Raw genomic sequence first — 72,089 nt, 5'->3', positions numbered from 1 at the left:
TTCAGTTCAGTTCAGTCGCTCAGTCGTGTCCGACTCCTTGCAACCCCATGAATTGCAGCATGCCAGGCCTCCCTGTCCATCACCAACTCCCAGAGTTCACCCAAACTCAGGTCCATCGAGTCAGTGATGCCATCCAGCCATCTCATCCTCTGTCGTCCCCTTCTCCTCCTGCCCCCAATCCCTCCCAGCATCAGAGTCTTTTCCAGTGAGTCAACTCTTCGCATGAGGTGGCCAAAGTATTGGAGTTTCAGCTTCAACATCAGTCCTTCCAAAGAACACCCAGGACCGATCTCCTTTAGAGATTACGTCTCCTTAAAAAAAAAAAAAAAACTAAGATTTGGGTGGCAGATGTGAAAAGCTTTACTATGTATTAAGTTTTATCTGTACAGTTACCACTGTGTTTTCATGCTTTCCTCCTATACTTTTCTTTGTAGGTTGACATCAGTTCTTTTTTCTTTCCTGTTTTGTTGAGCTGTAACTGACATCCAGCACTGTATGGGTTTAAAGTATACAACATAATGACTTGATTTACACGTATCGTGAAATGATTATTAAATAATATTAGTTGACACCCAGCTGCTCATATAGATATGAAAAAGGGAAATGGTTTCCCTAGTGATGAGAATGTCTAGGGTTTACTTTCTTAGCAATTTTCAAATATGCCCTACAGCGGTGTTAACTGCAGTCACCATGCTGTACACTACATCCCCAGGACTTACTTATCTTATAACTGGAGGTTTGAATCACTTGATTTCATGTCTTTATTTTTTATTGAATTCTTTATTATTTTTATTTTATAGCTGATTTTCAACTTGTGTTGGTTTCAAGTGTATAGCTAAGTGATTCAGTTACATACATCCATAACGGCTCAGCAGGTAAAGAATCCATCTGCAATGCAGGAGACACAGGAGGCATAGGTTTGATCCCTGGGTGGGGAAGATTCCCTGGAGCCTTGAAGAAGTGGCAACTCATTCCACTATTCTTGCTTGAAATATCCCATGGACAGAGGAGCTTGGCAGGTGTACTTCCAAGAGATGAAAAGAGTCAGACACGACTGAAGCGACTGAGTACAAATGCATATATATGTATAAACTTTTTCAGATTCTTTTCCCTTAAAAATGTGTTGCCAAGTATTGAGTATGGCTCCCTATTTTAATTATTATTGCTTTAAGATACAGTCTAATATTTTAAAGGCTCTACCCTCTGAGTTGCTTCCCTTGTGACTCAGTGGTAAAGAATCTGCCTGCCAATGCAAGAGATGTGAGTTTAATCCATAAGTTTGGAAGATCCCCTGGAGAAGGAAATGGCAACCCACTCCAGTATGCTTGCCTGGGAAATCCCATGGACAGAGAAGCCTGGAGGGCTACAGTCCATGGGGTCACAAGGAATAGGACACAACTGAGTGATTAAGCAACAACAACAAAATCCTCTGACTTATGTATCTCCTTTGCGATTTTTTCCCCTAGTTTTCTGCTTTTGCTGATGATTGAGACTGATGATTGATCGTTTTGTTGTGTTTCAAAGAAAAAAAGAAAAGGCAAAAGTTTCGTAAAGAAAAAAAGGGAGATGGGGAGAAAAGGAACTCCAGGAGGACTTCCATTTTGCAACCGAAATTGCAGGCAGCCAAAAGCACAACACAGCTTCCAGGTGGCATGGGGGATGGTGGACGGGAGGGAGGGTGATCTCGGAGCTTCCCTCGCATATCCTTCCGGAAGCGTTCCTTGGGCCGCAAGCTGACCTTTAGCCACTTCCTGTGTTTCTCCTGAAACAGGTGTCTCCCCTCTAACTCTTGAGAGTCACGGCTTCATTCTCCTTCGGTGGCTCTGCTTTAGGGGGCTTTCCGCAAAACTCAGAGATGCAGTGGAGGCCCTTGGAGAGGCATCTCTCTGGTAAATAAGTCATTAGGCAGTGTGGCAGGGGACAGCTCCCCATGGCACTTCCTTCTAGAAGCTCTGGGTCTCTCGGGCCTCCTGCAGCTCCAGCATCTCCAGAGAGTTGCTCCTGGTGGTGGCAACTTGAGCTTCTTTCAAGCTCCTCCCATTCCTGTTGCTCTGGTCCCACAAACAGGAGCATCTTGTGTCTTCTGTCTCCTTCCTGAGAGCTCTGGTTTGTGGTTGGCTGGCTGCATCTTTTCCAACTCCTCTTGCTCGTCCAAGGCTCTGCCTTCAAGAAAGGCAGTTGGAGAGTGGGATCCTCTTCAACACCTTGTTGTTACCAAACCAAACTTGGATCCACAAGCCCATGCAGAATAAAACCAATCTACCAACATCGAGTTGTCATGGAGTAAAGCACAGCGTTGACTGCAGGTACCAAGCAAGGAGTTCAGGGCAGCTAGTGCTCAAAACCCCTGAACTCCCAGATGACTTTCAGGAAAGCATTTTTAAAGGCCAGGTGAGGGAGTAGAGTTGCAGGGTATGGGATCAACTTGCACAATTCTCTGATTGGTTGATGATGAGGTAACAGGGTGGTATCACAGGAGTTAACATTACCAGTCCTTAGGTGCCATGGGTCTGGGGGCTATGTGTTCATGATCATCACGAAGTGAATTTCTTCCATTTGGTGAGGGTTTTCACACTGGGCTTTCCTGGTGGCTTATACAGTTAAGAATCCACCTGCAATGCAGGAGACTTGGGTTTAGTCCCTGAGTTGGGAAGATCCCCTGGAGAAGGGAATGGCAACCCACTCCAGTATTCTTGCCTGGAGAATCCCATGAACAGAGGAGCCTGGTGGGCTACAGTCCATAGGGTTGCAAAGAGCTGGACACAGCTGAGCGACTCACACTTTCTTTTTTTGCAAGACAACTCAGGAAATGTGCATCAGATACTGTTTTCTATGTATTTCAGGGCGGAGCTAAAGGTGAGGATATGGGGGAGGGGTCTGTCCCCTAGGGTCCTGCTCCATTACACCATCATCACAGATTCCCAGGTACACACCCCCTGGAATATTCTGGTATGTCCCAATGAAGCAGGGAGGGTTGATTGCTTCCATTTTACATAATGAAGAAATTCAAGACTTTGGGTCCACTGTCCTAGGCCTTCTCCAGCCTAATTCTCTCGAATTCCAGTTTGCACTTTCTTCATGCATGCTGAAGGTGGAAAGAGGGCCTCCTATATTCTTGCAATAAGACCCAAATCTTAGCGTCTCTGCAAGCCCTGCAAAATCGTCCCAGGGGATGGCCTTATCCCCCTTTACTGCCCCTTCCCTGTTGGTCCTGTAGACCCTGTCTTTCCCACACAGTATATCCCAGGGCCTTTGCATGTACTGTTCCCCCTGCAAGCGCTCTGCCAGGGGCATTCCTTCTCCTGTCTTATTCTGTAGCTTGATCCTCACTCCCTCAGGGGAATTTCTCTGACTCCACGGCCCTCGAGTGACCTAATTTGCCTTTTCCTCTTAGGACGATGACAGCTGAAATACTGACACTGGTGCGCTTCTCAGACTGAAGCCTGTTTCCCCTGTTAAGACTCAAGGTCCAGGAAGGCAGGGCCCAGCACTGTCTCGGTCACTGCTGTCTGCTGAGCACCTGTCATGGGTTTGGCTCAATATATATATTCGGGGAAGATATTCTGCATGGAGATCTCACCATCTCCCTTTCCAGATCAGCTCTTTTTTTTAAAATTTTAATTAGTTTAGTTTTGGTTGCTCTGGGTCTTTGTTGCTGCATGAGGGCTTTCTCTAGTTGCAGCGAGCAGGGGCTACTCTCTGAGAAGCTACTCACCGGCTTCTCATGGCAGTGGCTTCTCTTATCGCAGAGCAGGGTCTCCAGGGCACGAGGGTTTCAGCAGTTGCAACACGTGGGCTCGGTAGTCGCAGTGCGCAGGCTTAGTTGCCTGGAGGCATGTGGAATCTTCTCCAACCAGGGATCGAACCCATGTCTCTTGCATTGCCAGGCGGATTTTTTACCACTGAGCCACCAGGGAAGCCTGGAAGGACTTTTTTTTTTTTTAATTGGAGGCTAATTACTTTACAATATTGTATTGGTTTTGCCATAAATCAACATGAACCGCCAAGGGTGTACACATGTTCCCCAATCCTGAACACCCCTCCCTCCTCCCTCCCCATACCATCCCTCTGGGTCATCCCAGTGCACCAGCCCCGAGCACCCTGTATCCTGCATCGAACCTGGACTGGCGATTCGTTTCATATATGATATTATACATGTTTCAATGCCATGCTCCCAAATCATCCCACCCTCTCCCTCTCCCACAGAGTCCAAAAGACTATTCTATACATCAGTGTCTCTTTTGCTGTCTCGCATACAGGATTATTGTTACCATCTTTCTAAATTCCATATATATGCGTTAGTATACTGTATTGGTGTTTTTCTTTCTGGCTTACCTCACTCTGTATAATAGGCTCCAGTTTCATCCACCTCATTAGAACTGATTCAAATGTATTCTTTTTAATGGCTGAGTAATACTCCATTGTGTATATGTACCACAGCTTTCTTATCCATTGATCTGCTGATGGACATCTAGGTTGCTTCCATGTTCTGGCTATTATAAACAGTGCTGCGATGAACATTGGGGTACACGTGTCTCTTTCCCTTCTGGTTTCCTCAGTGTGTATGCCCAGCAGTGGGATTGCTGGATCATAAGGCAGTTCTATTTCCAGTTTTTTAAGGAATCTCCACACTGTTGTCCATAGTGGCTGTACTAGTTTGCATTCCCACCAACAGTGTAAGAGGGTTCCCTTTTCTCCACACCCTCTCCAGCATTTATTGCTTGTAGACTTTTGGATCGCAGCCATTCTGACTGGCGTGAAATGGTACCTCATTGTGGTTTTGATTTGCATTTCTCTGATAATGAGTGATGTTGAGCATCTTTTCATGTGTTTGTTAGCTATCTGTATGTCTTCTTTGAAGAAATGTCTATTTAGTTCTTTGGCCCATTTTTTGATTGGGTCGTTTATTTTTCTGGAATTGAGCTGCAGGAGTTGCTTGTATATTTTTGAGATTAGTTGTTTGTCAGTTGCTTCATTTGCTATTATTCTCTCCCATTCTGAAGGCTGTCTTTTCAACTTGCTTATAGTTTCCTTTGTTGGGCAGAAGCTTTTAATTTTAATTAGGTGCCATTTGTTTATTTTTGCTTTTATTTCCAATATTCTGGGAGGTGGGTCATAGAGGATCCTGCTGTGATTTATGTCAGAGAGTGTTTTGCCTATATTCTCCTCTAGGAGTTTTATAGTTTCTGGTCTTACGTTTAGATCTTTAATCCATTTTGAGTTTATTTTTGTGTATGGTGTTAGAAAGTGTTCTAGTTTCATTCTTTTACAAGTGGTTGACCAGTTTTCCCAGCACCACTTGTTAATGAGATTGTCTTTTCTCCATTGTATGTTCTTGCCTCCTTTGTCAAAGATAAGGTGTCCATAGGTGCATGGGTTTATCTCTGGGCTTTCTATTTTGTTCCATTGATCTATATTTCTGTCTTTGTGCCAGTACCATACTGTCTTGATGACTGTGGCTTTGTAGTAGAGCCTAAAGTCAGCCAGGTTGATTCCTCCAGTTCCTTTATTCTTTCTCAAGATCGCTTTGGCTATTTGAGGTTTTTTGTATTTCCATACAAATTGTGAAATTATTTGTTCTAGCTCTGTGAAAAATACCGTTGGTAGCTTTGGAAGGACTTATTACTTGCAACAAGTCAGGGAAACACCAGAGACTTTTTCTAAAGCAGTGTCTCCCTGAACAGCAAAACTGAGAAAATTTTAAGCCAAGGGGGCATGTATATTCACAAAGTGATTTGAGCAGATGTGAATTCAGCCTAGAATTGGGACAAAGGTCCACAGCGTCCAAGCTTTGGTTGACTGAAGTCAGGAGGGTCTACACCATCATCCTATATTCCACCTGGGCAGGAGTCTTAGTTCCTGCAGAACTCAAAGATATATTATATGTATATCCTTTGAAGATTAACTAGGAGTCTGTTTTATCACTGTGTTGTAAGAAGGGGAACACTTTCCAGGACCCAAGAGCAGGCTCCTGTCCAACACTCAGAAATGAATTGTCCGAGGAGACATACATGTTGACAAAGCGAGATACTTTATCGGGAAAGTATGCCCGGGCAGAGAGCAGTAGTATAAGGGAACCCAGGAGAACTGCTCTGCCACGTGGCTCCCAGCCCCCAGTATTATGGTAATTGGCTTGGTTGCTGGGTTGTCTCTGGCCAGTTACTCTGACTCCGGGTCCTTCCTGATGGTGCACGCACCGCATCAGCCAACATGGATCCCAGCGAGAAGGATCCTGGAAGGTTGGTAGGATATCTGAACTAGAGTCTCTTTCTGTATTGTTTGGTTGCTAAGTCATGTCTGACGTTTTTGCGATGCCATGGACTGTAGCCCTCCAGGCTCCTGTGTCCATGGGATTCTCCAGGCAAGAATACTGGAGTGGGTAGCCTTCCCCTTCTCCAGGGGATCTTCCGCAACCAGGGATGGAACCGCATCTGTTGTATTGCAGGCAGGTTCTTTACCGCTGAACCACCTTTTGACATTTCCCTCCTCAGGGGATTTTGCATCCCTTACCAGGACCCCCTGTTTAAGATAACTCATGGAGGTGGTCACTATTGGGCCTGGCTCGGGTGGGTGGCTTTAGTCAGCAGTTCCCCCTAACAACTGGACTATTGGACTGTTTCTTGAATGCTTTTCCTTTATTCCTGCATTGTCTCACTTCCTTTAAGATAATTAATTACTTAGATGTGTTCAAGGGCAAGCATTGAGGCCAGGCTTCAATCACAAAATGGCTTAGGCCAAAATGGTTTCTCTTATGTCAAGAAAGCCATTACTGGCTCCCTTTCTCTGGGGACCCCTAACTGATCTGCTTACATTAATCTAATTATCTCTGTGGAACAACCACCAGGCTCATTTTAAGGGCTCGGTATGCCTCACCCAGGGTCACTGAGCTAAGTGCCTGAGCCGAGACTTGAGCCCAATACCACCCCTCTCCACCTCTCTCTCCTCCAGGCCCTCGTGGGTGACCAGTACGGCCCCTGCCCCGTCCCCACGCGGATCGAGGAAAAGGAGTGGGAGGCGCTGAAGGCTCAGCTGACCGCCAGGCCCCGCGACCTGGAGCTGGTGGCACGATGCTTCTGGAGAGACGAGAACGCGGTGCCCCCCGCCTACCTGCTGCAGGCCCTGGGCACTGGGGAGGCCTCTGGGCCTGAGGAGGCCACCCTGATCTCTGCACTGCGCTCCGGAGCCCAGGGGGCCCACAGGCTGGGGCTCATCAGCCAGGAGCAGTGGCATCGCTACTACCGGTCAGGTGAGGCTGCAAGACTCCCCTCGGGGTCCCTGGGAAATGCCCAGGGGTTCAAAATACACATCATGCTTTATCCAAACACCACTGCCTGCATTTCTATAAATGCCAGACCAACCTAGCTCCCGGAGGCCCAGTTCTGAGAAAGAGATTATTTTTCTGATCCAAGAGAGTATAGTCACATCCTGGTTAATTTCAGCGTCTTAGGATTCTTCTCTTCGGGCTCCTTCCCTTCTCTCAGGCAGGCTCCTGGCTTTGGGGGACTTGTCCAAGGATGACCACCATCCCCATACACCTGGGACCGAGACCCTCCCAGGATTCAGGGTTCTTAGGGCCAAACCCAGGACAGTTCTGGGAAAACTGGAAGAGTGGGTCACCCCGGGCCAGCTGAGAGCCAGCTGCTACTTGAGGAAATTGTCCTTCATCAATGTACCTGCCTCTGAAAACTGAAGCGAAGAAAGACGGAGTCTCCTTTGCCCAAGGAGGGGAGTAGAGTTTCCCCTCTGTGCTGAGTTCATCACCTGGCTCCCTGCTGCTCCCTTACCTCTCACCTCAAGCCTCGTCCTCTGCCCCTTCCATCCTCCACACCGGGCTAGCAGAAAGGTGTTTCTAAAAAGGCACTGAGATCAAGCCATTGCCCCATTGCTTGCTGACTCAGGAAAGAAATAGGTTCTTGCAGAAAGAAATAGGTTCTTTCAGTAAGAAAAAGGTTCTTATTATTTATGGATTAGTAATGTCAGTTTATGGGGTCACACAGAGTCGGACATGACTGAAGCGAATTAGCAGCAGCAGCAGTAACATCAGTTTACACTTTATTAGTATGACAGTTTACATCACCCATCTTATTTTTTATATAATTTTATATATTATTTTGGCTGTGCCGAGCCTTCTTCCTCGCTGCACAGGCTTTCTTTCTCTAGTTGCAGGGAGTGGGGGCCGCTCCTCAGTCGAGGTGCACCAGCTTCTCATTGCGGTGGCTTCTCTTGTTGCAAAGCAGAGGCTCTAGGGTGCGAGAGCCTCAGTAATTGCAGTGTGCACTCAGTAGGTGCGTTTTCCCAGCTCTAGAGCACAGATTCAATAGGTGTGGGGCACCAGCTTAGTTGCTCTGTGGCATCTGGGATCTGCCCGGATCAGGGATCGAACCCATATCGCCTACAGTGGTAGACAGATTCTTTACCACCAAGTCACCAGGGAAGCCCTCACATTATTAAATATATGAATTTATATTATCCAAACTATTAACTATATGAATTCATGTTATCCATACTATTAAATATATGAATTTATGTTATAAAATATTAAATATATGGATTTATATTACCCATACTGTAAAATATATAAATTCATTTGATCAACATATTACATATATTGATTTATTTAAAGGTATTGAATGTAGTAATTTATACTAATAGTATTTTATTAAAATATATTGACTGCTATTTACTGTATATATAGTAATTCTAGTAAGGAGATAATCCATTTTAAAAAATTTTATTTGAGGATAATTTTAGATTAACAAAAAAGTTACAACGTTATAAAGGGACAAAGATAGTGTAGATTTCTCTTACTCATATAAGAGTAAGTATGATCGAGGTACATTTACTGGAACCCAGAAATGAACATCAATATTTACTATCTGTACATGACTAGTAACTAGACTCCAGACTTTATTTGGATTTCTACAGTTCTCCCATCAATGTCTTTCTGTCCCAGGATTCCACACTTGCATTTCATCCTTTGTCTCCTGAGGCTACTCTGGTCTGCAACAGGTTTTCATGACTGTTTTGAGGAGTACTGGCTAGGTCTTTTATAGAATGTCCCTCAGTCTGGGCTTGGTTGGTGCTTTCTCATGATTTGACTGGGATTATAGGTGAGGGGGCAGAGAAGGCAATGGCACCCCACTCCAGTACTCTTGCTTGGAAAATCCCATGGACGGAGGAGCCTGGAAGGCTGCAGTCCATGGGGTTGCTAAGAGTTGGACACGACCGAGCGACTTCACTTTCACTTTTCACTTTCATGCATTGGAGAAGGAAATGGCAACCCACTCCAGTGTTCTTGCCTGGAGAATGCCAGGGACGGGGGAGCCTGGTGGGCTGCCATCTATGGGGTCGCACCGAGTCGGACACGACTGAAGCGACTTAGCAGCAGCAGCAGCAGCATAGGTGAGGGGGAGGAAGACCACAGAGCTGAAATTCCCTCCCCATCCCATCATATCGGGAGCACCTGAGGCCCACCTGGCATCACAGGTGGGGCTAACCTTGACTGGTTAAGACTAGTAATGACAGGCCGGTTTTGGATACACCGTTTGTGTGTCTAACAATGTTGAGTCCACTGTTTGTTGAGCACGTACCCTGTCACTATAGCTTGCTGGAGTCCAGCTCCAGCAGCCAGGGATTCAACCTGAAGGGGTGAGCGGTGTCGGCGAGAAACTGAGGCAGCCTCTCATTTTTCTTGGACTGCCTGTTTATTTCAAGCTTATGATTCTCTTTTATACTTTTACAAAAGCATTAGGTCAGAGGTTTGATATTTTTAGTTCCCATTGACACAGATTTATTTTTCTCCAAAGATCATTGTTGCCCCTCAAAAGGGGTTCCTTCCTCAGCGATTCTCTTATCTACTTTTTCTCATGTGTCCTTGTGAATACACTGTAGCTCATGCTAATGTCTGGGCTGCATACCACATTCCTCAGTTTAATTCTTATCTTTCTAAGTCCTGTTTTCCTCTAGTATCCTAAGCTCACTATTTCTTAGAAAGGGCTTCTAGCTAATAATATCTCTAAAGTCCCTAATCTCTATAAGCTATAGTAGAATATGCTAACATTACAGCATCCCTTAAATCTTTAGCTTCTAACTATTTTAATTATTCCAAAGCCCTAAATTCCTGGTGGCTCAGACGGTAAAGCATCTGCCTACAATGCGGGAGACCTGGGTTCAATCCCTGGGTCGGGAAGATCCTCTGGAGAAGGAAATGGCAACCCACTCCAGTACTCTTGCCTGGAAAATCCCATGGATGGAGGAGCCTGGTAGGCTACAGTCTATAGGGTCGCTAAGAGTCGGACACGACTGAGCAACTTCACTCACTCACTCAAGCCCTAAATTCAGCAAACTCCTTTGCCATAACACTTTCCTCACAAATAGGCTTCAGATAGCAATCCCTCCCATGGTCTCAAGCTGTGGCCTGTGTGCTCACCCTGGAACACTTTTTTGTAAAAGTCCTTGAACAAATGTCAGTGAGTAACTTTATGAATTATTCTTTGAGCACAGCTGCACAAGGCTTTATGCCTTCTTATGCTCCTCTCAAAAGCAATAAGCACCTTAATATTCTCTTCAGTCAACTCCGCTGAGGAAAGGAAAAAACAAGTCAGAATCACAAAGCCTAACTCCTTCATTCCGGGTCCGTGCCTACGGAGCAAAGGGAGGGGGTTTAGGGCTGTGTCTCCATTTTGTCAGTAATGCCTAATTCGGCTCCTGACAATAGCTTGCTCTACAACACAAAGCTGAGTGTGCCAATTGTTCTCAGAGAGAAATCTGACCCTGAGGTCATACTCAGCATCTGGGGTCTGTACTTTGGGATGGGCCCAGATTAGCATCTCAGCCCTGTCCCTTTCCAGCGCATGACCTCTGGCAGGCTTGGAGCCTCTGTTTCTTCATCTGTAAAATGGAACTGCTGCTGCTGCTGCTAAGTCGCTTCAGTCGTGTCTGACTCTGTGCGATCCCATAGAGGGCAGCCCACCAGGCTCCCCCGTCCCTGGCATTCTCCAGGCAAGAACACTGGAGTGGGTTGCCATTTCCTTCTCCAATCCATGAAAGTAAAAAGTGAAAGTGAAGTCACTCAGTCGTGTCCAACTCTTAGCGACCCCATGGACTGCAGCCTACCAGGCTCCTCCGTCCATGGGATACTCCAGGCAAGAGTACTGGAGTGGGGTGCCATTGCCTTCTCCCAAAATGGAACTAGTCAGTAGTACCTAGGGGAGTTGTTATGGAGATGTGAAAGGTCCTGTCTTGGCCGTGATCTTATTCAACAATAAGATCACTAAGCAATCATGTCAAACCTCACCCACTAGTAAGCCCCTTTGGAAAGAACAAATAGAAATTCCTAGACATCAGCAGGGAGAAGGCAATGGCACCCCACTCCAGTACTCTTGCCTGGAAAATCCCATGGATGGAGGAGCCTGGTAGGCTGCAGTCCATGGGGTCACACAGAGTCGGACACGACTGAGAAACTTCACTTTGACTTTTCACTTTCATGCATTGGAGAAGGAAATGGCAACCCACTCCAGTGTTCTTGCCTGGAGAATCCCAGGGACGGGGAAGCCTGGTGGGCTGCTGCCTATGGGGTCGCAGAGTCAGACACGACTGAAGTGACTTAGCAGCAGCAGACATCAGCAGAAAGCACAAATGGGTGTGGAGGTCAGAGGCATGTCATAGACGGTATCTTTAGACCATATTATTTTTTAGGCACCTTGCTAAACTTTCTTAAATTTTTTTTTTATCTTGAAATAGAGTTTCACAGGAAATTGAAAAAAAAAAAAAGAGGAAGAGGTTTCATGTATCCTTTACCCAGATTTCCCCAAAGGTGACATCTTGCATAACTAGGGTGCAATATTATAACCAGGAAGTGGACATTGTTAGAATACAGAGTAACAGAAACCGTTTGTGCATGTGTGTGTATGAGCCTTTTCTTTATCTGCAATTTTATCACCTGTATAGCTTCAAGTAACCACCATGGTTGATACACAAGGACTGTTCCCTGACCACAGGGTCCCTCCCACTGCCATTTAGAGCTACACTCACCCCTCCCCACAAACCCCAGCCTTGGCAGGCCCTAACTCAACTCCATCTCATTTCTTTTATTTTGACCATGTCACAGAAGATAAAATCGCAGACCGTAACCTTTTGTTCCTTCAGCATACTATGCTAAGCTTTTCACAAGCATTATTTCATAGAAAATCCCCATAGCAGCCCTTTCAATTTTGGGGTTAGTACTCTTGTTAAAGGGAGGAAACAGAGACTCAGAGAGGTGCAGTGATTTTTCCCAAGGTCACACAGCCTATTGCTGGCAGACAGATAGTCTTGGATTGGTTCATGCCAAAGTGTGTCCAAGAAGCATCCCATTTAAGGACTATGAGTTGCCTTCGTCTCTGATCTCCATTCATGAGGCTAAGGGGGTTGTGGGGTCAGACCAAGGAGGACTTTTGAGTGGCTCTTGTCTTTGGCTCTGAGACTGAGTCCTGTCTCCAAGGTCCCTGACTCACTCAGCTGCAGAGATCTGGGAGCCTCTGATGAGCCCAGGACAGCTTCAAAAATAACTCAAACCTGATTGCTATTTCAAAACAAAGGCCTCCAAGGAGAAGACAGTGTGGGCTCTTGGCTCTAGAAGATACAGGTCCTCAGGGCAAGCTGCTGCATACTCTGGGACAGGAGTCAGCAAACCATGGCCCAAGGGCCAAATCCAGCCCATTGCTTATTTTTATAAATAAAGTTTTATTGGAACACACTCAAGCACATTAGTTTGTAAGTTATCTATGGCTGCTTTCACATGGCATGAAATTAACCTTTTTGAAATGAACTATTCCTGCATAAAAGTGTTTGAGCTTTTGTTTTCACTTCTTTTGGGGTCATACCTAAGAGCTATATAAGCTCCATATTTAACTATTTTGAGTTTGATGGCATTGTTTTATGATGAGACTGCTTCACATACACACTGCTTCACACAATCTGTGTGTTGCCTATACCAGGGTATCTTTGATTTTGTTGTTGTTGTTGTTCAGTTGCTAAGTCATGTCTGACTATTTGCAGTCCCATGGGCTGCAGCATGTCGGCTCCTCTGTCCTTCAGTATCTCACAGAGTTTGCTCAAACCCGTGTCCCTGGAGTTGCTGATGCTATCTAACCATCTCATCCTGTGCTGCCCCATTTTTGCCTTCAGTTTTTCCCAGCATCAGAGTCTTTTCCAATGAGTCAGCTTTTCTCGAGTAGTGGCTAAATCAATGCCACTCTTGGTGTGGCCTCTGAACCCCAGCCTCAGCATCACCTGGGAGCTTGTTGGAAATTCAAACCATAGGCCCTACCCCGACATGCAGAATCAGAACTTCTGGAGGCAGGGTCCAGCCATGTAGGTTTTTGTGAGCCCCCAAGTGACTCTGGAAAACTGTGGCCTCAAGCCAAACCTGGCCCACTGCTTGTTTTTATGAATAAAGTTTTGTTAGAACACACTGGAGCCCATTCCTTTGCATGTGTCTATAGTTATGCCAAGTGACTCTGGCCCACATTAAGCCTGAATTCCAGTGTTCTCATTCCTGGAATGTGTCTCCCAAGTGTCCCCATTTGAGCCAGCTGATGACATAAAGCTGACCGCACTCTCTTCTACTTTTGCAGTCATCGAGTGGGAAATAGAACAGGCCTTGCTGAGCTCAACGGTTGGGGATCACGGGGCAACAGTCTTCTTGAGAGAGATCCAAGACCTCAATAAACACATCCTGGAAGACTGTGCCCTCAAAATGGTGGACCGTCTTGCAGATGGTTGCCTGGACACGGATGCCCAGAACCTTCTCAGCAACCTCAAGGGACGCATCGCTGACCAGCAGCCTGGAGTTCTCAAGGCCCACCACCTAGCGTGGAGCCGAGACCTGGTGAACCCCAAAAACAAGGCTCATGCCCGATACCTGAAGGAGCTGGGGGAGCAGTTTGTGGCCAGGGCCAACCATCAGGTTCTTGAGTGCCTCCGGGAGCTGGAGGCGGGCAGGCAGGAGTTGGCATGGCTCTACCAGGAGATCCGCCACCACCTGGGACTCAGTGCCGAGGTCAACCGGATCTTCTGTGGGCGCCAGGAGCTCCTGACCCAGCTGGGGCAGCGACTGCGGCAGAGTGATGGCCACCCCCACCCACCCCTGGTGCTTTTTGGACCCCCAGGGATTGGAAAGACGGCTCTGATGTGCAAGCTGGCTGAGCAAATGTCGGGGCTGCTCGGCCACAAGACAGTGACCATTCTGCGGCTTCTGGGGACGTCACAGATGAGCTCTGAGGCCCGAGGCCTGCTCCAGAGCATCTGCTTCCAGGTGTGCCTGGCCTACGGGCTGCCCCTGCCCCCTGCCCAGGTCCTAGAGGCCCACACCAGGCTGGTCCAGTTTTTCCACATCCTCCTCCACACCGTCTCCTGCCGAAACTTTGAGTCCCTCGTGATCCTGCTGGATTCGGTGGATGAGGTGGACTCTGTCCCCTGTGCTAGGAGGATCCCCTGGCTGCCTCCCAAATGTCCTCCGAGGGTCCACCTCATCGTCTCGGCCTGCTCTGGACAGCGGGGGGTTTTAGACACCATTCAGCAGGTGCTCACGGACCGAGGGGCTTACTGGGAGGTGAAACCCCTCTCTGGAAACCAAGGGCAAGAGATGATCCAGCTCCTGCTGGCCGCCTCGAGGAGGACACTGAGTCAGGTGCAGAGGGACATGCTCTGGGCCAGCCTCCCAGAGTGTGGACACCCAGGGCGGCTGAGGCTGGCTTTCGAGGAGGCCCGGAAGTGGGCCTCCTTCTCCGTGCCAGCCCCGCTGGCCTCCACCGCTAAGGAGGCGATGCAACAGCTGTGTGCCCGTCTGGAGCAGACACACGGGCAGCTCCTGGTGGCCCGCGTGCTGGGCTACATTGTGTCTTCCCGGTGAGTCTCTGCTGGGTTCACTCTGTTTTGAACTGAGATAGTATGCATGCATTCTTCTCCAAGGGCTCCCATAACAAATCACAACCTGGGTGCCTTAGAGCAATGGAAGTCTGTTCTCTCACAGTTCTGAGGGCCAGAGTCGGAAATCGAGGTGTCAGCAGAGCCACACTCCTTCTGGAGGCTCTGAAGGAGAATCTGTTCTAGGCATTCTCCTTCATTTCTGGTGTTTCTGGCCATGCTCAATGTTCCTTGGCTTGTAGAAGCATCACTCCAGTCTCCACCTCTGTCATCTTGTGGTCTCCTCCCTGTGTGTCTCTCTGAATTTCCCTCTTTTCTTGGAAGGACATCACTCATTGGATTAGGGTCTACTCCTATCTGGTATTGTCACTGACCGGGGTTCTTGGCCCTCTTAATCAATAGAAATTGATCAGAGGCCAGACAAGAAATCCAGGCAAGGCTTTACTGGTACTTCTGCTGTGAGCACAGGCTTTCCAGGTAGCACAGGTGGTAAAGAACTTGCCTGCCAATGCAGGAGAGGCAAGAGACTCTGGGTTCGATCCCTGGGTCAGAAAGATCCCCTGGAGGAGGGCATGACAATCCATTCCAGTATTCTTGCCTGGGAAATCCCATGGACAGAAGAGCCTGGTGGGTTATTGTCCATGGGGTTGCAAAGAGTCGGACACGACTGAAGCAATTTAGCATGCATGCATTGCTGCAGCAGTGGGGAGGGAGCACAAATGACAAGTTCCTTTGCTGCTTGCTCCCAGTGAGCTGGTTCCTTATTTGGGTGAAGGTAGGTGTCAGGCTGGAAGGGTAGCTTAGGTGGTTTGTCCACCCCTTTGGTGGTGTGAAACACCCTGCTTTTGCTCCCAGCTCTTCAGAAGTGGCAGTTGGGTGTTTGGTCTTTTCTGTCTTATCCATAATTTCCCCGATGGTGCATGCATGAAGCTATTTTCAGTTCTTTATAGTTTGTTTGTATTCTGTTGTTTGGGGAGACAGGTGCAAGCACCACAGCAAAGGGCCCCAAGTCCCAGGTCCCAGCCTGTCTCAGTGGGACCTCATCTTGACCACTTCCCCAGAGACTGGTTTCAAATAAGGTCCTATTCACAGGGTCCCCATGGGCATGAATTTTGAGGAACACTTTTCAACCTAGTATCATTCACATCATAAAGTTCACTCTTTTGAAGTGTCCGGTTTGGCGGCATTCAGTACATTCATAATGTTGTGCTACCACTAACCATGAGGAGTGGTTCCTCACCCTGCAACGGAGACCCTGTCCCCGTCGGCAGTCACTCCTCCTCCTCCTCTCCCAGTCCCCGGCAGCCATGAATCTGCTTTCCGTCTCCATGCATTTGTCTAGGTTATCTCCCTTTCCTTCTGTCTGTCTACGTATCTGTCTATGTAGCATCACCAGTTCAATGGACATGGACTTGGGTGAACTTCAGGAAATGGTTAGGGACAGGGAGGCCTGGCATGCTGCAGTCCACAGGCCTGCAAAAAGTTGCAAAGAGTTAGACGACTTAGTGACTGAACAACTACAACAATACATATCTATCTATCATCTGTCAGGGCTTCCCAGGCGGCTCTAGTGGTAAAGAACCCTCCTGGCCATGCAGCAGATGTAAGAGATGAGGGTTTACTGTCTGGGTTGGGAAGATCCCTTGGGGAAGGGAGTGGCAACCCACTCTAGCATTCTTGCCTGGAGAATCCCATGGTCAGAGGAACCTGGTGGGCTACAATCCGTGGGGTCACAAAGAGTCAGACACGCCTGAAGTGACAACACAGCACGTCACATCATCTCTCATCTGTCTCTCATGCTGCTGACACCTAGTGGTTGGAGGCTAGGAATTCCACTAGCATCCTAGATGATCTGACCCTTAGCATCACGGTGGGAGGCTGAGAAACTCTGTTAGGCCTGCATTGTGGCCTTTTCAAACACCCTCTGTACAGAGTGGGTAGCTGAGTGTCTGTTGTATAGGGCTGCTGAAAGAAATAATGAGATTATACTTGCAAATAGACATCACTGGCCAAGGTCCCTCAGCCAGTACCAAATGCAGAGTGGTGTGACCTCACACACAGAGCTTGTCTGCAGTGCAAAAGGCAGGTCCCATGTTGGGGGGCAGGTGAGGTGCCTGCTTTGGGTCCACATTGTCACAGGGATGTCTCTGGGGATGGAGAAGGGCTCTTAACCTAGTGGTTCAGCTGTGACCTTAGGCACACCCCCCAACGCACATCTCTAGCACCGTCCAGCAGAATATTGGCAATGAGGGCAATGCTCTATATCTCATTGTCCACCGTGGTAACCACGAGCCACGTGTGGCAGATAAACACTTGAAAGCCAGCTTATCCATCCCAGAAACCGGATTTTAAACTTCATTAATTTTTACCTTTCAATGACTGTGTGTGGCTGGTGACGACTATACCGGCCATCGTGGCTCTAGACTCGATGAGACACAACATCTTCAAGAGCGGGGATGGAACTGAATTCCTCTCCCCCTGGCCATCCAGGACCATGAATATGCAAACCTCAGTTTCCCCATCTGACAAATGGAAGAGGGCACCCTCCTGCACAGTTCCAGCTCTTGAGGGCACCTTGTCAGAGGGACTCACATGCTCCGAGAACCATCTCTCCCTGCCACTTACCTTGTCTCTCTCCTTCCTGTGAGTTGGCTTATCTTCTTCCTAGCAACTGGTGTTGCTGTTTCTTTTTTCCCGGTTATGTTCTATGTGGCTCTCTGCACTGGAAGATCAGCTTCGTGGGCCCCTAGCTCTCTGTCTTCCAGGGGGCAGCACAGAGGTGACACTCCATGAACAGGGGTTAAGCAAAAGTGCCCATGCTTTACTGATGTCAGTGGCCTTCCAGAATGCAGCCCTCTGCTTCTCTGAGAATGAATGGACTGCCCTGGTCCCTACCAAGAGGGCCCAGTGCAGGGCTGTGATGCCAGAGAAGTGTGGGGCTGTGCTTCCCTTGGATATCCAGGTTGAAAGCCTCTTAGGATGTCCCATTTTTTTGATCTGGTGGACAAGCCATTCATTGTGCCTGAAACCTCAAAGAGAGACTCTAAGCCTGGTTTGTTTCGAGAGTATACTGAAGACTGAGAAAGAAGATTTTATTCTTCTTTTTTCCTTATGGCTGCACCTTGAGGTATGTGGCTTCCCTCATAGCTCAGTTGGTAAAAAATCTGCCTGCAATACAGAAGACCCAAGTTCAATTCCTGGGTCGGGAAGATCTGCTGGAGAAGGGATAGGCTACCCACTCCAGTACTCTTGGGCTTCCCTTGTGGCTCAGCTGGTAAAGAATCTGCCTGCAATGCAGGAGACCTAGGTTCGATCCCTGGGTCGGGAAGATCCCCTGGGGAAGGGGAAGAAGGGGAAGGCTACCCACTCCAGTATTCTGGCCTGGAGAATGCCATGGACTGTATGTATAGTCCATGGGGTCGCAAAGAGTCGGACACGACTGAGCAACCTTCACGTTCACTTTCGAGGTATGCGACATCTTAATTCCCCGATCAGGGATCAAAGCTGTGTCCCCTGCATTGGAAGTAGAGTCTTAACTACTGGACTGCCAGGGAAATCCCAGAAGATTCTATTTTGAAAGAGGAAATGTTTGAGGAAACACTGGACCACCCCATGTAAACCCTCGTGTTGTGGCTCCCAGGAATATTGGTTTGGAAAGACCTGTCAAGAGGAGAAAAGCAGATTAGGGAGATGGCCTGGCTGCTCCAATGGGGAAATTGTGGAGAACACCACCAGTGACATAGCTGTGACTGTCAAAGATGAGATGAACTCAGTGGAAGAGATCTCAGAGAATACTGATGTTAATATCTACCTCATTGGACAACAGAAAATTCCAAGTGAGCAAGCATTCTGTATGTGTAAAGAATGTGGGAAGTGTTTCCAGCAAAATGAAGACTAATCAATACCAGGGAATTAAACACACACACACACACACACACACACACACAGTGTTTGTATTCCTTGTAAGCAGAAGCCAGCCTCTCTCTCTCATCTGCTTTGAAATGAACTCTACTTATTCTCCAACCCAGAGGAAATTTGTGGACAAGTCCCTTAGTTTTTCCAGGCAAATGCTTGCAGGTATTATGAAGTCCATTCCAGCCTGATGCTCATTGTGTTTAAAGCCACTTCCTTTTTCAGGCAAGAATGCATGGGGGTGTTTATGCATTATTTTCCTAAGTTACTTCTCTTCCTGTGCTACTCAACTCATCTGAGATTGGGGGAGGGATGGTTCAGGGTTCTGTAGGTGTGAGAAGGAAGGAAAGATCAGGAAATGTCTTATTTGATGGGTACAGCTGGAACCAGGTATGAGTACCAGCTAACCGTGGGCACTGTCCAAATGCTGATCTCCATGGTGAACCCTTTGGTGATGGGCAGGATGCCATAGAGCTGGTCACATCTGTCCCTCCCTCAGCTTCTGCCTTCTACAAGTGCAGGAGACACAGGTGTGCCCCCACATCCGTCCCTCCTTTCCACAGGCATGGGCTCTCAGAGGCGGAGCTAAAGGATGTCCTGTCCTTGGATGACGAGGTCCTGCAGAGTGTGTACCAAGACTGGACTCCACCCAGCAAAGAGCTTCTGCGCTTCCCGCCCCTGCTGTGGGTGAGGCTTCGTCGAGATCTGGGTAACTGCTTGGCCAGGCGGCCCGTGGACGGCTTCACCCTTCTGGCCATTGCTCACAGGTGAGTCGAGCGGGTTGGTGACACTGTCTGGGTGGGACGCCAAGAGCAAGGACTCCCTGATCGGGTTCCTCTTCGTTCCAGATCCTTCTTCACTCCCCATTCCCAGGGAATCAAGTCCGCTTAGCACAGCAAGCAAGGGTCTCCCCACCACGAGCTCTAACACAGCTAACTTGTTTGTTATCATTACTAGTCACACTACATGTCTTGTGGGCTCCTAGCTCCCTGACCAGGAATTGAATTCGACCCCTCGGCAGTGAAATTGTGGAGTCCTAACCATTGGACTACCAGGGAGCTCCCACAATGAACTTTAAACTGAGGAGAAATTCACATGAAATTCATCATTTGAAAGCGGAACAGTTGAGTGGCATTTGGCATAGTCACATGTTGTACAACCATCACCTCTACTTCCAGAACATTCCCACTGCCCTAAAAGGTACCCCATCCCCCTTAGCAGCCACTCGCCACTCCCTGCTCCCCCAGCGCCTGGCAACCCCGAGCCTGCTTTCTGTCTCTACGGATTTGCCTGTGCTGGACATTTCATATGGATGTAATCGCACGCAGTGTGGTCTATTGCATCTGGCTTATCTCACTCAGCGTGACATTTTCATGGTCTGTCCGTGTTACAGCACGTGTTAGCGCTTCATTCATTGTTATGGTTGAATGATATTCCCCTGCAGGCATGGATCACATTCTGTTTATTCGCTCATTCGTTGACGGACACGTGGCTGTTTCCACCTTTTGGTGACTGTGACTAGAGGTGCTGTGAATAGGCATGCACAGATTTGTATTTGAACGCCTGCTTTTCCATTCTTTGGGGGGTATATACTCTGGAGTGAAATTTCTGGATCATTCAGTAACTTGTTTTATGTTTAATTATTGAGGAACCCAAAATTTCCGATTTTAAATTGGAAATCCCATGGACAGAGTCTGGAGGGTTACAGTCCATGGGCTCCCAGGAGTCAGACGTGACTTAGCAGCTAAACCACCACCATAGTTAATTCACAGTTTTGTGTTAGTTTCAAGAATACAGCAAAGTGATTCAGATATATACATATTATTATCATATATTATATATGTTATATATATATAAATTAGTACTTATATATAAATTATCTTATATATTATTGTATATGTTATTTGTACATAAATATATATTATTTATACTTATATATTTTATCTTATATATTAATATATTTATATATCAGTATATTTTTATATATATTCTTTTTCAGATTCTTTTCCACTATAGATTATTATAAGATACAACTCCCTGTGCTATACAGTAGGTCTTGTTGTTTATCAAATATTCCTTTTTAAAGTAAAATTACTTAAGGAAAAAGGTAAGATGGGCTGATTTAGAGCTAAATGGTGGGCAGCCATTTAGCTTGGCCTTTTAGCGGCCAAGTAGTGTAGGCGGCCAGCTGAGCCAGCAAGCATCTAGAAGGAGTTGAGGATGGATGGGCTCTTGGGAACCACTTCCTGAAGTGGTAGCCAGTCACCACCTCTGAGCCCAGCCTGTGCCCCAGGCCCATCAGACCATGTCTCCTCTCTGCAGACAGCTGGCCGAGGTGGTCCGAGAGCTCTACCTGTCTGGGCCTGAGAAAGCCAAGAGTCACGGAGTCTTGGCCGACTTCTTCTCGGGGGCCTGGAGCCAGGGCATCAAGAAACTCATCACCCTGCCACTCGTGGGAAAACTCCTGAACCTGGACCGCAAGGTGAGGTGTCCGGGGGCCCCTGCTCCCCACTCTCAGCCTCCGCACTTCTGTGCCCGCAAGGCTGGGGCCACATGCCCCCTTCCATTCCCTATTTCCACCCCAGACACACTCTGCCTCCTTTCCTTCTTTGCTCACAAAGGACAGAAAGTCCCCAAACATTATTTGAAGGGTGGGGAGCAGCAGATGAGGAATTGATGCTCCATTAACTTTCCAGACGAGAGAACAAAATCACAGCATTTAAAAGCTTATCTCCAAAGTCATGGCATCCCAGAATTTTAATTCCTTATGCTCTGATTCATTCTCAAACACACCAGTTTCCTCCTTGTTTTGTGTGGGTGTGTGTGGGTGTGTGTGTGTGGGTGTATGGGAGTTGGGGGGGGGTTGATGTTTTCCTTGTGAATCCCCGCATACAATTCAATTTTCAGTCATTGGTTCTCCCAAAGTGTTACTCATTAAAAAATAACACTCATTTCGTTTCCCACCTAGGAGAGTAGTGTGTAATTGTTGGAGAACACAGAGAGGATCAAACAGTAAAATAAAAGCTAAACCCACAAGTCCCCGCTCTGAAGAGCTGCTCCCAGACTTCCAGTCACTATTCACGTATTTCTTCCCAGTCTTTCTTTTGTACTCAGGAGCTCTAAGACTTGGGTCCTTAGCTTACAAGTTGCCACCTCTTTTTTTTTTTCCTTTCAAATACCTCGAGGCCCAGCTCAAATGCCTCTCCTTCAGTAAGTCTTCCCTAATTTCCTTCCTTTTGCTTATTTGTTCTTTTTCTTTTTTTTTTCTTTCTTTTTTTTTTTTGCCATGCCACGCAGCTTATGGGATCTAGTTCCCAAACCAAGGATCAAACCCATGTCCCCTGCAGTGGAAGCACAGAGTGCTAACCACTGGACTGCCAGGGAATTCCCTTGACTACTTGTTCTTTACTCCATGCGCCCTTCTCTCTGAGGCAGAACTCGGACTATGTATTTATTTTATTCTTGTCTGTCTTCGTTGCTGCAAGAGGTCTTTCTCTAGTTGCGGAGCATGGGCTCTAGGCGTATGGACTTCAGTAGTCGCAGCACTTGAGCTCAGCTGCTCCTCTGCACGTGGGATCTTCCCAGACCAGGGATTGAACCTGTGTTCCCTGAATGGGCAGGCAGATTCTTAACCACTGGATCACCAGGGAAGTCCAGAACTCAGACTTTTTAAAAGAAGCTTTTAGTTTCCAAATCATTTTAGATTCACAGACTAGTTGCCGTGAGTGTAAGAGTTCCCGTAGACACTTCTTTTAGACTCCCCTATTGTTAACATTTTCCCTAAACATAGCACAGTGACTACAACTAGGGAATACACTTTTAAGTCTTTTATTATAGTTTGATTTCTCTTTTGCATTTTCCCTCCTGGACAGGGAGGCCAGAGGCAGGGCCAGGCCTGATTCTTTCTCCTCTCTGGTTTCTCTCCTGTGCGCCCAGAACTCCTGCAGGCTCAGCCTCATCTCTTTAGGATGTGGCTTGCCCCACTTCCTGGTTTCACAGCCTCAGGACCTCCCACTCCAGTCCCTCTTCCCAGCAATGCCTCTGAGCATCCAATCTGATTATATCTCTCCTCTAATATCTCCCATGGCTCCCCAGTGCCCTCTGTCTCCAGTCCAATCTCCCCAGCCTGATGTTCGGTGCTTTTGTGATCTACTATCGACAACCTCCCTAGTCTCATGCCAACCATGATCCTTCACTCTGTCTTATAATTCAGCCTTCCCAAACTCTGATCCTGCTCTCTCCCACCACTGGGCCTTTGCACATGATGCTCCCTTGCTCTGAAATGCCATCATTTCCAATGTATTTTGCCAGACAGGCTCCTACTTACCCTGTGAGACCCAGTTTCAATGCCCCTTGGATTCCCGGAGCCCCAGACCCCTCCTGTCCCAGCCTGTGTGTGGGTATGTCCTGTGTGTGGGTATATGTGGGTGTCCCCATCTGAAATCGTGTCACTGTCCCTCCAGCGTCACCTGGTACCTGGCCTGGCCCATGTTTGTGGAGTGAATGAATGAGATTGTGTCTTTGTGGCCTGGCTGCCAGCTCTCTCCTCCTCTGCAGGTGGCCCCTCAGCCCCTGTGGTTCTCCGACACGGTTGCAAACCTGAGGAAGCTGAAGGAGTTACCCTACCACTTGCTCCATGCCGGCCGTATCGAGGAGCTGAAGCAGGAGGTTCTGGGTAAGGTCTTGGAGGGGCTTGCGTGGGTCCCTGACCCTCTGGTGCTCGCACTTTCCGGAGCCTGACAAGGTGGAAGGGTGAAGGTTAAAATCTCTGGCTCCTTTTAAGGCACTAGCTCTCACCAGGGGCAGTTCTGCACCGTCACCGCCCCAACATACACACACCAAGGGACCCTAGGTGATGTCTGGAGATATTTTGGTTGCAGCTGGCATCTAGGGCTAGCTGATAGTATAGAGGATGAGAAACTGCCTTAGAATGAAAGAGACCCTGTCAACCTATCTGCCAATCTATCATCTACCATCTCTATTCATCTACCATATACGGCTGTCTATCTAGTATCTATCTATCGCCTATCTACCTGCTGCTGCTGTTGCTAAGTTGCTTCAGTTGTGTCCGACTCTGTGCGACCCCCATAGATGGCAGCCCACCAGGTTCCCCCGTCCCTGGGATTTTCCAGGCAAGAACACTGGAGTGGGTTGCCATTGCCTTCTCCGCCTATCTATCTGCATCTATCTATAATCTGCCATATCTATCATGTCTTTCTCTCTCTCTATATATATATATATAAATATAAAATCTCATCTAACATATATCTCCTACCATCTGTATCTATCATCTTTATATTTATCTATTCAATATCTATCGTAACTATCTACCTACCAACCTACCTAAATTTCTCTCTCTCTACCATTATATCTATCATCTTTATATCTATCTATCCATCCATCCATCTATTTGCCTATCAATCTACCGTGTGTGTGTGTGTGTGTGTGTGTGTGTGTGTGTGCGTGCGCACTCTGTTGCTCAGGTGTGTCTGTCCGACTCTTTGCAGCCCCAAGGACTATATAGCCCAACAGGCTCCTCTGTTCATGGAATTTTCCAGGCAGGAATACTGGAGCAGGTTGCCATTTCCTACTCCAGGGGATCTACCCAACCATCTACCATCTATGTCTGTCTATCTGTCCATTGTCTATCTGTCCATCCATCTTTCTATCTATCTATCCCTCTCTCTCTCCCCCATCCATCCATCCATCCATCTCTTCATTCATTCTCATCCATCCATCATTCTCAACCAGGGATGACTCTGCTTCCTAAGGGACACTTGACAATATGCATCTTTCCGACTGTCATCACTTGGGAGGTGTCCCTGGCATCTAGTGGGTGGAGACCAGGGACACTGCTAGTCCACCCTACCTAATGGCCCCACCACAGAATACGACCCAACCCCGAATGTCAGTGAGGCTGCGAGTGAGAACCTCAGAGAAAGGAGGAGCTGAGAAGCCACCTCCCACGATGCGCTGAAAGAAGCTGCAGGCTCCCCACAGCGCCCCCTTCTGCCCACAGGCAGCATGACCTGGATTTGCTGCCGGGGCCTCTCCGGGGGTATCGAGGGTCTGCTGGAAGACTTTGACCTGTGCGCCCCATACATGGACTGCCCTGAGGTCAGCCTGGTCCGGGAAGCTCTCCAGCTGTGCCGCCCGGCAGTGGAGCTCCGAGGCATGGGTGAGTGGTGCGGAGACGGCGGGACGGGGGAGGTGCGGTCCACTCTGCACCCACTTCTAGAAGCTCAGTCTCCTCACTGAGTCACTCACACACCTTTGCTGTTACAGCTGAGGGCTTTCTCCTAGCTCCAGCTTCTAGAACTTTGAATTGAATCTGGGAGAGTTTAGGAGTAAAAACTACCAAGGCAGAGCCCTTCCTCTCACCTCAGCCCAGCGATTTATTCTATTTAAAAATTTTTTTAAAGTTTATTTTTATTGTTTTAGCCTTGCCATGCAGCCTGTGGGATCTTAGTTCCCAGACCAGGGATCAAACCCAGGCCCTCAGCGGTGAGGTCACAGAGTCCTAACCACTGGATTGCCAGGGAATTCCTCCAGCATCTTATTCTAGAAAGGGCCACAAAGGAAACATTTTAGGCAAAATCGAGGAAATTATGTTGACGCTTAATATAGATAAGATAGTGTTCAGTCGTATCTGACTCTTTGCAACCCCATAGACTGTAATCCACCAGGCTCCTCTGTCTATGGGATTTCCCAGGCAAGAATATTGGAGTGGGTAGCCGTTTCTTACTCCAGGGGATCTTCTGGACCCAGGGATCGAACCTGCAGGCTCTTTACCACTAGCGCCACCTGGGAAGCCCATGACACTTAATATAACAAGGGAAAACGTTCCCACAGATTTTTTTTTTAATTGGTGAAACTCATAGAATGATAATAACCGAGCACAGCTTTTTGTAAGTTAGGTCTACTCATGAGAAAGAAGGGGAAGTCTTCATCAGGCACATAACATTTAGGGCTCAGCTGGGGTTCAAAGTTGGCATTTCCTGTCATCGCACTAATTACAAATATCAATTTAAAAACATCAATGGTTTTACAAAAACCATTCTTAGCTCTCAGGGAAAGTCGTTGAGCAGGGTTTGGCCCACGCTCTGGCCTGGAGTTTGAAGGATCTCTTGTGTCCTCAGGTGATACTCTGTCCAGGATGGAACTTTGTTTGTATTTTTATAAAGTGTGGCAAAATGCCCGTAAAATGAACCATTTAAATTGTCCAGGTCAGCAGCTTTAAGTCCATTCACACCCCGTTGCACGACCATCAACCCCATTCATCTTCGTAACTTGTTCGTCCTCTCAAACTGAACCTCCGTCCTCATTAAACACTCGCTCCTTTTTCCCCCTCCCTAAGCCCCTGGCGCTCACCCTTCTACTTTCTATCTCTAGGAATTTGACCATTCTAGGGACCCCATGTAAGTGGACTCATGCGATATTTGTCCTTTTTGTGAGTACTTATTTCACTTAACATAAAGTCCTCAGTTCATCCATGTCAGAATATCCTTCCTTTTTAAGGCTGAATAATGTTCCATTGTGTGTGTGTGTGTGCTAAGTCACTCCAGTTGTGTCTGACTCTTTGTGACCCTATGGACTGTACCCCGCCAGGCTCCTCTGTCCATGGGGATTCTCCAGGCAAGAATACTGGAGTGGATTGCCATGCCCTCCTCCAGGGGGATCTTCCTGACCTAGGGATCCAACCTGAGTCTCTTGTGTTCCATTGTGTTCAGTTCAGTTCAGTCACTCAGTCTTGTCCTACTTTGCGATCCCATGGACTGCAGCTTCCCTGTCCATCACCATCTCCCCAAGTTTGCTCAAACTCGTGTCCATCGAGTCAGCGATGACATCCAACCATCTCATCCTCTGTCATTGCTGTGACTATGGGGGTACAAATATCTCCTTGAAACCCTGCTTTCGGTTCTTTTGGATATACACTTGGATGTGGAATTGCTCAATCATTTGGTAATTTTGTGTTTAATTTCTGAGGAACTGCCAGCTCTTTTCCCATACTGGCTGTGCCGTTTTACATTCCTACCAACAGCACACAAAGGTGCTAGGTTCTCTGTATCCTCTACAACACTTGTTATTTTCTGATAAAAAAAAAAAAGCCATCCTATTGAGTGTGAAGTGGCCGGGAGGTGCTTTCTTTTCTTTCCCCTGCTGTGTTCGGTCTTAGTTGTGGCATTCAGGATCTTTGCTGTGGCTCGAGGGCTTCTCTCTAGTTGCATCGCAGGGGCTCAGTAGTTGTGGCACGTGGGCTTAGCTGCCTGATGGCATGTGGGACCTTATGTCCCCAACCAGGGATCAAATCTGAGTCCTGTCCTGTGCAAGCAGGATTCTTAACCCCTGGACCACGAGGGAAGTCCCCATGATGGTTTTTATCATACATTTCCCAACTGGATTTTTTGTTTGTTTTTGTCTGGCCACACTGCATAGGTTGTGGGATCTTGGTTCCCCAACCATGGATGCCTTGGCCCTCGCACTGAAAGCGCCAAGTCCTAACCACTGGACCACCAGGGAATTCCCATCCCAGTTGGTTTTGGTTTGAGGGTTTTTACAAGTGATTTTATAAGGATGCTTAATTCCCATATTCCTTCCATGGTTCATTCATACCTGACAACTGCTGCTTGTCTGAGAAGCCTACCTGGCTACCACTGAGGCTGGACACCCCTGGCCCCCTACACCCCTGCATATTCTGTTGCTACATGCTACTTCCACATATCTTAACACTTTAGTTATTATTTTCTCTGGCTTTCTTTTGCATCCTCTATCTGCCCCTATGCTATGCTAAGCTGCTTCAGTCATGTCTGACTCTTTGCACCCCTATGGGCTGTAGCCCGCCAGGCTCCTCTGTCCGTGGGATTCTGCAGGTAAGAGTCTGTCTGCCCCTGCTCCCTGCCAAATGTCCACCCCTATCACATAGATCAGTCCAAGTGCATGGATATTGGTCCCACCAAGTTGATTTAAATCTGGGCTCTGGCACTTACTGACAGTGTGACCTTCAAGTCCCTTACTACCTCGTCACCTCCCTCACTCTCACCCCTCCTCTTGCCTTGCAGCCTTTAGTTTTCCCATCTGCAAAATGAGGGATGTTGGTGAACCCTCCCACCTAGGGCTGCTGGGAAAAGTTTGCAAGTCAACTCACGCAGAGCCTGTCCCCTTGGTGCCTTCCGAGGAGCCTTTTACTGTCATGTGACAGCGCTGATGCTGTTGACCTGAATGGCCTTGAAGGAGCCATTTCTGCCCCGAGCCTCTGCTTTCATCATCTGCAAAATGTTGGATAGTGCTAAGGTGGTGTCTACACGACTGAGCGACTTCACTTTCACTTTTCACGCATTGGAGAAGGAAATGGCATCCCACTCCAGTGTTCTTGCCTGGAGAATCCCAGGGACGGAGGAGCCTGGGGGTCTGACGTGTATGGGGCTGCACAGAGTCGGACATGACTGAAGTGACTTAGCAGCAGCAGCAGGATCCCACCCAAGTGGATGATGCTTTTGCCTTCCTCTTCTTGCATTCATGCTCACCAGAGGTTTTAAACCTCAAAGGGACTTGATTTCCCGGGAAAATAGCCTTGGGCCAGTTTAAGAAAAGATTTCAAAGCTCAAATTACAGTCTGTTCTTTGCAGCGCGCCTTGACTGACAACCTGTGGCTGCCCGGCACAAGGAGAAGGGGTAGAGAGAAATGTCGCCACCAGATGGTGCAGCTGAGCAACTGTGCACTTACGGCATTCCAGTACTTCCCAGCAAGCTCCTAGAAACCAGTCCTATTATGGATTTCTCCCGTTGCCTCAGGCTCCAGGATGACTTGGCGTGGTGCCATTCCTGTTTGTTTTTATTTAAAAGACTGATATTTTGTTCATCATGGATCTGGGGGCGTGCTTTTGATTTTCTTAAAAAAAAAAATTGCATTAAAGTAGTGTTTATCTTGACAGTTAAGTTTGTTAGCACCACCTTAACTGCTAGGCCTGTGGTGAGTGGGACACTTGCTCCTGTTCCTGGCCTTACCCGATTTCACCCACCAGCAAACCCAGGCACAGGGCGTGGCCACCCTTGCCCCAGGCCCCACAGTTCATGTGACCTGGCGTAAGCCGCTGAACCTCGTGTGTGTGTGCTAAGTCGCTCAGTCATGTCCAGCTCTTTTGCAACCCCATCGGCTGTAGCCCGCCAGGCTCCTCTGTCCATGGGGATTCTCCAGGCAAGAATACAGAAGTGGGTTGCTGCTTCTGAACCTCACCATGCCTCAGTTTTCCATATTATACACTTGGGGTGATAGAGATGATACATCTAAACTGCCCCCTCCCCAAGATGTAGTTACTTTTAAAATACATATTTATTTATTTAGCTGCATCAGGTCTTAGTTGCTGTGCATGGGCTTGTCCAGTTGCCGTACATGGGCTCTCTAACTGTGGCGTGCAGTCTCAGGAGTTGCCACACACAGGCTCTCTAGTTGTGAGAGCTCAGTAGCCGTGGTACATGGGCTTAGTTGCTTTGAGGCATGTGGGATCTGAGTTCCCCAACCAGAGATGGAACCTATGTTCTGTCCTGTTCATTGCAGATTCTTAACCACTAGACCACTAGTTCAGTTCAGTTCAGCCGCTCAGTCGTGTCCGACTCTTTGCGACCCCATGAATCGAAGCACGCCAGGCTTCCCTGTCCATCACCAACTCCCGGGGTTCACCCAAACCCATGTCCATTGAGTCGGTGATGCCATCCAACCATCTCATCCTCTGTCATCCCCTTCTCCTCCCACCCTCAATCTTTCCAAGCATCAGGTCCTTTTAAATGAGTCAGCTCTTCGCATGAGGTGGCCAAAGTATTGGAGTTTCAGCTTCAACATCAGTCTTTCCAATGAACACCCAGGACTGATCTCCTTTAGAATGGACTGGTTGGATGTCCTTTCAGTCCAAGGGACTCTCAAGAGTCTTCTCCAACATCACAGTTCAAAAGCATCAATTCTTCGGCGCTCAGCTTTCTTTATAGTCCAAATCTCACATCCATACATGACCACTGGAAAAACCATAGCCTTGACTAGATAGACCTTTGTTGACAAAGTACTGTCTCTACTTTTTAATATACTGTCTAGGTTGGTCATAACTTTTCTTCCAAGGAGTAAGTGTCTTTTAATTTCATGGCTGCATTCACCATCTGCAGTGATTTTGGAGCCCAGAAAACAAAGTCAGCCACTGTTTCCACTGTTTCCCCATCTATTTGCCATGAAGTGATGGGACCGGATGCCATGATTTTAGTTTGCTGAATGTTGAGCTTTAAGCCAACTTTTTCACTCTCCTCTTTCACTTTCATCAAGAGGCTCTTTAGTTCTTCCCATCTGCATATCTGAGGTTGTTGATCTGTCTCCTGGCAATCTTGATTCCAACTTGTGCTTCCTCCAGCCCAGCGTTTCTCATGATGTACTCTGCATAGAAGTTAAATAAGCAGGGTGACAATATACAGCCTTGACGTACTCCTTTCCCTATTTGGAACCAGTTTGTTGTTCCATGTCCAGTTCTAACTGTTGCTTCCTGACCTGCATACAGGTTTCTCAAGAGGCAGGTCAGGTGGTCTGGTATTCCTATCTGTTTCACAGTCAAAGGCTTTGGCATAGTCAATATAGTCAAAGGCTTTTGGCATAGAGCACTAGGGACGTCTCAATATAGTTATTTCTTAATCCCTGGTGGTTGTCACTAAGTTATGTTTAACTCTTGGTGACCCTAGGGACTATAGCCTGCCAGGCTCCTCTGTCCATGAGATTCTCCAGGCAAGAATACTGGAGTGGGTTGCCATTTCCTGCTCTAATCCCTAGAATCTATAACTACTACTTTACATGGTGAAATAAAATGTGATTAAGGTTCTTAGGATGGAGAGTTTATCTTGGATCCTCCAAGCAGGCCCAAAATGCAATCACAAATGTCCTTATAAAAAGGCAGAATGAGATTTGAAACCCCCCAAAAAAGGGAAAATGTGGAGACACACAGATGAGAAGGCCATGTCAAGACACAGGCAGAAATTGGGTTCATGCACAGTATGAATTGGTGCAGCCACTGTGGAAAACAGTATGGAGGTTTCTCAAAAAAAACTAAAAAATATAGAGCTATGTTATGACCCACTAATTCCATTCCAGGGTAAACAAAACAAAACGAAAACACTGAAAGATACATGAGCCCCCGTGATCATAGCAGCATTATTTACAATTGCCCAGATATGAAAGAAACCTAAAATGTCCGTGGACAGATGAATTAATAAAGAAGATTTGCTACGTATATTCAATGGACTAGTACTCAGTCATAAAAAAGAATGAAAATTTGCCATTTGCGGCAAAGTGGATGGACTTATCGGGGATTGTGCTAAATGAAATAAACCAGATAGAGAAAGACAAATACTGTGTGGTATCACATATGTGGAATGTAACAAATAGAACAAACTAGTGAATATAATAAAAAAGGAGCATACTCACAAGAATAAGCTAGTGGTTACCAGTGGACAATGGCACCCCACTCCAGTACTCTTGCCTGGAAAATCCCACGGATGGAGGAGCCTGGTGGGCTGCAGTCCATGGGGTCCTAAGAGTCGGATACGACTAAGCGACTTCGCTTTCACTTTTCACTTTCATGCATTGGAGAAGGAAATAGCAACCCACTCCAGTGTTCTTGCCTGGAGAATCCCAGGGACAGGGGAGCCTGGTGGGCTGCTGTCTATGGGGTCGCACAGAGTCGGACACGACTGAAGCAACTTAGCAGCAGCAGCAGCAACCAGTGGGCGAGGGGATGGTGAAGTGAACGTCGCTCAGCCGTGTCTGACTCTTTGCAACCCCATGGACTGTACAGTCCATGGAATTCTCCAGGCCAGAATACTGGAGTGGTGTTCTCCAGAAGCTGTTTCCTTCTCTAGGGGATCCTCCCAACCCAAGGATCAAATACAGATCTCCTGCATTGCACGAGGATTCCTTACCAGCTGAGCCACTAGGGAAGCCCTAGAGGGAATGGAGGGGGCAAAATAGGAGTGGGGGAGTAAGATAGACTACAAGGATGTATTGTACAACATGGATAATATAGCTAATATCTTGTAATAAGTGTAAATAGAGTGTAACCTTTTAAAATTGCATAAAAAATTAAAAATAAAAAAAGAGAAATTGAGGACTTCCCTGGTAGTACAGTGGATAAGAATCCTTCTGCCAATGCAGGGCACGTGGGTTCAGTCCCTGGTCCGGGAAGATCCCACATGCCACAGAGCAGCTAATCCCATGAAGCACAACTTCTGTAGCCCTGGCACCTGGAGACTGTGCTCTGCAACAGAGAACCACCACGAGAAGAAGCCCGTGCACCTCAACAAAGAGTCACCCTTGTTTGCTGCAACTAGAGAAAGCCCACAGCAACCAAGACCCAGTGCAGCCAAAAGAAAGACAGAAATATTTTAAATAATAAAAAAGGAAATTGATGTGGCCACAAGCCAAAGATGCCTGGAGCCCCCAGAAGCTGAAAGAGGCAGGGAAGGATGCTCCCCCAAAACCTCTGGAGGGAGCACAGCCTTGGCCACACCTTGATTTCAGACTTCTGGCCCCCAGAACTGTGAGAGAAGAAGGCTCTGCTGTTTGAAGCCCCCCAAGTTGTCTTGTTTCCAGCAGCCACAGGACACTAACCCACTCAGTAACTATGAACTGCTGGTGAAATGATCCTACACATTGGTTGGGTGCCTGGGTTTCCCTGTAGGCTCAGACGGTAAAGAATCTGCCTGCAGTGTGGGAGACCGGGGTTCAATCCCTGGGTCAGGAAGATCCCCTGGGGAAGGGAATGACTACCCACTCCAGGGTTCTTGCTTGGAGAATTCCAAGGACAGAGGAGCCTGGTGGGCTACAATCCATGGGGTCACAAAGCATAGGACACGACTGAGTAACTTACACACTTGGCATTCAGAATGTAGCCATGAGCAAGACAGGCATTGTCTTTGTTTTCAGGAAACCCAAGGTCTAGGATGTGAGGTGGGGATCCTCCTGGTGTACTTGAAGTAGGGGCGAGTGGGTGGAGAGAACAGAAAAGGAGGCAGAAGTGGGGACGGCTCCAGCTGGGGGAGCAGGGCCCCTCCCCTCAACCAGCGTCCCCTCTGTTGCAGAGAGAAGCGTCCTGTACACAGAACTCCTGGCCAGACTCCATTTCTTCAGCACTTCACATCCCGGGCTGGTGGGACAGCTGTGCCAACAGGCACAGAGCTGGTTCCGGATGTGCCCACAGCCTGTGCTGGTGCCCCTCGGAGGATTCCTCCAGCCCCCTGGAGGGCCCCTGTGGGCAACCCTCAGCGGCTGTCACAAAGGTGGGTGTCCCCAGCACAGTCCCTGTCTGCCTGGGGGCAGTGGTTGCAGGCTGCTCTCTGGGGCTCCCCTCTGCCAGTTGGGAAGCCCCAAGGGTGCCAGCTGGGCCTGGCCCTGCTGTCTCATGCTGAGTTGACTCCATCTGTCCCCCAGGGACTGTAGACGACTAGTGTAAATATGGCTATTGAGCCCAGAGCAAGCAGATGCTGACTGCCTCTGGGGTCTCGTCACTAAGAGTTCGGTGCCCATCTTACCATAGCTTCTGAGATTTTACAGCCTCATGCTAATAAGTTTGGAAACTAGAGACTGGCTCCTGCCTGGCCCTGGAGAGGCTGGTGGGGCTTTTAGGTTCTCCATGGGACGCCAAAATGTCAGAGGATGAGAGGGTTTCGTTCTCTCCATCCATTGGTCACCCATCTTTCCGTCCATCCACCCATCATCCCTCTCTTCCTTCCATCTGTCTGCCTTTCCATCCATCCAAACTCCCTCCCTCCCTCTCTTCCTTTCTTCTAACCACTCAGCTATCCATCTGTCTTTCCATTCATCCACCCTCCCTCCATCCGCCCTTCCTTCCTTTCATCTATCCATCTGTATGTCCTTCCATTCTTCCTTCCCTTCTTCCTTCCTTCTTTCCTTCCCACCCACCCACCCATCCACCCATCCATCCACATCAGTTGTCCATATTTCCAATAGTCATCCTTCCTTTCACCATTCTATCCACACCACTTACCTTTCATTTTTCCCAAATTGCCACCTTCTATCCGCTCAAATACCCCTCCTCCCATCCGGACACTCAGCCATTCATCAACTCACCCACCCACCTATCAAATTCATCTACCCTTCTAATACTCATCCATTCACTAACCCACTCGTGCGGCCAGTCATCTACCTGTCCACTTACCCGCCAGCCCACCACCACGCATCCAGCCCTTTATCTGCTCACCCACAGCCTCACATTAATCATGAGGCTACTGAACACAAATGGCTTGTTGTTCAAATACCAGCCATTATAACTTGTGCCTTTTCTGTGCCACAGGGTCTTGTAGGGAAAGCTACACTCTCAAAAAGAGAAATTCTAAGAGACACTTGATACAATGCATGGAAAAAAAAAATGATTTAGGGACAGCTACCAGAATACTGTGTTGAGGATTATAAGACTGAGTCTAACAGGAAAGAATGTACATTTATTATGATACTGATTCTGATGCTGTAACAAAAGCCAACATCAGTTCAGTTCAGTTCAGTTGCTCAGTCGTGTCCGACGCTTTGCGACCCCATGAACCGCAGCCCGCCAGGCCTCCCTGTCCATCACCAACTCCCGGAGTTCACTCAAACTTACGTCCATCGAGTCGGTGATGCCGTCCAGCCATCTCATCCTCTGTTGTCCCCTTCTCCTCCTGCCCCCAATCCCTCCCAGTATCAGAGTCTTTTCCAATGAGTCAACTCTTCTCATGAGGTGGCCAAAGTACTGGAGTTTCAGCTTTAGCATCATTCCTAACAAAGAAATCCCAGGGCTGATGTCCTTTAGAATGGACTGGTTGGATCTCCTTGCAGTCCAAGGGACTCTCAAGAGTCTTCTCCAACATGGCCATCTTTGACTATAAGGGAGCCTGGGAAATACGGTCTTAGTCTGGGTAGCTACATACTTAACGAAACCTGTGGGCTGTGGATTTTATTACTAAAAGAAGTGTGATATCAATAGAATGGCTACTGTAGGGGGTGGGGCCGATCACAGAGCATGGTGATTGATTGGTGAGGTCTGTCCAAGCATAGGGAAAGGTAGTCACAGCGCACAAGTTTTTTGGTTTTTCTCATCTCAGTAGGAAAATGTCTTGTGTTTCAGACCCACTGTGCCAGTTGCATGAGCTCTAGTCATGTCGCCTGGTGGTGCTAGTGATAAAGAATCTGCCTGCCAGTGCGGGAGACATAAGAAACGTGGGTTTGATCCCTGGGTTGGGAAGATCCCCTGGAGGAGAACATGGGAATCCACTCCAGTATTCTTGCCTGGAGAATCCCACAGATGGAGAAGCCTGGTGGGCTACAGTCCACAGGGTCGCAAAGAGTTGGACACAACTGAAACAATTTAACACATACACACACACGACATGTTGAGATTGGGAAACTTCCTACCCACTCTGGGCTTCAGTTTCTTCATTTTTATTTATTTATGGATGTATCATGTGGCTTGCAGGATCTTAGTTTCCTAACCAGGGATCGAACCTGCATCCTCAGCAATGAAAGTGTGGAGTTCTAACCACTGGGCCCCCAGGGAATTCCCAGTTGCTTCGTTTTTAGGATGAGAAGTTTGAGTTCACATTTCCAAGGTGACACAGTTCGTGAGTGATCACAAATTAAAAAAAAAAAGAAGGAAAGAAAAGAAAAATCCCATCTTCTCATATCCTGTCCCAGTGAGGTGGAAATACAATCCTGGATTCTCACACCTGGACTGGCTCTGACTTTAACACCTCCCCCACCATCTTGGCTTTCCTGGTGGCTCAACAGTAAAGAACCCGCCTGCCAATCAATACAGGAGACACAAGAGATGCGGGTTTGACCCCTGGGTCGGGAAGATGCCCTGGGAAAGGGCATGGCAACCCACTCCAGTATTCTTGCCTGGAGAATCCCATGGACAGAGGAGCCTGGTGGGCCACAGTCCATGGGGACAGAGTCGGACACAACTGAGTGACTGAGCACGTGGACACCCCAGTTGTAACGACCAGAAATTTCTCCAGACATTTCCCAGTGTGCCCTGGGCGTGTGGGGCAGAATCACCCTTGGGTAGGAATCGCTGAACTAGAGACACTTATGACTGAACAGTGGTTTAGCCCATCTTCCTACCTCAGAGCAGCTCAGAGTCTGCATCTGGCGTCTGAAAGTGCTAGCTTTGAAATCCCAGCTCTGCCACTTCTAGATGTGTGACTCTGGACAAGGAACCGACTCTGTGCCTCAATTTCCTTATCTGCAAAGTGGGGGGAGTATTTCATGTCTGAGAACTCAGACCCATGAGCTCTTGTTTCTGTGTGGCTGCAGGCATCACTGCCATGGCATGGAGCCTGGAAGAGAAGCTGCTGCTGGTTGGCACACAGGAAGGCATGGTGGCTGTGTGGGACATGGAGGAACAGCAGGTGATCCACATCCTTCCTGGACACACAGGTGAGGCTCGGAAAATGGGGTTGATGATCAGGCTCCTCCTAGAGTCCTGCAGTGATCAGTCAGTTTTCAGGGTCCATTTACCACCAATTCACTTCTCTGTATAAAAACTGTGGTCTTTGTTCCTGCATCAGCTAGCTACAGCTGTGTAACAAAACACCCCAAACAAGAATGCAAATCAGAACAGCCACTATGGAGAATAGTAAAGAGGTTCCTCAAAAAACTAAAGATTGTTGCTGTATGATCCAGGAATCCTATACCTGGGCATATATCTGTACTATAATTTGAAAAGATACCTGCCTCCCTATGTTCATAGCAGCAGTATGTAAAATAGCCAAGACTTGAAAGCAACCATCAATGGATTAATAGATAAAGATGTAATATATACAATATATGTGAATATTAGCCACAAAAAGAATGAAATAATGCCATTTGCAGCTACACTGATGGACCTAGAGATTATCACAGTAAGTTGGAAAAAGACAAATTCCACATTGTATCACTCATGTAGAATCTAAAATATGATATGCTACGCTATGCTACGCTAAGTCACTTCAGTCGTGTCCAACTCTGTGTGACCCCATAGACGGCAGCCCACCAGGCTCCCCTTTCCCTGGGATTCTCCAGGCAAGAACACTGGAGTGGGTTGCCATTTCCTTCTCCAATGCATGAAAGTGAAAAGTGAAAGTGAAGTCACTCAGTCGTGTCCGACTCTTAGTGACCCCATGGACTGCAGCCCACCAGGCTCCTCCGTGCATGGGATTTTACAAATGAACTTATATACAAAACAGAAGCAGACTCACAGCAAAGAGAACAGACGTGGTTGCCAAGGGTGGGGGCTGGGAAAGGGCTGGACGGGCGTTTGGGGTGAGGAGATGCAAGCGTGTGTGTACAGAAAGGATAAGCAGCAAGATTCTACTCTATAGCATAGGAGCTATATTCAACGTCCTGTGATAAACCATGATGGAAAAGAATACGAAAAAGGAAAATGCAAAATCAAGATCACCCCAAACACAGTAGCTTCAAACAATACCTGCTGATTTAGCTCACCTCTGTGAGTGGGCACTTCCTCGGTGGCTCAAACAGTAAAGAGTCTGCCTGCAATGCGGGAGACCTGGGTTTGATCCCCGGGTCAGGAAGATCCCCTGGAAAAGGGAATGGCACCCCACTCCAGTAGAATCCCATGGATAGAGAGGCCTGACTGGGCTACAGTCCATGGGGTCGCAAAGAGTCGGGCACAACTGAGTGACTGACACACACAGTGAGAGTGGGCACTCCAGCCCCGTGGCAAACACTCATGTGCTTTCTGAGGCTGTAGATTTGTGCTTTGGGGACATTTCTTATACATGAAATTGTACACTATGAGATCTTGTGCGTCAGTTTTCTTTCATGCCACTTAACACGTTTGCAGCGCATTTGTATCGTTACGAGCATAATTTGTTCGTTTGCATTGCTGAATCGTATTCCCTTGGATGCAAGCGACAGGTTTTCAACCATTCGTCACTTGAAGGACTTCCCAATTTGGGGCTGTTGTGAATAATGCTACTCTGATTCATTGTATCGTCGTCTTCATACTGTTTAAATGCACTAAAAATATTTCATTTATCTTAATAGATCATATTCCAGAATTTATTAAATGTTTAAAATTATTTAAACATTTTGTGGCTATTTAGGCTTTTTTCTTTTTTTGGATCTTCCCTGGTGGCTCAGACGGTAAAGCGTCTGCCTACAATATGGGAGACCTGGGTTCGATCCCTGGGTCGGGAAGATCTCCTGGAAAAGGAAATGGCAACCCACTCCGGTATTCTTGCCTGGAAAATCCCATGGATGGAGGAACCTCGTTAGGCTACAGTCCGTGGGGTCACAAAGAGTCGGACACGACTAAACAACTTCACTCACTCACTTCACTCAGGCTATTTCTAGTTATCTTCTATTTGGATAACACTGGGATGAATCTGTTTTAACTCTTGGTCAGTATTTTTTTCATTCTGTTTAATATTTCCAGTGAGTGGCACTCTTGACTTGGAAGGTATGAACATTCCTATAGGTTTTGAGACGTGTCATCATATTGCTTTCCAAACAGGCTGCAACAGATTAAAACACTCCCTAACCCCAAAGTTCTCAGCATTAGATACTTGAATTTTATTCTTTTTGTCTAAGGGATTGCAGCAGAGTAGGTACTTATAGAGTATTGACAAATGAGTCTCTTTATTTTATTATTTTCATCAGGATGGCTATTTTCCCAGAGGATGATTCAATCTCTGTACAGTAGCTGACTCATGGCAACCTTGATTCATTTTTTTAAAGTCTTCAAACTCTTATTACCTGTAATCAGAAAAACTCAGTAATCAATTTACTGAAAAAAACGAAAACACTATGTGTGTGTGTGTTAGTTGTTCAGTCATGTCCAGCTTTTTGCGACCCCACGGACTGTAGCCCCACAAAGCTCTTCTGTCCATGGACTTCTCCAGGCCAGAATACTGGAGTGGGTTGCCATTCTCTTCTCCAGGGTATCTTCCCAACCCAGGGATCGAACCCGGGTCTCCTGCATTGCAGGCAGACTCTTTACCGTCTGAGCCACCAGGAAAGCCCTGAAAACACTGTAGACCTACGTAATAGGAAAAGTAAAAAGTTTCCCATCACTCGGTAGGGTGCTAGAGGTCTTTTGTACTGGCTTCTGAGAGTCAACTGTGAAATTTTCAAGAATTAGGAGAGGTGGTCATTCTTTTTCTTAAAAAAATTTTTTTTTATTGAAGCATAGTTGATTTACAAAGTGGTGTTAATTTCTGCCGTACAGCAGAGTGACTCAGTTATACACATATATGTGTTCTTGTTTACATTCTTTTCCATTGTGGTTTATCCTAGGAAATTGAAAATTGTTTTCTGTGCTCTATGGTAGGACCTTGTTGTTTATCCATTCTGTATGTAAATAGTTTGCATCTACTAATCCCAAACTCCCAGTCCATCCCTTCCCTGCTGCTGCTGCTGCTGCTAAGTCACTTCAGTCGTGTCTGACTCTGTGCGACCCCATAGACGGCAGCCCACCAGGCTCCCCCATCCCTGGGATTCTCCAGGCAGGAACACTGGACTGGGTTGCCATTTCTTTCTCCAATGCGTGAAAGTGAAGTCGCTCAGTCGTGTCTGACTCTTCGTGACACCATGGACTGCAGCCCACCAGGCTCCTCCGCCCATGGGATTTTCCAGGCAAGAGTACTGGAGTGGGGTGCCATCGCCTTCTCTGCCATCTCTTCCCTACTCCTTCTCTTCTTTGGCAGTCACTAGTCTGTTCCCTATGTTCAAACAGCCATTCTTAAATGTTACATTATAGAAACATACAATTAATCAATTCTATTGAAACAAGGTAATAAATACTCAAAACTCATCATTTTCTAAATATTTCACTACACTCTACTCTTATCTTTCTTCTTGGTTATTATATCTGTGTGATATATATGGTTATATATAGACATATAAACTTGTGCAACCTGTTTTTGTTTTTGTTTTTGCCTCTTTCTATATCATGTATATATCTCTAGCTCATTTTTATTCATTTTCTTTTTGGCTGTGCTGGGTCTTTGTTGCTGCTCATGGGCTTTCTCTAGCTGTAGTGAGCAGGGGCTAATCTACATTGCGATATGCAGGCTCTTCACTACGGTGGCATCTCTTGTTGGAGAGCACAGGTTCTAGGGCACGAGGGCTTCAGTAGCTGTGGCGTGTGGACTCAGTTGCTCTGTGACATGTGGAATCTACCTCAATCAGGGACTGAACTCATGTTTTCTGCACTGGCAGGTGGATTCTTAACCACTAGACAACCAAGGAGGTCCACTAATTCATTTTAGCAGCGATATAATGGCCTATGTATGGGAAGTATTATAAAGTGTTATTATTTATAAAAATTCTGGTTGAAAAATACCCCAATCTCAAGAAATAAAAATCACTCCAAATACTGGTGACATGTGAATTCTAAAACAAAATTCCCTTCCTTTACTCTCCCTCGATCCTTCAGTGTCCCCCCAGAAGTGATCAGTGCACATTAGCAATTTTTTCTCTAGGCTTATACAGACATAGCTCTGTCTTTTGAGCTCTTGTCAAAAATCACATCATGCTGTTTTATACACTGGGCTGCAGCTTGCTTTTGTCACAATGTATGTGTGTTAGTCTCTCAGTCGTGTCTGACTCTTTGTAACCCCATGGACTGTAGCCCACCAGGCTTCTCTGTTTATGGAATTCTCCAGGCAAGAATACTGGAGTGGGTTGCCATTCCCTTCTCCAGGGGAATCTTCCTGGCCCAGGGATCGAACCCAGGTCTCCTGCATTGCAGGCAGATTCTTTACCATCTGAGCCACCAAGGAAACCCAATAGATTGTATCAATGTTTTGTAGAGATTGAGAGTCTAGGCTCCTGGCTGAGATCGTGGCTCAGTTATTAATTAGCCATGTGGCTTTGCATAAGTTACCATCCTGGGCTATGACTCAGTTTCCCCATCTATACAATGTGAAAGTGAAAGTCACTCAGTCATGCCCAACTCTTTTTGACCCCATGGACTATACAGTCCATGGAATTCTCCAGGCCAGAATACTGGAGTGGGTAGCCATTCCCTTCTCCAGTGGATCTTCCTGACCTAGGAATCAAACCAGGGTCTCTCGCATTGCAGGTGGATTCTTTACCACCTGAGTCACAAGGGAAGCCCAATGTGATTATAATATTATCTCAAAGAGTTGTTATGAGATTAAAGGGGTTTAATGCATGTTAACAGTTATGCTTGGCACATAGAAAGCACTCAGTAAATATTGGCTATTGTAGTAATAATGATTATTATGGTCAGGTCAGTGCATATATATGTGTGTGTGTGTGTGTGTGTGTGGTCAGTCCATGGCATTTTCCCAGCAAGAATACTGTTGTGGGTTGCCATTTTCTTCTCCAGGGCATATATATATATATATATATATATATATATACCTCCTTCCTTCTTATTATTTTTAATTCTTTCATAATATTCTTTATATGGGTGTACCATATTATCTGGGCTTCCCTGGTAGCTCAGATGGTAAAGAATCTGCCTGCAATGCAGGAGACCTGGCTTTGATCCCTAGGTGGGGAAGATCTCCTGAAGAAGGGGATGACTATCCCCTCCAGTACTCTTGCCTGGAGAATTCTATGGACTGAGGAGCCTGGTGGGCTACAGTCCATGGGGTCCCAAAAAGTCGAGCTTGACTGAGCAATTAACACACACCATATTATTTAACCAACTCTCTTTTCATGGGTTGTTTTTGGTTTTTTAAATATTTATTTGTTAATTTATTTATTTTGCTGTGTTGGGTCTCAGTTGAGGCACACAAGATCTTTGATCTTCATTGCAGCATGTGGGATCTGGTTCCTGGACAAGGGATCGAATCCTGGCCCCCTGCACTGGGAGCATGGAGTCTTAGCCACGGACCACCAGGGGAGTTCCAGGATGGGCTTTTCAGTTTTATATTTCCAGTGGAAAAAGAGAATTGTCTTCTTTCAGGCTGCTGTTAAAAAGGAAAGATTAAACAAGAAAAAACCTTGACAACAAGGTTCTCTTTTGGAGACAGTTTAACCAGGACCCTGAAGCTTTGGGGCTGAATCAGCCCTTTAAATCTCCCCACACCTGAGAGATCCCAGAACCCAATCGACTTCAGTGTGTGTGACTGCACATGTTTTTCCCTTTGGGTGTTTTCTTTAATAAAAATTAGAATGGCTTCTGTGCCCTCAGGGTACCCCCTCCATCCATTTTTTTAATGTTCAAATTAAAAATATACATTAATTTATTTGACTGCACTGGGTGGAATTTTTAGCATGTGGAGTCTAATTCTCTGACCAGGGATTGATTGAACCCGAGCCCCCAGTTTTGGGAGATCGGAGTCTTAGCCACTGGGCCACCAGGAAAGTCCCCAGTTTTTTTTTTTTTTGTTTGTTTGTTTTTGTTTTGTTTTACTTAGACAATATTGCAATTAAAGTCCTTATCCATCTTCACACACTTATGCTATTATTTCTGTAAGACACCATTTCTAGAAGTGGGATTTCTTAGTCAAATCGTATGCACATTTTTCATGTTTTCTCTCTTTTTCTTAGCTTCTTATACTAAAAAAATCTATAGACTCAGAAAAACTTTTGAAATAGTACAAAGAGTTCCCATGTACTTTTATACACCTTCCCAGACTAGCAATGCCTTATACAACTATAGTATATTACCAAAACCAAGAAGTTGCACATTTTAACTTTAAAAAAATGTCACCAAGTTACATCTTTGCAAGTTTTTTTATCAACTTATACTCTCATTAGTGGGGTATAAGAATAACTGATTTCTTGTATCTCTGCCAGCACTCCAGCAAGCAATCCATCAAATTTTTGCCAATACAATGGATAATAATAGTATTGGTATTTCATGATGGATTTTTGTGATTACTAGTAAGGTTGAGTATCACTTTCAAATGCTTATTATCCACTTGTACTGTTTCTGTAAATTTCTTGTTTATATTCTTTGTCCCGTTTGTGAGTAGGTTATTTGCATTTTTCTTGCTTATTTGTAAGAACTATTTGTTTATTAGGGAGGGTCTTCACTTATCTGTTATGAACTGCAAATATTTTCTCCCAGTGTGTGATATCTTTCAAGTTTATCCTTCTGAAATTTTACACTTTTATGCAATCCAATCGGTCAATTTTTCCCCTTTATGTCTTCCAGATTTCATGTTTTTCTTAGAAAAATATCTCTCCATGAGTATGACATTTTCTATAATCTCACTTTGGTTTTTTTGTTAGTTTATTAACTTTAAATACTCCCTAGATGATGAACTTTTATACATTTCAATGATCTGTTTATTAGAGAGTCAACATTTGGGCAAATGATTTAATCCCAACCAGTTGTTTCATTCAGTTTAGCTTTGCCACATTCTGTTATGGTTTCTGATGTGTTCATGTATGCATGCATTTATTTTTGGCTGTACTGGGTCTTCATCGCTGTGCGGGCATTTCCTCTTGTTGCGGTGAGCGGGGGCTATTCTTACGGCAGAGCACGGGCCTGAAGGCACACAGGCCTCAGCAGCTGTGGTGCCAGGACTCGGTAGTTGCCGCTCACGGGCTCTAGAGTGAGGCCTCAGTAGTTGCGACTCACAGGCTTAGTTGCTCCTCCACGTGTGGAATCCTCCTGGACCAGGGATCGAACCTGTGTCCCCTGCATTAGCAGGCTCTGGACCACCAGAAAAGTCCCCACATTCCATTATTTGTAAATCAGACGTGTTCTAATCTGTACATCTCTTCTTTGGTAAACCAGGGATTTCCAAGCCCATAGATGTTTTGGTAGTTGGAAGGTCGAAGTGTTCCCAGCTAATGTGCTCTCCTCCACCCTGGTCTGTTGCAGGAGAGGTGAGGTGTGTGGAAGTGTTTGCCCAGGGGACACATGCCGTCTCTGCCTCGAAAGACCACACCTTGCGCTTGTGGGACTTACTCTCTGGCCAGGAGAAATTCACCATTTGGGATGGAGGTTCAAAAGATCCCACTGAATCTCAGACCCGGAGCCTTCATGTGGATGAAGCAAAGAAGGTTGTGTATTCAGCTTCAGGCTCAAAGGTAACAAATACCTGCCCTGTTTGCAAAGGAAGGCTGAGACCAGAGCATTCAAAGATAGCATATTGTGTTTATAAGGGGGTGTTCCCTGAAATGAGACTGAAGTACACCTCCGCTTGAGAGAGTGCCATAAGGGACTTCAAAACTTAGAGTTTTGAAAATTAGATAACCTTGATAGTTCTTTCTGACTTTAAGATTTGAGACCTTTCATAGTATTTAATACAGTCGTTTTTGGTGCTATAAATTTCCCTCTGAGTACTGCTTTACCTACATCCTGCAAACTTTGATATGTTATGTTATTTATGTTCAGTTCTAACTATTGCTTCTTGACCTGCATACAGATTTCTCAGGAGGCAGGTCAGGTGGTCTGGTATTCCTGTTTCTTTAAGAATTTTCCACAGTTTGTTGGTATATCAGTTCAGTTCAGTTCAGTCGCTCAGTCATGTCTGACTCTTCGTGACCCCATGAATTGCACCATGCCAGGCCCATGCCCTGCCCTGCAGCAGGGCATCGCTGACCCATGTCTCTGCCAGAGACTCCTGGACACTCATGGGCAAGTCTGGGTCAGTTTCTTGTGGAGTCATTGCTCCTTTCTCCTCGGTCCTGGTGCACAAGGTTCTGTTTGTGCCCGCCAAGAGTTCGTTTCCCAGTCCTGTGTGAGTTCTGGTGGCTCTATGGTGGGGTTAACGGTACCTCCTCCAGGAGGGCTTATGCCATACCCAGGTCTGCTGCACCCAGAGCCTCTGCTCCTGCGGCAGTCCACTTAGAGTCCAAATTAGAGATATCAAGGGAACATTAGAGTCCAAATTAGAGATATCAAGGGAACGTTTCATGCAAAGATGGACACAATAAAGGACAGAAATGGTATGCAGCTAACAGAAGCAGAAGATATTAAGAAGAGGTGGTAGGAATTCACAGAAGAACTATACAAAAAAGATCTTCACAACCCAGATAATCATGATGGTGTAATCGCCAATCTTGAGCCAGAGTGCGAAGTCAAGTGGGCCTTAGGAAGCATCACTACGAACAAAGCTAGTGGAGGTGATGGAATTCCAGTTGAGCTATTCCAAATCCTAAAATATGATGCTGTGAAAGTGCTGCACTCAATATGCCAGCAAATTTGGAAAACTCAGCAGTGGCCACAGGACTGGAAAAGGTCCGTTTTCATTCCAATCCCAAAGAAAGACAATGTCAAAGAATGCTCAAACTACCACACAATTGCACTCATCTCACAGGCTAGTAAAGTAATGCTCAAAATTCTCCAAGCCAGGCTTCAACAGTACATGAACCATGAAATTCCAGATATTCAAGGTGGATTTAGAAAAGGCAGAGGAACCAGAGATCAAATTGCCAACATCCGTTGGATCATTGAAAAAGCAAGACAATTCCAGAAAAATGTCTATTTCTGCTTTATTGACTATGCCAAAGCCTTTGACTGTGTGGACCACAACAAACTGTGGAAAATTCTTAAAGAAATGGGAATACCAGACCACCTGATTTGCCTCTTGAGAAATCTGTATGCAGGTCAGGAAGCAACAGTTAGAACTGGACATGGAACAACAGACTGGTTCCAAATAGGAAAAGGAGTACATCAAGGCTGTATATTGTCACCCTGCTTATTTAACTTATATGCAGAGTACATCCTGAGAAATGTTGGGCTGGATGAAGCACAAGCTGGAATCAAGATTGCTGGGAGAAATATCAATAACCTCAGATATGCAGATGACACCACCCTTATGGCAGAAATTGAAGAACTAAAGAGCCTCTTGATGAAAGTGAAAGAGGAGAGTGAAAAAGTTGGCTTAAAACTCAACATTCAGAAAACAAAGATTATGGCATCTGGTCCCATCACTTCATGACAAATAGATGGGGAAACAGTGGAAACAGTGGCTGATTTTATTTTGGGGGTTTCCAAAATCACTGCAGATGGTGACTGCAGCCATGAAATTAAAAGACGCTTACTCCTTGGAAGAAAAGTTATGACAAACCTAGAGAGCATTTTAAAAAGTAGAGACATTACTTTGTCAACAAAAGTCAGTGTAGTCAAGGCTATGGTTTTTCCAGTAGTTATGTATGGATGTGAGAGTTGGACTACAAAGAAAGCTGAGCGCCGAAGAATTGATGCTTTTGAACTGTGGTGTTGGAGAAGACTCTTGAGAGTCCCTTGGACTGCAAGGAAATCCAACCAGTCCATCCTAAAGGAGATCAGTCCTGGGTGTTCATTGGAAGGACTGATGTTGAAGCTGAAACGCCAATATTTTGGCCACCTGCTGCAAAGAGCTGACTCCTTGGAAAAGACCCTGATGCTGGTAGAGATTGAGGGCAGGAGGAGAAGGGGACGACAGAGGATGAGATGGTTGGACGGCATCACTGACTCAATGGACATGAGTTTGAGTAAACTCCGGGAGTTGGCGTTGGACAGGGAGGCATGGAGTGCTGCAGTCCATGGGGCCACAGAGTCAGACACAACTGAGCAACTGAACTGAACTGTATACAAAGGGCACCCCAGGTGGCGCTAGGGGTAAAGAATCCCCTTGCCAATGCGAGAGGGGTAGGAGCTAAAGGTGTAATCCCTACATCAGGAAGATACCCTGGAGGAGGAAATGATACCCCATTCCAGTATTCTTGCTGAGAGAATCGCATGGACAGAGAAGCCTGGTGGGCTTCAGTCCATGGGGTTGCAGAGTCTGACGTGACTGAGCATCTGAGCATACAGGCACAGTAGCATAAAACACACATTGGATTTCAAAGACTCAGTATCATAAAATATAATGTAAAATATTTCAATAATAATTTTGTATTGATTATATGTTGAAATGACAACATTTGAATATATTGGGTTAAAAATGTATATCATTGAAAGTGATATCTCTTGTTTCTTTTTACCTTTTTAAATGTGGCTTATAAAAAATTTAACATCATGTGTGGCTTACTTTGTATTTTTATTGGACAGTGTAGGCCTAACTATTACAGAGGTGTGGGTTGTTTTCTATTTTTTTAAAGCTGTATTTTAGAGCAATTTTATTTATTTATTTTTTAAAAATGATTTGAGAAGTAATACCCTTTTTTTCCTAAAAATATATATGTTCATTTATTTTTGGTTGTGTTGGGTCTTAGTTGCAGCTTGCAGGATCTTTTGTTGTGGCTTGTGGGCTTCTCTTTAGCTGTGGTGCCCGGGTTCCAGAGTGTGTGGGCTCTCTAGTTGAGACACATGGGCTTTGTTGCCCCATGGCATGTGAGATCTTAGTTCCCTGACCAGGGATCAAACCTGTGTCCCCTGCATTGAACGGTGGATTCTTAACTGCTGGGCCACCAGGGAACTCCCAGCAGTTTTAGATTTGGAGAAAAACTCCAGAGATAGTAGAGAGGGTTCCTGTATGGCCTTGTTCCAGCTTTCTCCAATGCTCTCTTACATAACAAATGTACATTTATCAAAACTAAACATTAAGATGGACAATTACCATCAATTCAACTCCACACTTCATTTGGATTTTATCAGTTTTTCCATACATGTTCTTTTGCCGCTCCAGAATCCATTCCAGGATCCCTTCCACTTCCCCACTCCTTTTTGCTTTTTAATTAAATTTTTTAAAAACGTTGCCGGTTACTTCTTTTTCAATTTATTTACTTGTTTTTGGTTACACCAGGTCTTCGTCGCTGTGCTCAGGCTTCGTCTAGTTGTGGTGAGCAGGGGCTGCTCTTGGTTGCGGTTCACGGGCTTCTCATAGCAGTGGATTCTCTTGTAGCAGAGCTCCGGCTCTAGGCGCACGGGCTTTAGTTATTTCAACATATATATGGGCTCAGTAGTTGTGGCACATGGGCTTAGTGGGATAGAACCCATGTGCCCTGCATTGGCAGGTGGATTCTTACCCACTGTACCGCCAGGGAAGTCCTTCCCTCCTTTTTCTTTAAACTGATGGAGCGTTGACAATAAAATGCATAAACTCTAAAAAAGAGCAGTTTTTAATATAGTCAATATTTTGGAGTAACTATAAATGGATGGCATCACCAGTTCAATGGACATGAGTTTGAGCGAACTCTGGGAGATTGTGAAGGACAGGGAAGCCTGGCGTGCTGCAGTCCATGGGGCTGCAAAGAGTCGGACACGTCTGAGCGACTGAACAAAAACCAATAAAGGGAAAGGAACCATTAAAATTTGTATAAAGATAAAAAGACTTCAATTGCAATGACCAAAAAGAAAGAACAGGTCTTGCATTTGACTCTGGCAAGCTTGCGGTCTAGGTCTCCCTCTGACATGGCTCTGTCTTTCCATCATTCTGTTAGATCAGTGCTTGGAACCTGGAAACTGCAGAGCTGATTTTCCGTATCCTGGGGGATGCCTCTGACCCCTGGGTATGCACGGCAGTGCTGGCTTCCCAGGCCACACTGCTGACTGTGTCCCAGGGTGGCGTGATCGGTCTGTGGAGCTCAGCCACAGGAACACTGCACAGGAGGCAACGTTTGTCCAGCATCAAAGAAGATACACTTGCCTGTGGGGTCTCAGTCCAGAAACGAGGAATGGTGGTTACTGGGTCCAGCACGGGCTCCATCTCTCTGGTAAGCAACTAATGTTGACTGAGTCAACATTAATTCAGCTCCAAAGTGCTTAGATGTCCTAGAAGTTGGGAGAAACCATCTCACCTTTGATCTGTTTTTTTAACCTTCTATTTCATATTAAGAGTATACCTGGTTAACAGTGTTGTGATGGTTTCGGGTGGACAGCAAAGGGACTCTGTCATACACACATGTGTGTCCATTCTCCTCCAAATCCCCTTCCATCTAGGCTGCCACATAACACTGAGCAGAGTTCCCCGGGCTATACAGTAGGTCCTTGTTGGTTATCCACTTTAAATATAGCAGTATGTACATGTCAGGCCCAAATTCCCTAACTATCACTTCCCTATATCCTCCCCCCATCATAAATTCCTTTTCTAAATCTGTGAGTCTGCTTCTGTTTCATAAATAAGTTCATTTGTATCATTTCTTTTTAGATTCCACATATAAAGGATGTCATATAGGTCCACCCATGTGCTGCAGATGGCATTATTTCATCACCTTTGATCTTTTAATGAATGACACTAGGCTTCTTCATTCTAGGGGTTTGCAATTCAGCACAGTCCAGGAAACATCTCTTGGTGTCTCCTGGGGGCTGGCCAATGTGCAACTGTTGATGCTCAGTCTTTCTGCGGATGCTCTGGGAGAAAGTATAGAATATGTATCAGAACTGTCCCTGATGAGGGGATAGGACTTGGGTTTCTATCTACCAGCTCCATCAGTGGTTAGGTGAGGGCTGCTCCCAGGAGCATTAACACAGGGGCCAAGTGTATGAGGGAATGAGGTCAGAAAAAACAACCTCCCAGTGCCTACTCGCAGGTGTGCAGTGCGCGACCTTCAGGGATAGAGGAGTACATTGAGGGGACATGGATGGGGCACCAAGATTGCGTTATATCGGAGTTGCAGGTGGAGGAACAAGGGCACCACGCCATGCATTGGAGTCTAACCGCATCGTCAGTCTAGGGAGGAATTCAGTCTAGGGAGGGAGCCAGGCTCTCCAATGACTCACAGTCATACTAACAGGAACAGAGTCTGTTTTCAGTAGAGGTAGAAATAGCATGTTCTTGCTTGGGTGAAAGAACAAATGCTTCTGATAGAGGCAGTCTTGGAAGGTTCCTCTCCAGGGAGACAGCCTCAGAAGAAGAAAGGATTACTAAGATGAATAAGCAAAGATGGAGGGAATAGGGGGTTGCATGGTGAGGCGGTAGGAACATGCTTGGTGTTATGGAGAAAAGAGAAGTGGAGTGGAAATAGATCACAGAGGGTTTTGTGTGTCCTATGGAGGAGGTGAGAGTTTCAGGAAGGGAGAAATATGGCCACTAAAGAATCATCCCATAACCAACAAGGACCTACTTTATAGCACAGGGAATTCTACTCGATGTTGTACAGCAGCCTGGATGGGAGGGAAGTCTCGGGGAGAATGGATACATGTATATGTATGGCTGAGTCCCTTTGCCGTCCACCTGAAACTATCACAACATTGTTAATTGGCTATGTTGCTGTTGTTGTTCAGTCAACCAGTTGTACCTGACTCTTTGCTACCGCGTTGACTGCGGCACACCAGGCCTCCCTGTCCCTTACCATCTCCCGAAGTTTGCCCAAGTTCCTGTCCATTGCATTGGTGATGCTGTACCACCATCTCATCCTCTGATGCCTTCTCCTTCTCCCCTCAATCTTTTCCAGCATCAGGGACTTTTCCAATGGGTCAGCTGTCCGTATCAGGTGACCAAAATACTGAAGCTTCAACTTCAGCTTCAGTATAGTGTATTGGCTCTACTCCAGTGCAAAATAAAAGGTTTAAAAAAAAGAATCACCCCCAAACTCCAGATTTCTGGACCTCATGCCTCATAGCCTCCCTGAGCAATCAAGGCACCAACCATGATTATGGAAGATAATCCCAGTCCTTTCATCAGGTCTCTTGGTTGCTTCCCATTACTCTTTCAATCACCAATTGTTTTCATTAATATCCTGCAGCCTAGCAAGGAACATGAACTCTAGGGTCAGACTCACTGAGTTTGAAAACCCCAGTCCTGAATGTAAGTTGGTGCAGCCACTATGGAAAACAGTACGGAGGTTCCTTAAAAAACCAAAACTAGAGTTGCCATTGGAGAAGGCAATGGCACCCCACTCCAGTACTCTTGCCTGGAAAATCCCATGGATGGAGGAGCTGGTAGGCTGCAGTCCGTGGGGTCGCTAAGAGTCGGACACGGCTGAGCGACTTCACTTTCACTTTTCACTTTCATGCATTGGAGAAGGAAATGGCAACCCACTCCAGTGTTCTTGCCTGGAGAATCCCAGGGACAGAGGGGCCCGGTAGGAGGCCGTCTGTGGGGTCGCACAGAGTTGGACACGACTGAAGCGACTTAGCAGCAGCAGCAGCAGCAGCAGCAGAGTTGCCATATGATCCAGCAACCCCATTCCTGGGCATAAATCCAGAAAAAACTCCAATTCAAAAAGATATATGAACCACAATATTCATTGCAGCACTATTTACAATAGTCAAGACATGAAAGCAAGCTAAATATCCTTCAGACAGATGAATGGATAAAGAAGATGTGGTACATATACATAATGAATTATTGCTGCTGCTGCTGCCGCTAAGTCGCTTCAGTCGTGTCCGACTCTGTGCAACCCCATAGACGGCAGCTCACGAGGCTCCCCCATCCCTGGGATTCTCCAGGCAAGAACACTGGAGTGGGTTGCCATTTCCTTCTCCAATGCATGCAAGTGAAAAGTGAAAGTGAAGTCTCTCAGTTGTGTCCGACTCTTAGTGACCCCGTGGACTGCAGCCCAACAGGCTCCTCCATCTATGGGATTTTCCAGGCAGGAGTACTGGAGTGGGGTGCCGTTGCCTTCTCCGAATGAAATACTATTCAGCCATAAAAAAAGAACGGAATAATGCCATTTGCAGCGACATGGATGGACCTAGAGAGTATCTCACTAAGTAAAGTAAGCCAAAAAGAGAAAGACAAATACCATATGATATCACTTATATGTGGAATCTAAAATATGATACAAATGAACTTATTTAAAAAACAGAAACAAACCCACAGACAGATAACAAACTTTTGGTCACTAAAGGGGAAAGAGGATGGGGGGTTAGGGATAAATTAAGAGTTTGAAATTAATAGATCCAAGCTACTATATATGAAATAGATAAATAACAAGGGCCTGCTGTATAGCATAGGGAACTATATTCAATAACCTGTAATAAACTATAATGGAAAAGAATATATATACCGAATCACTTTGTCATAAACCAGAAATTAATACAATGTTGTCAATCAACTATACTTCAATAAGCAAACAAACAAAGACAAACCAAAAAAAAGGGAAATCCCAGTCCTACCTCTGCCTAGTTGTATTCTTGGGCTACTCAGCCCTTCGCTGAGGTTCAGTTTCCTCATCTGTAAAACGGGGGCAAACAAGGAACCTACATCCAGGGCACTGAAAGGGATGAACAGACGGGCACCTCTCCAGGCTTCCAGTCGGCCGGGGTAGGGTGGGAGCACTGGGATAACAGTGGAGTAAAGTGAACATAATGTTAGTTGAGTTCAGGTGTCTCCCTGTGTAACTCATCTTTGATGCCCCATGCCAATCCCCTCAATTCAGAAGGCTGTTCTGTCGGTCCCCGGGCTACTGATGGTAATGCCCTCGGTTAGGAATGCCTATGGTGCTTGCCTGGGCACATGTCACTCATAGGGGGCTCTAACACATTTCTCCCATGGAGCCCCTATTTATGACTGGGCCGGCTCTTGTGGCTCTTTTCTTTTTTTTAATGATCATGGGATGCACTTCAGCTAAAAACCATCAGAGAACTTTGAAGAAGGTACATAGCATGCCTGAGGGCCACACAGATTTGAGGGTGGGGTGCCAAGCCTTTTGTGGATCCAATCTTTACTGGAAAATTTAAAACACACGGGGAGGAGTTAGGATGTAGGAAGGGGAAGGCAGGGTCACCCAAGTGGTCAGTTATCTAGGTTACCAGAGTTTTCTGAAAGAGGAACCTTCATGGTGGACAGCCTGTTCCTTATCCAGTGGTTTTGCTAGCCAGCTGCCAGCTTGTTTATTCAAGATGGGTGTCTGTAGAAATGGATGCCTCAGCAGTCAGAAGGCTTGATGTCAGGCACTCATATTACAGTTGCACATGTGTGACCCTGCACCTAGTTGAGTCTTTTTTTTTTCCTGCCCCTCTCTCCCCACACCCGCACACTTGGTCTCGGCATTGCTGCTCCTGGGAACAGCCTCTTCCCAATCTGAAATAGAGGTGGTGGGTAGAACCCCACCCAGCTCTTGATCCCTCAGTGGGGGCACCTCTGATGCATGCTCTACTCTGTCTCTCAGGGCATCCCCAGCAGGACTCACGTACATTTGCCTGCACTGGTAACTGCTTCTTGAGCCACACTGATTGGCTGCCTTTCCTTCCTTGTCTCAATTCTCCACGCTATACCAGTGTTTCCTAGGATCGACCCCCAAATAAACTAGTTGCACTCAAATACTATTCTCAGTGTCTTTTTCTGGCAGAACTCAAACTAGATTCCTAGAAACATGTATATCGGGGCAGAAAACTGTTGGCGTGACTGGATGACAATCCCCAGCACCCCCAAAAAGCGGGTGGTCAGGCTGAAGAGAGCTCATTTCTGCTATTTAGAAGGATCGTGATGGGGTTGTAAGAACTAGGGGTCTCTAGAATCTCACTGGTGTTCAGATCCTAGCCCCGCTGGGGAGAAAGTCTTGATTCTACTTTCAAAACATGTGAAGACAGTGGTAAATCAACTTAAACTAAAGATGTAGTCAAGTCCAGGCCCACTCGAAGTACAGATTAAATTGATTCAGACCCCTCCACTAGAGGCTCGAAGGAAGCGTCTTCTTTCTAAGGTTAAATATTATTTAGGTTCTACTCTGCTTTTCGAGGGGCTTCCTAGGATGTTGCTAGCAGTAAAGAACCCATCTGCCAATGTAGGGGACGCAGGAGATGTGGGTTTGATCCCTGGGTTGGGAAGATCCCCTAGGGAAGGAAATGGCACCCCACTCCAGTATTCTTGCCTGGGAGATCCCAGGGACAGAGGAGCCTGGCGGGCCACAGTCCATAGAGTTACCGAGTTGGACATGGCTGAGTGACTGAGGACACTGCTGCTGCTAAGTCGCTTCAGTCATGTCCGACCCTGTGCGACCCCAGAGACGGCAGCCCACCAGGCTCCCCGATCCCTGGGATTCTCCAGGCAAGAACACTGGAGTGGGTTGCCATTTCCTTCTCCAATGCATGAAAGTGAAAAGTGAAAGTGAAGTCGCTCAGTCGTGTCTGACTCCCAGCGACCCCATGGACTGCAGCCTACCAGGCTCCTCCATCCATGGGATTTTCCAGGCAAGAGTACTGGAGTGGGGTGCCATTGCCTTCTCCGGACTGAGCACACACACGTATAAAATAGATAACTGGCTGGAACCCACTGTATAACACAGAGAACTCTGCTCAGTGTTCTGTGGTGACCGAGATGGGAAAGACATCTGAAAAAGAAGGGATATATGTGTATGTGTGTGCTAAGTTGCTTTAGTCATGTCCAACTCTGTGCAACTCTTTGGACTGTAGCCCTCCAGGCTCCTCTGTCCATGGGATTCTCCTTTCAAGAGTACTGGAGTGGGTTGCCATGCCCTCCTCCAGGGGACCTTCCCAGCTCAGGGATCGAACCTGGGTCTCCTGCGGCTCCTTCATTGTAGGCAGATTCTTTACTGCTGAGCCACGGGGAAACCCTATAAATATATGTATAGCTGATTCACTTTGTTGCACTTTGTTAGTAGAAACTAATATAACACTGACTGAGAGATTGGGATTGACATATATACACTATTATATATAGGATAGATAACCAATGAGAACCTTAAAAAGACTCTCCTTCACAGTGAAATATCTATGGAAACGAATTACTCATCCTACTGTTTCCATTTCCCTCAAAATTAAAGCATAAATTGTAAAAAGAAGAAGAAAGAAAAATTGATCTTTGTGGTTGAGCAGGCACTCCCATCTTTGAAGAGAGCTGGCTACTGTGTCAGGCAGACGCACACGACCCCTTAGGGAGGGAGAAGGCCCAAACTAACACACAGAGAGAATTTTATGTTCAGTTTCTTCTTGTCCTGCTTAAAATAAAAATTGTATTTCATCAACAGCCATTGCAGAAATTAACTTCCTCCTGCCCCTCTTCAGGCAAAAACAACCAAAAATAAACCCAAACCTTCCTCTAAGAGCTGAACAAAATCAGTTCATCTCTGCAACTCGGGAATGGGGAGAACGGTACTGCCGTCTTCCAGCTGCAATCTATCTTTCGATCTTATTTATGATCTCTGAGCTCTTCTTGGGGCAGAAAACTAGAGTGCTGTGATAATCGCTGGGTCCCTGAGTTGGTTACAAGAATAACATCAACAGTAATAATAATAATAGCTACCACTTTGGGAGGGTTGATTATGAGACAGAAGGCTCCATCCCATGCACTTCTTACCCCATGATAGCCCCGTAAGGCAGTCCTGGGATCATCGCCCACTTAACAGATGAGGAAACTGAGGCAGCCTGGGACCGAAGGAATTTACTTAGGATCACAGAGCTGGTGAGTGGCAGGGCCTTGCATCACACGCAAGCCCTTGACCTTAAACCCTTAACCTGGTGGAAACGCTTGATGGGCATCCTTGATTCTGCACAGGTTTCCTCCGAAGGAGACAGCCTGCTGGAAAAGCTTCCGGAAGCTGTGGGGTTCCTGGTGGTCTCTGAAGACGAGTCTCTTCTCGCTGCAGGTAGCGTTTAGCTCTCATTTGGAGCCATGAGGCAGCAACTCTGGATTTGGTTGGAAGTGGAGAGGGGCCTGGGGAAATGGGGACGTGGGTTGGCAAACTCTTTCTGCACAGGGCCTCATAGTAAACATCATTGCTGGTCTCTGTCATAACTATCCAACCCTGTCCCTGTAATGCGAAGGCCACCATGGATGAGATTTCAAGTGAGTGTGGCTGTGTGCCAATAAAATTTGCATGGATGCTGAGAGACTTCCCTGGAGGTCCAGTGGTTAAGACTCCACACTTCTAACATAAGGGACAGGGGTTCAATCCCTGGTCAGGGAATTAAGATTCCATATGCTATGCAGTGTGGCCAAAAAGTTTAAAAACGTACTTTCATGAATGCTGAAATTTGAATTTTATACCATTGTCATGTGTTATGAAATAGTAATCCTATTTAGTTTCTTCAAGGATGGAAAAAACTTAAAGACTACTAGCTCACATATAAAAATAGATGACCAGCCAATTTTTGCCCACGGGTTGTAGTTCGTCAACCCGTGTTCTGGATAAATCTCTGAAACTTTCTGGACTTCTGTTCCATTACCTCTGAAATGAGAGTGGTTATTCCTGCCTGAGAGTTACAGGGATAGAGAGGCATGGGGTGAGAGGAGAGAGTACACTCAGCCCACACAACCCCTCATATCAGGAGATATGAGTGATTAGGTAGCCACAGGAAAGACTGGTTGGTGCCATGTTCAGACAAGAATCAGGGGGTACAGGAACTTATGACTTAGCCTGAAGCAGTCAGGGAAGGCTTCCTGGTAGAGGTGACAAGAATCAGGGGGTACAGGAACCTATGACTTAGCCTGAAGCAGTCAGGGAAGGCTTCCTGGTAGAGGTGACAAACAGGTGCTCCATATCCTGATTTTATTTTTAAAGAAAAACATTTAGAGTAGTTTTAGGCTCACAGCCAAACTGAGCAAAAGGCACAGAGAGTTCCAAGTACCTGCTTGCTCCCGTTAGCCTCCCCCGTTTTCAACATCACCCACTAGAGCGGCGTGTTTGTCGCAGCTCCGAGGTTGATGAAACCACACTGACACAGCATCCTCATTCAAAGTCCATGGCTCACATTACGGTCACTGTCGGTGCTGTATATTCTGTAGGTTTGGACAAATGGGTAATGATGTATATCCATCATTGTAGCATCATACAGATCGCTTTCACTGTCCTTGAAAGGGAAAGTGTATCCGCTCAGTCTGTCTGACTCTTTGCAACCCAGGAACTGTAGTCCGCCAGGCTCCTCTGTCCGTGGAATTCTTCAGCAAGAATGCTGGAGTGGGTAGCCCTTCCCTTCTCCAGGGGATCTTACCAACCTGGATTGAACCCGGATCTCCCACATGGCAGGCAGATTCTTTACCGTCTGAGCCACTTTAGATCAGTCTAATTTTTTTTTAATATTCATTTTTTTTATTTGGCTGTATCAGGTCTTAGTTGCATGTGGGATCCTCCTTCCATCATGTGAGATCTTTTATTACTGTCATGGACTCTCTAGTTGAGCATGGGCTTAGTTGCTCTGCCTCATGTGGGATCTTAGTTTCCCGACCAGGGATTGAACCCTTGTCCCCTGCATTGGAAGGTGGATTCCCAACCACTAGACAATCAAGGAAGTCCCAGTCCAATTTTTTAAAATTAATCAGTTTATTTTTTTGGCTGCACTGGGTCTTGGTTGTGACAGGCAGCACCTTTGATCATTGTTGCATTGGGATTGTTAGCTGCAGCCTGTGGGGTCTAGTTCCCTGACCAGGCACAGAAGCCAGGCCCCTGCAAAGGGAGCATGCAGTCTTAGCCACTGGACTACCAGGGAAATCCTTCAGTCTGATTTTTACAAAGCCATTTCCAGGGTTCAAGACACTTTAGACCAGTGCTGTCCAGCAATGAAAACTACAAATGTGAACCACATTTGTATTGTGTATGTTCTCGTGACCCCATTTAAAAAGGTAAAGAGAAATAAGTGGCATTTGTGATATTAATATGTCTTATTTAATGCAATAGACCCCCAAACCCAACATGAAATCAACATGATTTTAATGGGGGCCTACCCCTCCAGATTGTCACAGAGCCCCGGTTTGAGTTCCCCAAGTCACACAGCTATCCCACCGGCTATTTATTTTACATACGACAGCGTATATGTGTCCCTGCTCGTCTTTCCAGTCGTCCTGCCCTCTCCTCTCTCCCACCCCCCACCCCTGCAACCGTGTGTCCGTAAATCTGTTCTCTATGTCTGATTCTCCATTGCTGCCCTGCAAATCAGTACTACTCAAAGGCAGGTTCTTAACCACTGGACCACTAAGGAGGTTCCTGTTGCTGTTTTGCTAAATCTACCCCCTCCTTCCTCTCCTTCACCTCCTCTTCCTTCTGCTCCAGCCACACTGGCTTCCATGCTTCTCTCAAACACAGCTGGCCTTTCCTTCCTTCCAGGCATCTCATGCTATTACCACGCTTCCAGTGCTCGCCACCTCTTCATCTCTCTAAAAGCAATGCAAATGTCCTACAACAAATTACCGCACAAGCATGGTGGCTTCAAACAATAAGAGTATCTTTATTCATGGTTCTAGTGTCAGGAAGTCCAAAATCAAGGCATTGGTGGGACTGGCGCCCTCCAAAGTCTTCTGAGAAGTAGCCTTTTTTTTTTTTTTAACGCTATTGTTTTTTTCTTCACTTGTTTGTTTTTTGCTTCTTCCAGCTTCTGCCGGGATTCCCTGGCTTATGGTCACATCTCTCCAGTCTCTGCCTCCATCTTCACGTTGCCTTCTCTGCTATGTGCGTCTCTGAGTCCTGTTTTTCTCATGGCATCCAGCCCCTGACTTCATTGCCCTTAACACAAGCTGTAATCATTTTATTTTCCTTCCTTCCTCCTGCCCTCCCACCCCTCCTTCCATCTTCAAAACGTATTTACCATGTGTCCAGCTTTGTTCTGGGAGACCACCAGCAACCCAAACAGGCAGAATCAGCTCTCTGAAAACTCATAGCCTTGTGATAATAAATAACTTTACTGTTTTCTATGAGGTTATTGATCACTGGTGTGCTCACCCTTCCCCAACTGTAGGCTCTATGAGGATGGAGGCCTGGTCTATCTTGTTCATCACTGTATCCTTTCCACCTGCATATAGTAGGTGCTCAAAAAAAAATCGCTATTGATTGAATTCAATTACTCTCAAACTCTTCAAGGAGTGAAAAGTATAATCTTGGTCTCTGCTGTTTTAGGTTTTGGAAGGTCCGTGAGAATATTTTTGGCAGATGCACAGGGATTTCATCGATTCCTGGCCACTGACCTTGAACATGAAGATGTGGTAGAAACAGCCATTTTTGGTCCTGAAAACAATCTGATTGTCACCGGGTCCCGGGATGCACTCATTCAGGTGAGGGGGAGATGCATGGCCCATCATCCTCACCTCCACCTCTGGAAGAGAAAGTATGATTCTTTTTCTAAACAAAAATATTTGTTTATTTGGCTGTCCCGGGTGTGAGTTGCAGTATGTGGAATCTTGTAGTTGTGACATGCAAATTCTTAGCTGTGGCACATGGGATCTGCAGGTCCCTGATTGAGAGCAAGGAGTCTTAGCCACCAGACTACCAGGGAAGTCCCAAAGTACGGTTCTTTAGGGATCATTTGGCTTCAAAATACAGAAACCCACAAAGACTAGTGTAGGCAAAACAGAGCAGGTCATTGGATGACACGGCGGGGGTGGTCTTCTGGGACTCAGAGACAGATCTAGGGGGAATTATTAAAGCATTCAACAAAAGAGAGAGCATTCCTGCTAAACATAAAATACTGGGAAGAGTTTGACTTTCAGAGGAGCAGGGTTGGGGAGATGGGGAAAAAATCCTATTAAGCTCAAAGTTCTCCAAGCTGGGGAGAAGAGCATGTGATACAGTAGCAGCAACATTCTGGTCTTAGGACCTCTTTAGATTTTTAAAGGTTATTGAGAACCTTCAAGGAGCTTTCATGTATGTGGATTATATCCACATGATTCATATATTTTTAACAAATGATCTATTTTGAAATCGTTTTAGGTTCTTACAGAAGAATTGTGAAGAGAGTCCAGATAGATCTCATATATATATGTGTGTATCTTAGTCACTCAGTCATCCACCTCTTTGTGACCTCATGGACTGTAGCCCACCAGGCTCCTCTGTCCATGGGGTTTTCCAGGCAAGAATACTGCAATGAGTTGCCATTCCCTTCTCCAGGAGATCTTCCTGACCCAGGGATTGAACCCGGATCTCCCACATTTCAGGCAGATTCTTTACCATCTGAGCCACCAGGGAAGCCCCATATATATGTGTGTGTGTGTATATGTGTATATATATATATATATATAACTTTCAGAGGAGCAGGATTGGACATATATATATATACACACACACATATATATGTATATATATATGTATATGATTATACACACACATATATACATATATATGTGATTATATACACACACACACACATATATGAGTACTCTCTGGGTCTCTTTGCAACTCTTCCGTAAAACATAAAACTATACATATCAACTCTTCATCCAGCTATCCTCAGGGTTGACATCTTATATCACATTGATCTCATTATCAAAACCAAGATATTAACATTGGGACAATATCATTTGGGACAAAACTCACCTACAGACCTCGATCTTATTTCACCAGTTTTTCTACAAATGTCATTTTTTCAGATCCTGTATTGCATTTAGTATCTACTGATACTTACCATGTTAAATTTTTAAATGCCATAATCTAAAAATACTTCTCCATTAATTCCTCAACATGACATATGAATATAATAGCATAATTTTGTGAAAACAGTTATTATTTTCTGAAACACACACACAAAAATCATGAAAAGTGTTATCATTTCATATTTTGGCAAATCTCTTTCTTGCCTGGCTTCATAGAAGACAATCAGATTCTCATACTTGATTCTACATTCTCCCATCTGTTCTGATAACATATTCCATAGTTTCTCGAAGACTATTGCTCATTTATGAGAGGAAGTATGTGTAAAAAGACAAATGACCTCTTAAATAACAGCAAAAATAATTGTGTTTTTGTAGAACTCCCCAAAACTCCCCTTTTGCAGAACCTCCTGGAGGGTAACTTCCAGGGGTTCCCCGGAACACACTTTGAGAACTGCCATGGTAGCTGATTGATGAGATGTAGGGAAGTTTGAGGGGGTGAGGAAATGTGAGGGCCCTTGACCTCCAGCCTGAAAGTTGATCTTAGGCAGACAAGTGAGCTTAAGAATATTCCTGAACTGCAGCAGCATAAGGAGAAGTTCTGCCGCTCTGCTTCCATCCTCAGGTGTGGAGTCTGTCAGCGCAGGGGACTCTGCTGGACGTCTTGGACGGTGTCGGGGCCCCGGTGAGCCTGCTGGCCCGGGGTGGGGCCTTGGTGGCATCTGCTTCCCGTCAGTCCTCATCTTGTAAAGTCTGGGATCTCACCTGCGCTCAGAAGCCGAGGGCCTGTAACCCATTCCTGGACTGCACTGGCCTCACGGCAGTGTCACACGACGGCAGCTACGTCTACTTCCCTAAAACCGGGGACAAGAACAAAGTCAGCATTTGGGACTTGGCAGAAGGTTTGTAAGACTTAAGCACAGCCATTTGTGTGGGTAAGAACTGAAGCCCCTGTCTTGGTCTGTTTGGGTTGTCATAACAAAACACCATAGACAGGAAGCGGAGAAGATTAAAGAACAGACACTTATTTCCCATGGATCTGGAGGCTACAAAGTCTGAGATCAAGGCCCTGGCAGATCAATGTCTGTCGAGAGCCCACTTCCTGGTTTGCAGATGGCCACCTTCTCAATCTGTCCTCCAATGGCAGAGAGCAGAGAAAGAAGCAATCTCTAGAGTCTCTTCTTACAAGGGCACTAATTCCATTAATGGGGACTCCACCCTCATGATCTAATCACCTTCCAAAGGTCCCACCTCCTAACACCATCACATTAGGGGGCTAGGACTTCAACACATATTTGGGGATAGGACCCAAACATTCGGTGTGTAACACCCCACTCCAGTTAAGTTAAAAGTGGCTAATAGAAAACAGGACTCGATTTCATAAATTTCTAGCATATGGTCGTTGACTATTTGATGGTCAATTCCTGTTTTAGTTGAGGCTTCCCTGGAGGCAGGGTTTCTGATGGGGTGGACAGAGGAGAGCTCCCAGGAGGAGAGATGAGGAAGCAGGCTGGGTGGTAGCAGTGGTGAACATGGAGCTGGTCTCAGCCTGACTCCACACGGAGCCCAGGAACACGAACTGCACTTCACAGTTGTCCCATCTCGAAGCAAAGGGACCAGCCTTTTTACTCCCATGTCAGGCAGTCACTGGCCATCCTAGGTGGTGGGCTCAGCCCCCAGGCATTGCTAAATGAGGTGCTTCCTTCACTCAACAGCCATGAGGTCTTGGATCTGGGTGAACTGACTGGTAAAGGGGATCTAGGCATGTCAGCAGTAATATCTGCTCAAACCCCACTGGGTGGACGGAGGTACAGAAATTCCTGTTGTTGTTCAGTCACCAAGTCATGTCCATTGAATCGGTGACGCCATCCAACCATCTCATCCTCTGTCATCCTTTTCTGCTTCTGCCTTCAATCTTCTGCCTGGCTGATCACAAAATGAGAAAAGAAATTCACTCTCAAGTTCGCGTCTGGATTCGACAGACCTTGGTTTAGTGCTAGTCTTGGGGCCAAACTCTGGGCGTTAACAGTGAGAAAGGCAGATGAAGTTGCAAATTTTGAGGGGCTTGCCTGCTAGTCATGGGGGAGAGTAGGGTGTGAAGAAACAGAGCAGGGTGGTGGGCAAGGAGATAGGAGTCAGTAAGCCACAGCCCAAGGGCCAAATCCAGACACATACTTGTTTCCATGTTGTTTGTGGCCGTTTTAGGGCTGTGCCAGCAGAGTTAAGTGCTGACAGCAGAGAGCATATAGGGCAAAAATATTTACTCTCCTACCCTTTACAGAGGGTGGCAAAAGGAAACATTTGGGATGAGAGGTTCCGAAGACCAGAGAAAGGCATGTATATTGGTTCTGAGAAACCTTCAGAGGGTCTGAGGCAGGGCTGTGAGATGTGATTGTCATATTTTAAAGCTTGGATGATTGGTGGGCAGGAGCGAAACCAGGGACACTGGCAATAGCCAAGCTGAAGGGTAACAAAAGCATTTTTTTAATCCTTAAAAGATGGGAACCAGTATCCTGTGATCCATTCTTAATGCAGTCTTCTCTCTATGACAGGTGAGGAGCAAGATGCTCTGGACACCTCCAACGAGGTCAGGTGTCTGGAGGTTGCTGAGCAGGCCAATCTCCTTTTCACTGGCCTCGTTTCGGGGATTGTCCTGGTGTTCCCCCTGAATTCCAGACAAGACGTGATGTGTATCCCTCCTCCAGAAGCCCGGAAAGCCGTCAAATGCATGGCTCTTAGTAAGGATGAGGGGCACCTGGCCATTGCCTATGACAGTACCGTCCTGGTGCTGGACATCAGCCCAGGGGACCCCTGTCCAGTCATCGACGGGCCAATATACACCTTCTATACCCAACTGCCTGACACCATAGCCAGTGTGGCCATTCTGGCTGACTATCGTGTCATCTACGGCATGATCAACGGCGACCTCTTCCTTTACGAGTGTGTGAATTCCAAGGTGTTCCCTCTGGAGGCCCATGGGAGCCGAGTCACCTGTGTGGAGGTCAGCCACAAAGAGCAGCTGGCAGTCAGCGGGGCCGAGGAAGCCCTTCTGTGTCTCTGGGACCTGCAGGTGTGCAAGTGGAAATTCGAGATGAGCTACACGGTGCGTAGCCTGCCACACCATGTGCATGTCCTGGCATTAGAAAATGGATGATGGGCATCATTTATTAACGGTACACCGTGTGCAGCCAACCAGGGTCAGAACTAGTGTGAGTCAAGTGAGAGAGGTCCTCGCCTCCAGAAGAGAGTTTTAGGGCATGCCAAAAAACTTGGCGATCCTGAGAAATAATGGTTTAGTTCAATGTTTAAAAAATCAAAATAAATGCAAAAAATACACACAAAATAAAACATCAACATTTATTTATTTTCAAATATTTTATTTATGTATTTATTTTTGGCTGTGCTGGGTCTTCATTGCTGCACGGGCTTTTCTCTGGTTGCAGCGAGTATGGGCTACTCTCTAGCTGAAGTGCTCAGGCTTCTCATTGTGGTGGCTTCTCTTGTTGCAGAGCATGGGCTCTAGGGCATGCAGGCTTCTGTAGTTGTGGCTCCTGGGCTCTAGAGCACAGGCTCAATAGTTGTGGTGCAAAGGCTTAGTTGCTCCATGGCATGTGGGATCTTCCCGGACCAGGGATCAAAGCTGTGTCTCCTGCATTGGCAGGCTCTTTACCAATGAGCCACCAGCGAAGCCCAAAATAGCAACATTTAAAATAAAGACAGGATGGGAACTTTGCGGGCAGTCCACTGGTTAAGACTCCAAGCTTCCAATGGAGGGGGCCCGGGTTTGATACTGGTCAGGGATCTGAGATCCCACATGTTACACAGCACAGTCAAAAAGTAAAAATAAAGACAGGATAAAATCCTGCACTGGCACAGTCCTGCTTCACTCTTCTCACCCTCATCCTGTCTGGCCTTTCTTTCACCCAAAGGTTTTGATTGTATGACCCATGCCAGGGCTCTTTCTAGTACTGAGGAAGGTGCTTGACCATAGCAGACGGCGTCCCGCCTCTTGGAGCCACGTTCTAGTCGGGGAGACACTGTAAGCTCTGTGAGGGCAGGATTTTTATGTGTTTTGTTCACTGAGGTGGTACCTGTCCCTAGGAGAGCTCCTAACCATTAAATGTTTGTGAAATTAAAACAAAGCAGCATATACATAATGTTTGGGGTGCAACAAGACCTTTGAAGAAAAATAGGGCAAGAAAAAGAGGTAGAGCCTGGCAAGGGCTGCTATTAAGAAAGTTGGGTAAGTCTGGTGGAATAGCATTTTAGGCAGAAGGAACAGCAACTGGGAAGGCTCTGAGGAGGGAAACTGATGACTCCTTTACATACAAAGTGTTCATGAGTTTTCGCATCCATCTCTTAAGAAGTTATTATAAATTTTGTATCAATATGATTGAGTTATATCATATATTTACATATTCATATATATTATGCAAAATTGTTCAGTCACCACTGCCGACTCTTTATGACCCCATGGACTGCAGCCTGCCAGGCTCCTCTGTCCTTCACTATTTCCCAGAGTTTGCTCAAATTCATGTTCATTGAGTTGGTGATGCTATCTAACCATCTCATCCTCTGCCATCTCCTTCTCCTTTGGCTTCAATCTTTCCCACCATCTGGGTCTTTTCCATGAGTCAGATCTTCACATCAGGCGGCCAAAGTACTGGAGCTTCAGCTTCAGTATCAGTCCTTCTAATGAATATTCAGGGTTGATTTCCTTTAGGATTGACTGGTTTGATCTGCTTGCAGTCCAAATATAATATTAAAATACCATTCTATAATTTATTCCTCACAATAATCTTGTAAGGTTGTGCTATTATTCCAGTTTTCTCAGATGGGGAACAAAGATAGTACCTGAGCTTGCAAGATATAAGCATTGTTAATAAACTAAGGGAGACAATCTTGTAACTAAGAGAACAGAATATAGGCAGTTTTATCTCAAAATGCCTTCATCCCCCCTGACTTATCTTTATGAAGTCACTATAAGGCTGAGATATAAGTAATCTTTTGCCTTGTTGAGTTGGGAAATATAACCACAGCAGTTAAATACACCTAGCTTTTTCTTTTAAAAAAATAAACTTAAATTTGGAATAATTTTAGATTTACAGATTAAGTTGTGAAGATAGTTTGAAGAAGGTTCCCATTTACCTGCTTCTGACCCAGCTTCCCCTGATATTAACATCTTACATAACTAGTGTATGTTTGTCAAAACTAAGAAAGTAACATGGGAACAATATGATTAGCTATCAACTTTATTGGCATCATATGTTGTTGGGTTTTTTTTTTATTTGTATCTTTTTAAAAATTTATTTTTGGCTGCACTGGGTCTTCATTGCTTTGCATGGGCTTTCTCTAGTTGCAATGAATGGCGCTACTCTCCATTTAGATGCCCAGGCTTCTCATTTCTGTGGCTTCTCTTATTGCAGAGCACAGGCTCCAAGCACACGGGCTTCAGTAGTTCAGCATGCAGGCTCAGCAGTTATAGCGCACAGGTTTAGGGGCTCCGTGGCATGCGGAATCTTCCCGGACCAGGGATTGAACCTGCGTCCCCTGCATTAGCAGGTGGATTCCCACCCACTGTGTCACCAAGGAAGTCCAGGATCATATGTTTTTCAGTGAGTTCCTTTCTTCTATTCTAGGATTCCTAATTTCATTTAGCATATAGTTTTTAATTAAATACAGTTGGAGCTAATACTTGTATAACCAAGATCATTTAAGAAATTAAATCCTATAGTTCCTGTTCTCCAATGCAAAATGTCACTAATCCTCTCAAACCAATCTCTTTGAAGATGTATTTTGGGCCAAGGAATATCAATGCGTAGCATCTCTCCAGGTTTTAACTTGATCCGTCTCGCAAGAAGGAGCTTCCCAGGTGGTGCTAGTGATAAAGAACCTACCTGCCGATTCAGGAGATATAAGAGATGCAGGTTCAATCACTGGTTCAGGAAGATCCCCTGGAGGAGGTATTCTTGCCTGGAGAATCACATGGACAGAGGAGCCTGGTGGGCTACAGTCCATAGGGTCACAAAGAGTCGGAGATGACCGAAGCGACTTAGCACATATGCATCACCCAAGAGGTGTTTACAAGTCTGGCTTCCTATACAAGTGCCTTGGGGCTGGATTCCTAGGTGTCTTTCAGTCTGAAATAAAGATCACATTGCCTTTTTCTACAGAATTCGTACTGTATAGGAGTCCAATGTGCTTGCTTCTCCAAGGATGACAAGTATGTCTACGCAGGCTTGAAAGATCGCTCCATAATTGTCTGGAGTGTGCTGGATGGTGAGTCATTTTGCTTTGAGGGTAGCTTAGATCTGGAGACAAAAGACCCTGTTCTGGATCCTTGCCATTAGAGGGCTCTGCTCTGACCTCCCTTCATTGGGTCCATCTGCTTGGGGGGCAGGTATCTGCAGCTTCAGGGAACAGGCCCAACTGGAGCTATACCTCTTCTTCTAGAACCCATGATCTGAAAACCTGGAACTCCAGAACACCCTCCCCACATGCCCCAGAAGTCCTCTTTAGGGCCTCTGTGGGCCTCTTTCCCAGGTCTATCCTTCTGAAAGTGGGCTATGCCTTGAGTGTGCACACCCCCAGGCTGTGAGGGTGATTGTGGAATGGTGTGCATGGAGTCTGGATGTGTGAACTGGGTGGGGATTCACATGTATCTGAGGCCCCCTAGGGATGTAGGATGGAGCTGGATGTGGGAAGAGAAGGGGAAAATCACAGACATCTGGGGTCTCCCACACTGTTATATTCAGATATGAAACTGAAGAGCCTGAGAATCCTCAACCCAAACCTGACCTTCCAGGTGTTATGAAGGTATATCAACCAGTGTAGAAGGATAAAATATATTTCACTTAATACAATAGTTAATTAGCTGGGTTTACAGTGTTTACATATTGTATCTTATAGGACGTTGACCATTCATTCTCTTTCCTCAGGCCCTGTAAATGTTTGGGGAACCTTGTTTAAGATCAACCACTTTGAAAACTCCACATTTCTTATTCTGTTTAACATCACACTAAGGACATATTAACAGAAGTTAACATTTCTTGTGTACTGGATACTGTCACCAAGTCATTTCATTATCTCAGTACACACCCGCCTTTTATAAAATTTGAGGCTCTGAGATGGGGTGGGCTGTGGTTTGAAGCTGGTCTACCTGCTCCCCATGGTTACCTTTGTCACATTCTCCTATAGAGAGAGGAGCCCTTATGATACTGGCAGGGAGGGGTAGGAGTTATTGCTATCCCCATTTGACAAATGAAGAAGCTGAAGTTCAGAGTGATTAAGAAATTTTCTCAAGGTCATAAAGCAAGTAAGTGGCTGAATGAATAGCAGATAGAGTTGAATATATTGTAATCAAATACATTATAACTGAAAACACTGTGATTGAATCAGTATAATTGAATAGTTATGTTCTAATCCATTGCAACTGAATACATTGTATTCTAATACAGAGTAATAAAGATGCTAAGGTCTGTGGACTGTGGCCTTAAAAGCCCATCCTGCACAGGTTCACAACCTCTCTTCCCGCTCCATCTCCAATAATAATATTGACTGAATTCACTTTGGGATGAAACTGATACTTAGCACTTGACATGCATAACATCGTCAAATCTTCAGAATTCCCCTCAGCGGGTAGGCTCAGTTATCATTCCTATATTGTGGGTGAAGCAAGAGGGAATGAGAATTTTGCTGTCATGCCTAAGCCAGTAAGGGGGATAGAAGAAATTTGACCCCACGCAGCTAAGTCTCAAATGTGTGAGATTGGATCTCTGTGGCTGAATTTTTATCATTTGTGCCCATCCCTCCACTTCCCCCTACAGGCACACTGCTGGCTGTCCAGTTTGTCCATGCCGTGGTGAACAGAATCATCCCAACCTCCAATGGCTTCATTGCCCCCTCCAGACACGGCTATCTCATCCGTGAGCGTTTCCAGTGCCCTTCATCAAGAATCTCACAACAGGACCCTCTCAAGAACTTCAAGAAAGCAGTGTGGATGGTCAGATCCAGGCAGAGAGAAGAGCTGGCAGCTGCTGCAGGAGCACTCCAGGACTTGAGATCGGAGAGTGCCCGGGGAAATGAATCCAAATCGAACAAACGCTCGCAAGTCTGCCTGCTGGTGTAAAAACCCCCTATGGCGCCAAGTGAGTTAGTCCCAGTCAGTCCAACTGAAGCAAAAAGAAAGTATGTGTTGATATATATCTGGACTCGAAGCCTCCAGTTATGTGACCAGACCTTGTTTCCTACCATCTTTCCATTTTCTTTCTCTCCTCAGCTCTATTCTCCGGTCCACCCCCAGGTTAGCATCATAACAGCCAAGTTCAGCAGAAAAGAAGGTCTCTTTCCAACAGTTTGAACCAAAGTCCTGGTTCTAAATCTGTTAGCCCCAATTAGTTCATACACCCATCCCAGAACACAAAGCTATCTTTGAGGAAAATGCAGCACTCTGCTTGGCGGTCCTGACCCCATGTCCATCCAGACTGAGGTTGGAGTCAACACCACCCAACTCTGTAGACTGAGAAGGGGAGAGGCTACTCCCCAGGGTAACTGGGGTGCTAGCCAAGATGGGGATGGATGGATATGAGACCAACCAAACCACAGACGTGGACCACAGAGCCTTATAGTTTATAAAGCACCAGTTGCTATGGTCTGATCCTTATCACAGCCCATACTTCAGAGAGGGCAGGAGGTTCTACTTCCATTTTACAGATAAGGAAACAGCCTTGCAGAGTTAGTTGTGATTTGCTCAAGATCACGAGCAGAGAGAACTCTGAGAAATTAGAATCTAGAGCCTTCCTGTTCCAATTTTTGTTGGGACCACCTCACTCTAATTTTAGACCCAGGAGCACAACCATCAATTCCATGGGTAGCACACTCAAATGCCCACAGGGACCAACAAGTAATCAAGATGATTGCTGTGCACTGGGGTGACCAGCAGATTATGATAGTGACAATGCAAACACGAGGGCATCGCTTTGTCTTGGCGAGAGACACGAGAACCTTGACTCTACCCCTGAGTGGCCCTGGGGAGAGCAGCCCACTGGTGCCAGAGCTTCCTGTTGTCATAAGTAAAGCCAGAAATCTGGATTTTTATGAGAAATGTCCTCCTTTTAACCAAGTTGGCAATTGGTTCAAATTTACACTTATAGACACACTTGGCTCATGTCTCTAGTTCATTGTGACCCAACTTGGCATTAAAACAGTAAACCTGTTATCATTCTTCCATCTATACTCCTTGGCTCTCAAACTCTGAGGCTAGAGATGCTTTTTATCTTAAAAACTGGAGGCTCTTGGAAGCAGATGGATAAAGCTGCCAACATCTTCCTACCATGCTTTTGGACCATCTCTGCCTTGTGCAAGTTCAAAAGTCTGACTGTTTCTGCTCCACTTAAATGGCTTTTTCTTTTATGCCTGCAGCCTTCTACAAGTCCCCACTTGCTTCTGGGGCTTTTGCTGTAAGGATAGCACAGTCCAAACCTTCAAGGTGCTTTCCGTCCTCTCCTCCTCCCCCACCTCAGGCTGAATTCCAGACAGAAAAAAACAGCCTTAGAAATAGAGGCTTTTGAGCTGGATGTGACCTGACCAATGGTCTCATTCAGCCATTTTTAAAACTAGTGTTCCAAGGAGGGCTTTGACAGTTCTGCAAATGTTACTTAGCATCAAATTCCACTTAAAAATGTTTTATAACTGTAATTTAAAAATACACATTGGGTAGCAGTTTTTAAGGTGTTGGAAATGACTAGCATAGGATTCTCCTGCCATCTCCATTTAACTTAGAGGGGAGGGGAGCCCTTGAAAAAAAATAAAAGCTACTCTTTGCATCATGTCTCTGTGAATCAGGGGTTTACCCAATGTATAAATAAGATTTAGCTACAACTTCTGGTTTAAAATATGAGTGTCCATCTCAGCAGCCTCAGTGAAAATCAATTGCTTCATATGTAAACACTAATTTGACTATAGGAAAGAATTTTTTTACTAATAAAATGCTACTTTGAATTGTTGTTTACCGTGGTATTTCTGTAGAGAGTCTTCATTTAAGAAAGTGTTCGGTTGCTATGAATGTTTGACAAGCACACTGCTTTGTAGCGGAGTGACTTGCTTGAGGTTCCCCAGCTGTGGTGGAGCCAGGGTGAGAGCATGGTTATTGTGCCAACAGGACTGTATTAACATACTATCCAAACTGAAACACTTTTTGAGAGTGAAAGGGAGTGATCCAAACAATTACTCCAGGACAACTACAATAAGCTGGCTCTCCCAGGACAGCTGGAATATATAGCTCCTCTAGTTACAGCAGGGATTGCTGCTGCTGCTGCTGCTAAGTCGATTCAGTTGTGTCCGACTCTGTGTGACCCCATAGACGGCCACCTACCAGGCTCCTCTGTCTCTGGGATTCTCCAGGCAAGAACACTGGAGTGGGTTGCCATTTCCTTCTCCAATGCATGAAAGTAAAAAGTGAAAGTGAAGTCGCTCAGTCGTGTCCGACTCTTAGCAACCTCATGGACTGCAGCCCACCAGGCTCCTCCGTCCATGGGATTTTCCAGGCAAGAGTACTGGAGTGGGGTGCCATTTATATTAAATTCTCGACAGTCCTTTTAAAAATGAAACGTGACATATAACATTGTATTAGTTTCAGGTGTACAACGTGATGATTTGATATTTGTATATATTATGAAATGATCCCAAGAAGTGTAGTTAATATTCAACACTGGGCTTCCCAGGTGGATCAGTGGTAAAGAATCCACCCGTCAATGCAGGAGATGCAGGAGGTGTGATCTCTGGGTCGGGAAGATCCCCAGAGGAGGAAATAGCAACCCATTCTTGCTTGGGAAAATGCCAAGGACAGAGGAACCTGGTGGGCTACAGTCCATGGAATTGCAGAGCCAGACATGACTGAGTGACTACACACACACACAGTTGATTTACAATAGTGTCTTAATTTCAGGTGTACAGCAAAGTGATTCAGTTATATATAGTGGGTTGGCCAAAAGGTTCACTTGGGATGTTATAGGAATATCTGAATGAACCTTTTGGCCAACCCACTATATATATGTGTGTGTGTGTATTCTTTTTCAGATTTGTTTCCCTTACAGAATATTATAAGCTATTGAGCTTAGTTCCCTGTGCTATACTGTAGGTCCTTGTTGGTTATCTATTTTATATATAGTAATAGTAGTATGTATATGTTAATGCCAAACTGTGGGTGAATTACTGTTTTGTATATAAGTTCATTGGTATCTTTTTTTTAGGTTTCCCATATAAGCAATATCATATATTGGTCTTTTTTCTGTCTGGCTAACTTCACTTAGTATGATAATCTCTAGGTTCATCTATGTTGCTGCAAATGACATTATTTTCATTCTTTTCTTGGTAAGAACTTTAAGACCTATTGTCCTAGCAACTTTCAAATATACAATTCAGTTCAGTTCAGTTCAGTCACTCAGTTGTGTCCAACTCTCTGCGACCCCATGGACTGCAGCACGCCAGGATTCCCTGTCCATCACCAACTCCGGGAGTTTACTCACACTCATGTCTATTGAGTTGGTGATGCCATCCAACCATCTCATCCTCTGTCATCCCCTTCTCCTCCTGCCTTCAATCTTTCCCAGCATCAGGGTCTTTTCAAATGAGTCAGTTCTTCACATCAGATGGCCAAAGTATTGGAGTTTCAGCTTCAGCATCAGTCCTTCCAATGAATATTCAGGACTGATTTTCTTGAGGATGGACTGGTTGGATCTCCTTGCTGTCCAAGGGTCTTCTCCAACACCACAGTTCAAAAGCACCAATTCTTCGGCACTCAGCTTTCTTTATAGTCCAACTCTCACACCCATACATGACTACTGGAAAAACCAGACCTTTGACTAGACAGACCTTTTTTGGCAAAGTAATGTCTCTGCTTTTTACTATACTGTCTAGGTTGGTCATAACTTTTCTTCCAAGGAGCAAGCGTTTTAATTTCATGGCTGCAATCACCATCTGCAGTGATTTTGGAGCCCCCAAAAATAAAGTCTGTCACTGTTTCCATTGTTTCCCCATCTATTTGCCATGAAATGATAGGACCAGATGCCATGATCTTAGTTTTCTGCATGTTGAGTTTTAAGCTGACTTTTTCACTCTCCTCTTTCACTTGCATCAACAGGCTCTTTAGTTCTTCTTTGCTTTCTGCCATAAGTGTGGTGTCATCTGCATATCTG

The 72,089-nt window shown here is 46.0% G+C and overlaps 1 protein-coding gene across 1 annotated transcript; it reads left to right on the top strand.

The window, feature by feature from the left end:
* Nucleotides 1-13,616: 13,616 nt before the first annotated feature.
* Nucleotides 13,617-69,889, top strand: NWD1 (NACHT and WD repeat domain containing 1). Its single transcript, XM_055566501.1, has 15 exons — nucleotides 13,617-14,889; nucleotides 19,383-19,586; nucleotides 21,142-21,301; nucleotides 23,377-23,494; nucleotides 24,839-24,997; nucleotides 32,923-33,120; nucleotides 36,149-36,271; nucleotides 43,650-43,858; nucleotides 48,140-48,412; nucleotides 55,099-55,189; nucleotides 58,430-58,584; nucleotides 60,521-60,797; nucleotides 62,448-62,998; nucleotides 66,069-66,174; nucleotides 67,722-69,889. Exons 1-15 carry the CDS (start codon nucleotides 13,739-13,741, stop codon nucleotides 68,021-68,023), a joined length of 4,077 nt encoding a protein of 1,358 aa, XP_055422476.1. The 5' UTR covers nucleotides 13,617-13,738; the 3' UTR covers nucleotides 68,024-69,889.
* Nucleotides 69,890-72,089: the final 2,200 nt, after the last annotated feature.

The sequence above is a fragment of the Bubalus kerabau genome, chromosome 1, assembly GCF_029407905.1.
Source record: "Bubalus kerabau isolate K-KA32 ecotype Philippines breed swamp buffalo chromosome 1, PCC_UOA_SB_1v2, whole genome shotgun sequence".
NCBI lineage: Eukaryota > Metazoa > Chordata > Mammalia > Artiodactyla > Bovidae > Bubalus > Bubalus kerabau.
Note: the sequence above shows the minus strand (reverse complement) of the source record. Positions and strands in the feature narration are given on the sequence as shown.

Excerpts from the sequence above, each read along its gene's own strand:
- NWD1 (XM_055566501.1), top strand. The coding sequence starts at position 13,739 with ATGGTGGACCGTCTTGCAGATGGTTGCCTGGACACGGATGCCCAGAAC. Across the intron at positions 33,121-36,148 it reads CCTCAGCGGCTGTCACAAAG|GCATCACTGCCATGGCATGG; the intron begins GTGGGTGTCCCC and ends GTGTGGCTGCAG. Across the intron at positions 62,999-66,068 it reads AATTCGAGATGAGCTACACG|AATTCGTACTGTATAGGAGT; the intron begins GTGCGTAGCCTG and ends CTTTTTCTACAG.